Source organism: Archocentrus centrarchus, unplaced genomic scaffold (assembly GCF_007364275.1).
Source record: "Archocentrus centrarchus isolate MPI-CPG fArcCen1 unplaced genomic scaffold, fArcCen1 scaffold_84_ctg1, whole genome shotgun sequence".
In the NCBI taxonomy this organism is placed as follows: Eukaryota; Metazoa; Chordata; class Actinopteri; order Cichliformes; family Cichlidae; genus Archocentrus; species Archocentrus centrarchus.
Genome location: NW_022060294.1, coordinates 337,031 through 409,119, shown reverse-complemented (window position 1 = coordinate 409,119; position 72,089 = coordinate 337,031). Strand labels below are relative to the sequence as shown.

Genomic DNA, 72,089 nt, shown 5'->3' with positions numbered 1-72,089 from the left:
ATTTTGGTTATGAAGCAAATAACCTCAGAGCAAGTGGGGGTGTTAAGGTTTGTGCTCTGTAGTGTGTATGTATATGCCTTTACTCCCAAAAGTCAGTTATGGGAAGTGACGTGTTAAACACATAGCCCAATGGGAAGTGGTGTTGTTCTGTGATGCAATGCGGAAATAAAGTGAAGCGAGCGCTGGCGGGAAGCTCTCTCTCTGCCCGCTCCGAGTTGGACTTCAGAGTGTGTGATCTGCTTATTCCTCCATCAAAGAAATGACATGTTAAGAGAACCGCATCTGAATACCGCTGCGCAGTCTCATCTGCTAACAAAGAGGAAGATGAGATACACCAGACCCAACAATTCAGAAGAGCTGAAGGCCACTATCAGAGCAACCTGGGCTCTCATAACACCTGAGCAGTGCCACAGACTGATGGACTCCATGCCATTACTGCAGTAATCCAGGCAAAAGGAGCCCCAACTAAGTACTGAGTGCAGTACATGCTCATACTTTTCATGTTCATACTTTTCAGTTGGCCAACATTTCTACAGATCCTTTTTTTTGTATTGGTCTGAAGTAATATTAGCATCTGTCTACTGTTACAAAAGATTAAATTTGATGCATTAAAAGTAAAGTAAGTAAGTAAAGAAACAATATTTTGTTTAATAGTGAAATTTGGTCATCTTAAGAAGACAATTAAGGTCATAGGCGTAGAAACCGGGGGGGGGGGGGGGGGGGGGGGGGGGGGGCAATATTGGAGACAGGCGCATTTGTCCCACCCAAAAATTGCACCGCGGAGGAGAAAAATTTTGACTCGCGTGCTTTTATTTTGAAGGCGCAACATAGCGTCATACCACTGCGCTCCCCCCGCCCCCCTCTGAACAGCTCCGAATGTTTGGGAGACAGCGGCAGGAGTCAGAAACTCTCTGAATGAGGTAAACGGTCTGTGGGAATGTTACCATGAATATGGCTGTTTGTCAGGTTACTTTCATACACAGGATAAAGTTTACTTACTGGACAAGAAGTTAATTTGAATGAATTTCAAATGAGAGGCGGAGAAATCATTTTGGCTCTTCTGCTTAGACCAATGTTTTTAACCTTTTGTTTGGCTAAATGCAGGGCTGTAAAGAGGCACACAGCTTGTCTATTAAATGTGAGAGATATCACTTTTATTTATTTCTGTTGGTTATTATTTTATTGATATTTATTTTGATTTATTAGATCAGAGTTTCAAACTGAATAGGCATATTTTAATAGCTGTTTTTTTACTTAAAGTGAATAATTAGTTCATTACATTATCTGTGAGGATTCTTTAATGTCAGAACGTTGTTTAATTAAAGAACCAGTTCTGTTACAGTCAACCTACATAAATGCATTTTTGACCATTATTAAATGTTTTCGACCAATAAAACATATCAAACTTTGCACTTCTGTGCGTTACTAAATTACTTTTGTGCTACTGAAATATTTAGCTTGCTAGTACATGAAGGAGTGTGAGGGAAACATTGAGAAAAAAATAAATAATACTTTTGAGCATTTTGAGAATAAAGTCAAAATCGTCAAAGTCGTCATTTCAAGTCAAACAGCTGCTACACTCTCTACAAAATGCCTTGTGTAGAAACAACTTGATCAGCTGTGTTATTGTGTCTTGTGGGTCTACATGTCCCCTCTGTACTGTACGAAGGTGCAGCCATCCTTCCATCTAACCGTTGCCAGTTTGTGTGCTTTTTCCTTCGGAGCAGATGCAGCTTTCTGCACTCTCTCTTTAACGTCCTCATACTTATCACTACATTGTGTTTGTGTACTAAAAAGAAATCATTTCCTTGTTACTAAAACCGATTCTAAAGTATAGTTTCACTAACTCATAAAACAAGACATTCTGTAGGGTATACAGTTGGTGGCAGTTGTTTGACTTGAAACAGTTAGACTTTTTTCTCAAAATTTTGAATTTATTCTCAAAACGCACAATTTATTTACTTTTCTCAATGTGGCCCTAATACTCTGTACTAGTACCAGTGTACTAGTACAGCCTGGAATGACATGGTCATTATGCTTCATAAAAGACTCAAGCCATTTTGTTTGGTGGTTTGTCCACATCTTATGATTATAAAACATATATATATGTAAATTATACATGCAATAATATAGGTGTACACAACAGTATTTTTCCAAGAAACATTTGAAAGAGAAGTAAAAGATCAAATAGCATTTTTTTATGCTTTGCTCTGAGTATTTATGGATCTGTCAGGTTTCCGATATGTGTCCCCCCAATAGTAAACTCCTTCCTACACCCTTGATCAGAAGTGATTAAAAGTAAATCATCATTGTCAAGTTGGACCAAAAAAATGAATAAACCCACTGAATGTAACTGCTCTGTACATGGTTCAGGTACACAGTCTGAAAGATTAACACAATTTATCATGATGAGAAATCGTAAATTTTATTCATCTCTCACACACACACACCCCCCCCAGGAAACATGTTTGTTTGACTGTCAACTATTGACATTTTTCTTTAATGTCAGAAAAACAGTTGTGCAGCTTGGTGTAGTGGTTAGCACTGCTCCCTCACAGAAGAAAGTCCACCTTGGAGTTTGCACGTTCTCCCCGTGTCTGCGTGGGTTTCCTCCCACAGTCCAAAGACATGCACTTACTGGGGTTAGCTTAATTAGTCACTCTAAATTGCTCATAGGTGTGAATGGGGCTAATGGAGCCTATTCCAGCCTATATATTAACACCTACAGCCAGTTTAGAATGACCAATTAACCTAACATTTACAGACAATAACCATAATATGCACTGACTGTATTGTGACTTACATAGAATAACTTTATTATTAATAAAAAAAAAAATTACACTCATATAAAAAAATAAATAAACAATATGTGACCAGTTCTTGAAATGGTTAAACTGCAGTAACAGACTGAAGAGTCCCCTTCATAAAAAGAAAAATTCAATAAAAGTTCAGAGATCAGCAGGAGGAAACATCAAACTCTGCAGCTACATGAACCTTATTTGTCTCTTTGGTTTCATAATACTGTAATGGCACTTTGTAAAATGAGTCAGTTCTCATTCTGATAGAGCTGATCAGTGGATCCTGGATAATTATAAAGCAGATTGTCTATAATCCACAGAACTTCATCTACACTCAGACTGTCATTTACACATAGTTTTTCTGTTCTAGTTAAATCAATTTTATTTATATAGCACTAAATCACAACAAACAGTCGCCTCAAGGTGCTTTGTATTGTGGGTAAAGACCCTACAATAATACAGAGAAAACCCAACAGTCAAAACGACCCCCTATGAGCTGCACTTGGTGACAGTGGGAAGGAAAAACTCCCTTTAACAGGAAGAAGAACCTCCAGCAGAACCAGGCTCAGGGAGGGGGGGTCATCTGCTGAGGGGGGAGAGACAGAGATTAATAATTAATGATTAAATGCAGAGTGGAGTATAAACAGCCCTAACTATAAGCTTGATCATAAAGGAAAGTTTTAAGCCTAATCTTAAAAATAGAGAGGGTGTCTGTCTCCTGAATCCAAGCTGGGAGCTGGTTCCACAGAAGAGGCGCCTGAAAGCTGAAGGCTCTGCCTCCCATTCTACTCTTAAATATTCGAGGAACCACAAGTAAGCCAGCAGTCTGAGAGCGAAGTGCTCTGTTGGGGTGATATGGTACTATGAGGTCTTTGAGATAAGATGGTGCCTGATTATTCAAGACCTTGTAGGTGAGGAGAAGAATTTTAAATTCTATTCTAGATTTAACAGGGAGCCAATGAAGAGAAGCCAATATGGGAGAAATCTGCTCTCTCTTTCTAGTCCCTGTCAGTACTCTAGCTGCAGCATTTTGGATCAAAATGCTGCTGTTGCCAATTGGTTGTTGTCTGTAACAGCTGATCTCTACATGAGGCTCAGTTTCTGTGGTTCAAAGCTCACAGGTCTGATCTCTGAAACAGATGCTGTACTTGAAGATAAAACAAACACATACAGGACATTAAATACATGAACACTGAAAACAAACCAACCATAGACCATTATTTCTGTTGACATTAGTGGTGTGTAGGTTTGGAAACTGAATATTTTGTGTTTAGCATCAGTGAAAAGGATAGGACTCCTGGCAGTCCCACATACAAGTAAGGCAGGAATCTGAGTCATGTTTTTTGAAGAACATGAACTCTTACATTAAGATGAGAAGCAAACCTGAAGCAAACACAAATAGCCCTTGATTCTAATACTGTCATACTGAAGTCACAAGTTCATGTAAGGAAGTCTTTCTTCAAGTAAACGAATGCAACAAAAACACTGAATATAACCACTGCAGTTCACAGAGGCACTCACAGACAGCACAGGGAGACACACTAACACAGTTTGAACAGGTCTGATGATAATCAGAGAAATTTAAATCAAATCACAACATTTGAGATCATCTGTAAGATCACATGTTAAGGAGGAGACTTGCAGCTGAGCTGTTAAAAGACCTGAGACATTTCAAACAGGCTAAAGTTCAACAGGAGGCTGACTTGAACCCAGGACTGTTTTTTTATGTTTTCTGTAGATCAAAAAAACAACAAGAGAAACAACAAGAAGCACAGCAGGAACTGAGAGACCAACGATGAGTCCAACAGATTCTCCTCCTGGACCTGCAGGTAGAAACAGGTGTGAGGTGTCAGCTGTCAGGTAGGTGATGAGTGAAGAACAGAACAGAATCCATTTCCTCTTCAAACTGCTGTCAGACATTATCTACTGCACTCTGATCACATCACTCAGACCAGCTGCTTTCTACAAAGTCTCATCAACAACATCTTTAGAAACAAACATCAACAACCAGGAAGCAGCTTCACCTCTGATCACAGACACACTGAACTCTGCTCACTCACCTGGAGGAGGAGCAACAACTCTCAGGGTGATGATGCTGATGGATTCCCATGAGAGTGTTTCTCTAATGAAGACACGACACTCGTATGTTCCAGTGTCATTAACCGTCACGTTCTTCAGGATCACAGACACGTCTCCATCCTTCATCTGTCTGTCCTGCAGATCCACCCGGTTCTTAAAGGATGGATGCTGCTCATTTGAAACAAAGCGACCATCCCTGTACAAAAGCACATATTCATCTCCCAGGTCAGCTCTGCTCCACTCTACAGCTCTGATGGTTTTACCTTCTTGAACTCGACATGTCAGAGTGACGTTCTGTCCAGGATCAGCTGTGATGGTTTTCTGCTCTGAAAGAGGAAACAACACAGCAGAGAGGTTAAAGGTCAGAGTACAACTGGTCACTTCTACAGCAGTGCTGAGTGTGAATAAATGTGCCAATTCATGAGGTAATTATACTGAAATACACTTTCATTTTCTGTGATATTTAAGTTACACATTCAGTTATTTTGGATTTTAATGTGCAATTCCTGATTGCCAAAAAACCCAAGAGCCATAGGTGTAGGAACAGGGGGGAACATGCCCCCCCCCCCCCCCAATATTGGAGACAGGCACATTCGTCCCCCCCAAAAATTACACGGTGAGGGAGAAATATACTTGATTTTGAAATCTTTAACTGGCATGCTTTTATTCTGAAGGCGCAACATAGTGTCGTGTCACTGCGCTCCCCCACCCCCCTCTGAACATCTCTGAGTGTTTGGGGGGGTGGAGACAGTGGCAGGAGTCAGAAACTCTTTGAATGAGCTAAAATGTTCAGGAATGTTACCGTGAATATGGTTGTTTATATCGTCTTGTAGTCAGTTTACTTTCATATATAGAAACCAAATCTTTTTAGTCCTGGGATGGTCACTCGTACAATATTTAGCTTACTGATACCAGTGCAGCCACCTGATGATAAAGTAAGCTACAGCCTGAAATAACATGGTCATTATTCTTGATAAAGACTCAAGCCATTTTGTTTGGTGGTTTCCCCACTTGTTACCATTATAAAACATATCCATATGTAAATTATACATGCAATAATATAGCTGTACACAACACTAGTTTTCCAAGAAAGATTTGAAAAAGAAGAAAGTAAAAGATCAAATAGCATTTTTACACTTGGCCTGTTTGAGCTGACTCAGGTGTGTCTTTTCTTTTAAACAGAGTTTAAAGAAAGACTTTTGTTGACTGTTTACTGTGAGTTTGCTGTTACGTATGAAAAATGCATTTTTCTTTTGATCGGAGCTTTAAAGTATGTTATTCAAAGAATTTAAGCTATTCAATTGCTTGTTTCAAGATCTGGCAACACTGATCCCAACATCAGCTCTCTGTAACCATCTGCACAGACAGCATGCTAATACAAAGCTAGCAAAGAACCCTGATGTTAAAGCTGAGTGTATGCTGAGCCCTGCCCAGCAGCCAGAGCCTGAACTTTAACACATAACAAAGGTGGTGATAAGCAGCAAGGCTCGTAAGATTGTAGCCTCCATTTCTACTTATACATCTTTCTACAGTAGAATCACTGTGATCTTAAAGTCTCTTTCAGCTGGAATTCATCTTTGCTGTGTTGATGGTTTTATGTTCATACACAGACACTGAAAGAGAGAATATTATTGTCCTTATTTAGGATCCATTCTCTTCTGTGAGGCTGCAGCCTATCCCAGCTGTCATAGGGCGAGAGGCAGGGTACACCTGTACAGGTTGCGCCTGTTACAGGGCTAACACAGAGAGACAGACAACCATCTACACCTATGGGCAATGCAGAATCACCAGTTAACTTAACCCCAGTAACTGCATGTCTTTGGACTGTGGGAGGAAACCCACGCAGACACGGGGAGAACATGGAAACTCTACACGTGTCCACCTGGGCAAAGGTGCAGTCAAACCCAGACCTTCTAGCTGTGAGGCAACAGTCCTAACCACTATTCCACTGTGTGTACTACATATTGACCCCAGTGCTGAGTGGGGGTTAAAAAAAAAAAAATGTTTGGTGCTCCTGGAGTACTCAGAGACTCATTAATCACTTTAGAAAGATCCCTAACAAACAAAATGGATGAGTTCCAATCACTGCTTTCCTACACCCTCCTCATTTATCTCAGATGGGGTGAGTCAGCATGTAAGGCAAAGGTAGAAGAACTGTCCTATTGGTGCTCAGTGAACAACCTGACACTGAATGTTCTCTAAACCAAAGAACTTATAATGGACTTCAGGAAACATCCACAAGGCCAAACCCCCCTTGAAATAAAGGGTGAACATGTGAAATTATCACCACTTTCAGGTTCCTTGGTACCTGCATCTCAGCTGAGCTTTCCAGGACTCAAAACACCAAGGCCCTAGTGAACAAGACTCAGCAGTGCCTTCAGTTCCTCTGTTGCTACTTTTCCACCGCCGAGGTGCCGGTGCTCGTGTCAGTGGTGGTGTCGGGTTCAATGAAACAGTGAAACGCTTAACGGGCCGTGTTTCCACTGAGCTTTGTGAACGGTTCCTTTACGTATGAGTGTGGGTGGGTCCTTATCTGGACACAAACGTGGGAGAACACGCTCTACTTTCTTGTGCTGCTAACACATTTTACAGTTCAAACCAAACTACTGCAGCATCTGTGTGCAGCACAGAGGGAAACACAGACCTCTTTTCCACTGACGGGGTTCTGGAGCCTGTGCCAGCATTTGAACCATTCAGCGGTTGTTCCACCGCAAACGCACTCGGTCCTCTGCCGAAAAACAGGTTCAACACCGGCCCCGCAAACTAGCTGGTCTTGAACCAAGAACGCGTGATGAAAGCGGCAGAAGGGCGTGACTCTGCCGTCTCAACATCAAGGTTTCTACCATATTACATGTGTATTACATGAGAAAAGCTAAGTGATTTTCTCAGCTGTGAAATAGGTTGGGCTCTAAGGCTGAACTTGCTGCTTTGTATCAGTTCATATCACAGATAAAAGGACACAAAGTGCGTTCTTGTCGTCTTGCTCTAATCGCTGTCTGTGTTTCCCTCTGTGCTGCACACAGATGCTGCAGTAGTTTGGTTTGGACCCTAAAACGTATTTGCAGCACAACAAAGGGGAGCGTGTTCTCCCACGTTTGTGCGCTTCGACTTCGTGTCCAGACGAGGACCCGCCCACGCTCATATGTAAAGGAGCAGTTCACAGAAACGTGGTGGAAACACGGGCCCGTTCTTAAGCGTTTTGCCGGTTCATTGAAACCAACACCAGCACTGGCACGAGCACCAGCTCCTTCATGGTGGGAAAGTAGCATTTGTGGTGGAAAAACCGCTGAACGGTTCAAATGCTGGCACCGGCACCCTGTTGGTAGAAAAGTGGCCTTTGTCCTCAGAAAAAACCCAACTGGGCAAGAAGCTTTCTATCATGCCTCCGGGGAAAGTGCACGGACGTACTATCTGACTGTATGGTATGTAAGCTCCACAGATGAACAGGAAGGCAGTGCAGAGGATAATCAACACCACCCAAAAGATCATTGGCTGCCGTCTCCTGTTCCTCCCTGGAGGAAATATTCAGCAAAGAAATTTCAGCAAACACATTCTGTTTCTGTGCGATCTGGATCACAGTGTGTCTCTGAGCTAAAAGTACAGAGGATTTAACAGGAGGACATTTTGTTTGAAAAATTAAATGATGACTTTGTGTTATTCAAAGTTTATGCAGGACAATCTGATCAAAAACTCCACTGTGCTCCAGTGTTAATTTCGTTGACAAAATATTTTCATCATAGTTTTCGTCAACGACCCTTTTTTTCATGACGAAAACAAAATATGGTTGGCCAGGACGACATCCAATCAGAACTGATTTAATTTTGTGACAGGGCGGGACAAGTTAGGAAAACATCCAATCAAACGCACAGATGCACAAACTTGCTCTAAACCCGGGAAGACCAAACTAGCCTGTGATTGGTCGTTCCTTCCGATAGAACTAAGTTATGTAACCAATGTCAGCAGGGAGAAAGAGAAGAGCCGATGTATGGACACATTTGTCCTTTGATGCTGTGACAAACAAAACGATGTGTAAACCATGTGGGGCGACTATCTTGGGTAAAAACACGACAAATCACAAGTCCTTCTTCCACCTTCTCAGCACTCTCATCACTCGTTAGTACGTTTCCATCTTAATCCTTAGTCATTCTAACCTGCTGCTCATCCTTTCCAGCTCTCTGCCTAGCCAATCAAATTTGGGCCTACAGCCATAAAAAAGTGTAGAATTGTCCATTTTCGCAGACACAGCCTGTAAAATCTGAATCATTTATTTAGCTAGCTGTGGTTCACACGCTGAAGCCGCGGTGCTTTGTGGGACAGAGAAAGCTGGAACAGGGCGGGTTCCCCACCAGCGTCCCTCACATGTTATCTCTGCCACGATCACGAGTCCTGAAGGAGACTCCACCCAGTCTCACACAGACACACACAATCACTATGAAAATAATTATTTGGGATGTTTTATACGAACCATGTTGTTGATGGCCTACTCTTTATTCCTCTGTCAGAGGGATGAACACAGTTTGGTGTGTAACAGCTAGCTCTCACCTGCAGAGACGAAGACGATGCTGACAAACAGCAACCAGAGTGCCGCAGATGTTCCAGCAGACATTTCCGTGTTCTCAAGTTCTGATGATCTGAGATCGTTATGAATGTCTGAGGATGTTGATACGTTCGATGAACAACAGAACCCGAGTTTAAAGCCTGACTACATTCATTAACGAGCTAATTAAAGCACATTTTAACCAAAGCTCAAAGTCACCGTCAGAACTTCGTCTTCTCTCAGCACTTCCGCTCCTCTGAGGATGCTGCGTTCAGCTTGAATGGGAATTCAGAGACCTGGAGATCAGCTGCGACCTTCAGGTCAGTGTCACCCCGACTTCATGATCCAAGGTAGCAGCAGAGCTAATAAACAGTAGAAAATCTTTTAATCAGGACTACGACTGCAGTTTATTTGTTTGTTTGTGAGTGAATGACCGGAGCACTGAGTGGCTCCACCTGTGAACGCGCTTCAGAGCTGCTTTTATCCATCAATGAAACAGTATCTGTACTGTTAGTGATGGACGAATGACTCTGACCTGCTGGGGAACAAACAGATCCTGTTTTTCTAGCTCGTCCGACTCTGTACCACAGTTTCCACGGTAACGGGAACGCAGCATCAGGGCAGAAACCCATATATGGTAACTTCAATGGACACCCCAACATGGCCCTCCCCATGCTTCGCTGACTTCTCCCAGCCAATAAACGATGTTCGGGCTTACGTCAGCGATAGCGAACACATCTGACCAATCAGCAGCAGCTCCCAACATTTCAAACTTCAGTGTTTTTCCGGAATTCAGCTTTGCGCTCCACCTCCCACACCGAGGGTCATAACATGGAAGTAACAACGCTGAAACTGTGCGAGTATGAACCTGGCTGAGTGTCTTGCTCTCACTCCTCCACTCGTAATGAGATGAAGCGCTGTCACTAGTCAGGTGATTCATTCCGAGAACGAAGCAGCTGCTGCTTCGGACGGCGTGTCACGTGTTTGTTTGTTTTTTTCGTCCTGAAGCAAGCATGAAGCAGTGGTTCTCTGGAATTGTAAGCCCAGGGTTCGAACCTTCGGTTTTACACTCTCAGCACTACCACACATTATGTGGCTGAACAGTTGTGCTCAAGGGCATAGAAAGGAGTTTTCTATTGGGGCGGACACATATTGGAAACCTGACAGATCCGATTGGAGCAAAGCATAAAAAATGCTATTTGATCTTTTACTTTCTTCTCTTTCAAATGTTTCTTGGAAAAATAGTGTTGTCTACACCTATAATATTGCATGTATAATTTACATATATATATATATATATGTTTTATAATCATAAGACGTGGACAAACCACCAAACAAAATGGCTTGACTCTTTTATGAAGCATAATGATCATGTCATTCCAGGCTGTAGGGCTTACTTTATCAGCTGGCCGCACTGGTACTAGTACAAAGGAGTATTAGGGCCACATTGAGAAAAAAAACAATAAACTGTGCAGTTTGAGAATAAATTCAAAATTTTGAGAAAAAAGTCAAAATGTGCAGATTAAAGTCGTTTCAAGTCAAATAACTGCCACGACTTGTCTGTTATCCCCTCCAGAAGGTCTTGTATTATGAGTTAGTGAAACTATACTATACTATCAGTTTTAGTAACAAGGAAATTTCTCTTTTAGTACATAAACACGATGTAGTGATAAGTATGAGGACGTTAAAGAGAGAGTGCAGAAAGCTGCATCTGCTCAGAAGGAAAAACCACACAAACTGGAATGTTAGATTGAAGGATGCTGCACCTTCATACAGTACACAGGGGACATGTAGCACAATGGAAAAGCACAAAAACAGGATTTGTTTGGCTTGTTAGTGAAGAGCAGCCATTCATCCTTCATCCTTTGGTTTGTTGTTTTTTGCTTATAAACAGCCCTGCAATAAGTTCAGAGCCTGGTCACTGTTCTTTGGCTTATTTAGTGAGTCACAAATGAAAATGTTCAGGTACAAGGACGGGGCTGAAGATGAGGAAGTAAATATAAATATAAAGTAAGTATAAAGTAAATATAAAGCAGCCTTCATAAAGCCTGCAGAGCTGTGGCTCACTATAAAAAAAGTCTGGATGCCTCAAAACAAAATATGAAGAGATGAGTGTCATGATCCTGGGCCAGTGGCCCAGTGTTTTGAGTTCTATTTGGTGAAGTTCTGTTTTGTTCTTATTCTATTTCTAGTTTTTTTAATAGTTTTTGTATTAGGATTGTGGTTTGCCTTTGTTTAGTTTTCCATATCAGTCCTGGTCTTCCCTGTGCTCCTGTGTTGTTTGTTTTGGGCCCTTCTGTGTTTAGTTATCTTCCCATTGTTTTCTTGTACATGGTATTTAGGTTCCCTTCTTGTTAAGTTTTCTTACGCATCATGTTTAGGTCACTTCCTGTTTTATTTTGACAATGTTGTGTCCTGGTGCCTTGTGTTTAGGTTTACTTCCCCTGGTCTCGTTAGAAGAAGAAGAAGAAAGAGCTTTAGTTGTCACATACATATAGTGAAATTCATTCTCTGCATTTAACCCATCACACACATGGAGTATGTAGTACACACAGCACAGCATGGAGCAGCCAAAGGGCGCCCGGGGAGTAACCTGGGGGGGTGAGCTTGCTCAGGGACCCACAGTGATGCCAGCCCGAGGATTTGAACCAGGGTCCTCTCAGTGATGAACCCTCTTCTTCTCCCCTAGGCCACCACTTAGTGTATTTCGTTCACCTGTGTTGTCACCTGTTTCCTTTTCCCTCGTTATCCCTTTGTGTATTTAAGGTCTCTGTGTTGTTTAGTTCCTTGTCGTGTCGTCAGTCTTACGTCAGTTGTTTGTTGGTCTTTTCTGCTGTGTGCGCTAGTGATGGCAAACGAGGCTTTCTGAAGCTCTGAACATTTTGAACCATTGTGTCAAAAATTGGTTCGTTACTCGAAGGTTCATTCAGTACTCCTGGGTGACATCTGCTGACCACAATGGTTGTTGCACAGCCAAATGAAGCCCTGCAGATGTGACGCAGCTTTCATGTGTATAATAACACTTCTTAACGTGTGTTGGGATAATTCCTCAAATGACCTGTTTTATGTATTTGTTCTTTGTATCCCATATGTAAAAATCATCTGCCTGAGTAATTCCATCTATGAAATGATAATAAATAAATATATGTGGAAAATGGTTTGGTTTGTCGTTGATTCTAAATTTCATACTGGACAGGGAAGATGTTCAATAATAATGAGTCAGTAGGTGAGATTGTTCCGTTTCCCCCTTTTTTTTCTTTCTTTTTTTTTTGGTGTACAGTTATTTCCTTTGTTATTATGCTTGGTGTGCAGGAAATGTGTGCTTTTGCATCTCGGTTTTTTATTTTTATTCAGGAATAATTTTTCCACAGTAGATGGACTTCACTGGTTTCTCTTTTTAGGGACAGCTTCCCAGCCTTTGAGACCATCCTTTCACACGGAACAGAAGAAGCTGGTGTGACCAGGAAGTAAGAAAGGGAGAAAGAAAAGCACCTCTTGAATGATGTGGCGCTATGAGTATTATATTTGAATAAACACTGAATAGGTATGTTGTGATCGCTGCATCTTCGGCCAGTGACGTTGTTCGAGCTCACCTCTTTGCTTTTCGACACGTTGAACGTCGCTGGCTGCTAATCGCACATTTGGGCACCAATTTAAAGGTGGATGCATGATTTTATGTTTTAAATTAAATCTCACTTAGTGTCATCATGTTTTGTTGATCATAAAGTAGTTTATTAATACCCGGAATGCTCCGATGTCAACGCCGGATTGCCTGGCGACTGAGATCGGAGAGGTTAATTGGCTGTAACCTCATTATATTTTTGGGCTATTGATGTGGTTTAAGCATCAACATTTTTCTTTTTCCATGCTCGTCCTACCTGCACAAGTTTCCTATATAATTGGAAAGAAATGGATGGATGGACATGCTGAAATTATTTTACCTTATTCGGTGGCACCAAATCAAAATATTCCCATACTTAGGAAAAATGAGATGGCTCTCTTATTGAAAGTTTGAAATTCACACAAACCAGCCGTCACTGACGCACAGCGGGTTTGGTACAAGGCGTGAAACGGCGTTTCAGTCGTCTTAAATACTCTGAGTATCGCGCCAATGTTTCAAAGCTCCGCCTGTGAAATCAAACCAGTCAGCTGATTCAGTCTGAATGAAGCAGTGAAGTGGTTCGAACGTCATCAGTGACGTCAACTGAAGCAAGCTCCGGCCCACTGCTTCACCATAACTGCCCTGGCGAGTTTGAAGCGTGCTTCGAAGCCTCGGTGTTGGAGGTAACATCACTAGTGTGCGCCATGCCATGTCCTTGTTAATTCCACATTCACGTCTATGTCACGTTCAAGTCATTTGATTAAAGCCATGAGTCTAAACATCTTCGTCTGAGTCCTGCTCTGGGGTCCTCTGCCTTGCCTGCACCAGCGGAATCCTGACAATGAGGGGTGGCTCAAGACTTTTGCACAGACTTGTATGTTTGATTTTGTTCAGTTTTATAATCTTATTGTACTTAAATGGCACATTGGTATTTATCTGTACGGTGAGATTACTGCATGAAGCGTCCTTCCATATTTGTGTGTTATAGTTTTGACTGAATCACAGCAGCAGTCAAAGGGTTGGACACAGCTGAGGGTGCACAAGGTTCAGTTCAAGTTCAAAACCATCATGAAGGAAATGAACCTCTGACACTGCTGCACACAGTCAACCAGATTTAGAAAAGGTCCACATCTCAAATGAATTCTGAGCTGAGAAACTGATACCAGAGCATCAGTGATGTTTGGAGATGTTTTAATGAGATATCTGTGGGTGTGTTTACAGCTGAGTTTGTGGTGCTCCTCTGTGCTGCTGCTGGGTCATCAAACAGGGATTCAGCAGTAAAATAATCGTGGATCAAACAGAAGATCAGCTCAGCTTCCTGCAGCTCTCTGAGGACCTCAGCTCAGGTCTGTTTAATGTTATTATCAAATGTGGGAAATGATTGAAGATAAAGAAATGCTCCACCATCACCCGGACTTATGCTCTTTCCACATTGTTGGATTTTTACAGTTTATCAGTCATGTCACATATTTAGAAATCATGAGTTGATACATGTTGTTTACTGTGGGTTTAATATTGACTCAAAAACTTTGTCTCTGCTTTTGCAGCTCTACTCAGATGGAAAGAAAGAAACTGCTGCTCTGCTGTCCCTGTCATGGCACTCGACCTTTGACCCGGTGTTTATGGACTTTCAATTTTTGATTATTTAAATGTTTCCTGTTTGATTTTTAGTGTTTATATTTGTTTCTTCATGTTTTTCTGTGTATTTAGTCTCAGGTTGTTACTTCCTGGTTGTATCAATTCAGTTCTTCCTTCAGTGTTTCTTGTTCCATCCTGTTGTGTTAAATATTCAGTTCATTGTGTTTCCCTGTTTAATTATCACTTCCTGTTTTATTTTGGTAGTTCCCATTTTATTTTGGTAGTTCTTTATCTCCAGTGTCACCTGAGTCTTTGTCAGTGTGTCTGTTTCCATGTCCCAGTGTGGTTCCCAGTTCCCTGAAGTTGTTCTGTTTTGGATGTTGTGTTTTGCAGCCTCTGAATAAATCAGTTCTCTGGTAGCTCCTGTCTGTGTTCTGTGTCTTTGTGTTCTCAGCATCACAGTCTGCATGATCTGCAGATCATGAAGCTCACAGAGCAGCACGAGATGTTTCTATAAGTTTATGAGTTTCTGTTCTTGTGTGAGTGAGGTGGAGGCAGGTGTAGCAGTGAGGTTTGTTTATGATGAAAAGTCCTCAGAGAGGTTTTCATATCAGCAGGAGATCATTTTGAGCTTTGCTTCCTCGTTGTTACAGCTCAGATCATTAACTGAGTTCCTGCAGAACAACAACATGTCCTGATAATCAGTGAACAGAGTCTGAGAGAGAAAGCAGCCTCTGATTATCAGACACTCTGCATGCTGTCTTTATGGAGCTACAGATACACTCAACACAAAGATACTGACTGCTGACACTACAACACATCACACTGAAACACATCACGCTGACACACAGTTCTCTGTCACATCTGGATCACAGTGGCAGATGTTGCACAGACAAACTGAACCAACATGAAAATCTAGAAACGTTGTTAATGTGTAAACCAGCTGTTTGTGTGCTCAGCGCTCTCTCACTGACACTTTTGTGTCAGGAGGAAGTTGTGTAAGACGTTTGGTATGTGGGACTGTAGGACGATCAGAAATCATAAAGAGAGCCGACATCAACAGAAGATCTAAATGTTTAAAAGCTTTGGAGCTTGAATGATCTCCACAGATCACCAACCGAACGATCTCCTCATCAACCATCAGCTACATGATGAAGATCATCAGAGTTCACAGTGAGGAACAAAGAAGCAGCAGAAACACCCACAGAGGAAACATGTAGAGACAAGCAGCAGCAGAGAGAGAGCTGCAGAGCTCGGCTTGTTGAACTCAAACACTGAAAGAGGTTTCAGAGCACTCACTGTGGTTCTGGATCCATCTCCACAATCCTCAAAGACTCCTCAGATCATCAGGAGCAAAAATTATCCAGTCAAAAATAAAAGTGAGTCTGGGTGAAGTGACCTCTGAGCCAAACAGCAACAGACTAAATAAACCTGTTTGTGTCGGCCTGTTTATACAGGCCACGCCCCCTACCTGTGTGACATCAGTGCCCATGGCAACACCATAGCAACCACATTCCTGTCTTCTCTGTTCAAAGTCCACCTGTGGGAATAACACAACAACACACAGTAACACACAGTAACAGAGGTCTGAGAGGGTTTAATTACTTTCTGTGCTGACACAGATTTAATGATCTGTGTATCAATAAAGTTTGTTTAATGAGTCACAGCTGAAGGTCAGGACGTCCTGTTCAACACATTCACACATAAATAAAAGAACAGTTTTACTTTAAAGTCACACAAAACTAATTATATATATATATATATATGTGTGTCTGTGTGTGTCTATCTCTCTCTCTCTCTCTCTCTCTCTTTCTCTCTCTCTCTCTCTCTCTCTCTCTCTCTTGGTGTCCTCATCTCTGCTGATCTCTCTTGGTCAGATAACATCACAGCTGTTATCAAGAAGGCTCAGCAGCGACTTCACTTCCTGAGGGTCCTCAGGAAGAACAACGTGGACTCAAACCTGCTGCTGACCTTCTACCGCTCATCCATTGAGAGCCTGCTGATGTACTGTATCACAGTATGGTACGGCAGCTGCACTGAGGCAGACAGGGTCAGGCTTCAGAGGGTAGTCAAGACAGCACAAAGAATCGTTGGCTGCCCTCTCCCCTCCCTGATGGACATCTACACCTCCCGCTGCATCAGCAGAGCAGGAACATCATCAAGGACAGCTCACACCCTGGCTTTGACCTGTTTGACCTGCTGCCCTCTGGCAGGAGCTACAGGAGCATCAAAGCCAGAACAAACAGACTCCAGAACAGTTTCTTCACCAGAGCAATCACCACCCTGAACTCACACACTCACCCACTGTAACTGTGCAACACCCACATCTCTGTGCAATATTATATTATTCATACTGAACAATATCTAACATTCCCATATTGTGTAATATCCAGTATTCATTAACTAGTGCAATATTCATTCACCAAGTGCAATATTCATCATCTTCATTATTATATGTATACACTTATTTACTTTTCTTACAATGTACAGATGCACCAATGTATGTATATATTTTTATACATTCTTTTTTGTGTATATTTTACACATTGTTTATTTTCTGTATATTTCTTGATTTTACTAGATTATAATATTTTTATTTTTATTTTAGAGAGTTTGATTTTCTGTTGCATGGCACTGAAGAGGAGTGGCCCTCCAATCTCATTGTACATCCTGTATAATGACAATAAAGGCATTCTATTCTATTCTATTCTCTCTCTCTCTCTCTCTCTCTCTCTCTCTCTCTATATATATATATATATATATATATATATATATATCACAGACTGATATATTTCAAATGTTTGTTTCTTTTCATTTTGATGATTATAACTGACAACTAATGAAACCCCAAATTCAGTATGTCAGAAAATTAGAATATTACTTACTGACCAATACAAAAAAATGATTTTTAGAAATGTTGGCCAACTGAAAAGTATGAACATGAAAAGTATGAACATGAAAAGTATGAGCATGTACTGCACTCAGTACTTAGTTGGGGCTCCTTTTGCCTGGATTACTGCAGCAATGCAGCGTGGCATGGAGTCGATCAGTCTGTGGCACTGCTCAGGTGTTATGAGACCCCAGGTTGCTCTGATAGTGGCCTTCAGCTCTTCTGAATTGTTGGGTCTGGTGTATCACATCTTCCTCTTCACAATAGCCCATAGATTTTCTGTGGGGTTAAAGGTCAGGTGAGTTTGCTGGCCAATTAAGAACAGGGATACCATGGTCCTTAAAGCAGGTACTAGTAGCTTTGGCACTGTGTGCAGGTGCCAAGTCCTGTTGGAAAATGAAATCTGCATCTCCATAAAGTTGGTCAGCAGCAGGAAGCATGAAGTGCTCTAAAACTTTCTGGTAGACGGCCGGTTGACCTTTGACCTCATAAAACACAGTGGACCAACAGCAGCAGATGACATGGTACCCCAAACCATCACTGACTGTGGAAACTTCACACTGGACCTCAGCCAGCGTGGATTCTGTGCCTCTCCTCTCTTCCTCCAGACTCTGGGACCTTGATTTCCAAAGGAAATGCAACATTGACTTTGATCAGAGAACATAACTTTGGAGCACTCAGCAGCAATCCAGTCCTTTTTGTCTTCAGCCCAGGCGAGATGCTTCTGACGCCGTCTCTGTTCAAGAGTGGCTCGACACGATGACTGCGACAGCTGAAACCATGTCTGCATACGTCTGTGTGTGGTGGTTCTTGAAGCACTGACTCCAGCTGCAGTCCACTCTTTGTGAATCTCCCCACATTTTTGAGTGGCTTTTGTTCCACAATCCTCTCCAGGGTGCAGTTATCCCTGTTGTTGGACACTTTTTTCTACCACATCTTTTCCTTCCCTTCACCTCTCTATTAATGTGCTTGGACACAGAGCTCTGTGAACAGCAGCCTCTTTAGCAATGACCTTTGTGTCTCGCCCTCCTTGTGCGAGGTGTCAAAGGTCATCTTTGGACAATTGTCAGGACAGCAGTCTTCCCCATGATTATGTAGCCTACACAACTAGACTGAGAGACCATTTAAAGGCCTTTGCAGGTGTTTGGAGTTAATTAGCTGATCAGAGTGTGGCACCAGGTGTCTTCAATATTGAACATTTTCACAATATTCTAATTTTCTGAGATACTGAATTTGGGGTTTTCATTAGTTGTCAGTTATCATCATCAAACTTAAATAAACATTTGAAATACACTGCTCAAAAAAATAAAGGGACCACTCAAATAACATCCTAGATCTGAATGAATGAAATATTCTCATTGAATACTTTGTTCTGTACAAAGTTGAATGTGCTGACAACTCAGTTCTCTGGAGGAGACCCCTCGCGTAAGTGAATGAATGCCGGAGTTTGTCAGATATTTGCCTGGCTGAGCGTTGGACCGCCTGGGTTTGCATCGATATGTGAGTACGTTAATGAAAATGAACTGGATCTAAACTACTTTCCTCTTTTTCAAATGACTTTGATTTGGTAAAAGGGACATATAAGAGTGACGCCTTTCTGCCTCCCAGACCGATGTTTTTTTTCGCTAGAGATCTCTCTCACTGGAACTTCTCTGAGATTAAGAGTTGGACAGTGTTTATGATTGAGCCATTGTTGGGCGAAGTGTACTTTTGGTACACGTTTTTGGTTTTTTTTGGTGATTTATTTTGTGTTCAATTTGGTCCTATGTTTAATTTTGTTATTTTCAGTTATGTACAAATGAAGTTTAAGTTCCCAAGTAATATCCTGTGTTGTAGCCAATTATGTCAGGTATGAAACTCTGCACTTGGAATGTTAATGGGATACATACACCAATTACACGGAAAAAGGTCTTAAATTATCTTAAAAAAGAAGGGGTACAGGTAGCATTATTGCAAGAGACTCATTTAAATGATAGTGAACACTTAAAGCTTTTAAAGAATGGCTATGGGCAGGTATATTTTTCATTGTTTACTACAAGAAGCAGGGGAGTAGCCATCTTGATTAAAAAAATACCCCATTCAAACTTCAGGACTGTATAAATGATGAACATGGACGTTTTGTGATTGTGAAGGGCTTGCTTCTCGGAGAAGAAATAGCTATATTGAATGTCTATAATCCACCAGGGTCTTCAATAGATTTATTAACATCTCTGTTTCCTAAAGTTATAAATCTTAACATAAGACAGACAATCATAGGGGGAGATTTTAATTGTCATTTAAATCCTATTATAGATAAATGTCCGCATGGTAAACTAACACTTTCGGCTCATGCTAAGATTGTCAATGCATTCTGTGAAGAGATGGACTTTGTAGACACATGGAGGGCACAACATCTCTCTGTTAAAGAATACACCTTTTTCTCAAATGTATCTGAATCTCATAGTAGAAGTTACTATTTTTTGCTTCCTAAAAGTATCTTAAGCTCAGTAACTTCTAGTTCTATAGGCCCAATAACTGTTTCAGACCATGCTGCAGTTTTTCTGAGCTGTGAAACTGATACTGCATTGGAGGTTTGCACTATATATCTTGACAGACCATAAGTTCCTGACCTACTTTAAAGAAGAATTTATAATATTTATGTCAATTAATTTACCTTCTACAAATGATCCATCATTACTATGGGAAACCTCCAGAGCTTTTTCTAGGGGTCTCATTATATCCGACACATCTACTAAGAGACGTAGGGAGGCTGAACGAAGAAAGATTTTAGAGACCAAATTAAAGCGGGTTGAGAGGGAATATGTTACACACTCATCTGCACAAAAACTTAAAGAGATAGCTGCACTTCGAAGTGTTCTTGATACACTTCTGACTAAAGAAGCAGAAAATCAGATTAGATTTGCGAAACAAAAGTTGTACGAACACGGGGATAAGGTGGGGAAATACTTGGCATATTTAACAAGGAAAAAGGCGGACTCCCAGACTATCCCTTCGGTCATAGATGACCAGGGAAAGCAAACTTTTGAGAACATAAATATTAATAATGTATTTAAGAACTTTTATGAAAATCTATATAAATCAGAATTACAGCCCAATGCGGTCGAAAAAATGGACAGATTTTTCTCCAACATGAAGCTCCCTTGTTTAACTGAGGAACAGAAGATAAGTCTGGATGCTCCCATATCTAAAAAAGAAGTCCTGGATGCAATCAAGAGATTACAATCTGGCAAGTCTCCTGGCCCGGATGGGCTTAGCGTGGAGTTTTACAAAGAATTCCACGGCTTCTTAATTGACCCTCTTTTAAACATGTTTAATGATTCCTTCACTAAAGGGACGCTACCACAATCATTGAGAGAGGCAAATATCTCTTTGATTTTAAAAAAAGGTAAGGCCCCTGAAGACTGTGCCTCATATAGACCCATCTCGCTTTTGAATGTGGATTTAAAGATCCTCTCTAAAATTTTAGCTGTGCGTTTAGAAGGATTGTTACCTCTCCTTATTATTGAGGATCAAACTGGATTTATTAAAGGCCGTAATCTATATAATAATACACGCAGGCTGCTGAACATCATACAGTTTTTTCGTCAGAAGTCTTTAAGTGGTCTTGTGCTTTCTCTAGATGCAGAGAAGGCATTCGTCCGTGTGGAACTACCATATTTGTTTTATACGCTACGTAGGTTTGGAATGGGGGAAAAGTTCACACATTGGGTAAAACTCCTGTATGAAAATTGTCTCTCAGCTGTGCGCACAAATGGATTGTGGTCGTCATATTTCAGTGTCTCAAGAGGTACAAAACAGGGTTGTCCTTTGTCACCATTGCTCTTTGCTCTTGCAATAGAGCCTCTTGCAGAGGCTATTAGGTCTAATAAAGATATAAACGGCCTCAGGATTGCAAACAGAGAGCATAAGATCACTCTTTATGCTAATGATGTCTTAATCTTAATGACGAAACCTGAGGTCTCTATTCCCTGCCTAATTGAGACAGTTGATTGGTTTGGCCAGTTCTCTGGTTATAAAATAAACTTTAGTAAATCCGAAGCTATGCCTTTAGGCAAGTTAAAAAATATTCCTCTATCTCCATTTCCATTTAGATGGTCACCAGAGGGGTTTGATTATTTAGGAATAAAAATTACACCAATTTTGACCAAATGTATAAAGCTAACTTTTCCCCCTTATTTGAACACATTCGGCGAGATTTGGAGAGACTGAATGCTCTTTCTTTATCCTGGATAGGTCGAATTGCTTTTTTGAAAATGAACATGCTTCCTAGGTTACTCTATCCAATACAAATGGTCCCAGTAGTACTGCCAAGCAAGGCCTTAAAACAACTAAATGGATGGTTTAGTTCCTTTATATGGTCAAAAAGAAAGGCACGCCTTAAAATGGACACACTATGTCGCTCCTCAGCAGAGGGGGGCCTTGACCTCCCAGACATTCGAAAATATCAACTCAGTGCTCACCTGCGTGTTATCGCGGATTGGGTACGTAATAAATCTACTTCACTCTGGATTGATATAGAGAGCTCTATGTCTGACTATCCATTAACATTGTTACTTTTTCTAAAGAAAGCAAAATCCCTTAAATCTGTCTGTCACAACCCAATTTCCATAGCCAGAGTTACGGGGTGGCATATAATCAGGAAATTAGAAGGCAGGTCACAAACAACCTCGGTTTTTACTCCAATCTGTAATAACCCAGACTTTTTGCCGGGAACAATGGATAATAATTTCAAAATCTGGGGTGACAAAGGAATACTTAAATTACAGGATTTGATGGAAAAATCTACTCTAATGTCATTTACTCGATTAACTGAAAAATACAATGTTTCAAATAAAGATTTTTTCGGTACCTACAGATCAGAGACTTTATAACAAGAAATACCACATTGCTGACATGTCAGGATATATCAGAAACAGAAAGACAACTTTTTATTTCCAAATCAGCGACCTCTATTAGTAAATTTTATAATGCTCTTAATTATCATAAAGCAAACAAAAAATTTTACTTGAAGGATCTGTGGGAAAGAGAACTTGATTGTAATATAACAGAGGATGAGTGGATTGAAGTTTGGAATAATGTAAAAACTTTAAGTATCTGCAACAAAGTCAAAGCGATTCAGCTTATGATTCTTTATAGAGCCCATATTTCTCCTTATCAAAGGAAAAAATTTAAACCCACCTTATCTCCACAGTGTTTAAAATGTAAAACTGAGATAGGCACTCTTACACATTGCTTCTGGTCATGTAATAAAGTTAAGCAATTTTGGCAGATTATTGGTGGGGAACTGAATAAACTTTTTTCTACTAAATTGAACAACAATCCTTTGTTTTTATTACTAGGAATAACCGATCCAGTAGTTACTGATAAATATAATAAAAAGCTTTATAGAATGTTGACTTTCTCTGCAAGAAAATGTCTCCTCCTTAATTGGATAATGGAAAAAATTCCCTCAAAAACACAATGGCATAAGGTTATTTTGAATTACATATCCCTTGATTACCTGACATGCAGGCTACACAATAAAGATGATATCTTTGTTAAAATATGGGAACCCTTTTTGTTATATATGGGAATGAATATTTCTAAAATCTTTATAAAAGCCTTTGTATTGTAATTACTATCAGTGAATATGGTCTTGTATTAGTCACTAATAATGTGACGTGCTATGTATTTTTATTATTTATTTATTTTTTTTATATGTAGCAAATATAGGATTGGGACCAAAGAAACTGATGGTTATGGGCCAAATGTTTGTTTTAATCAGTTATTCCTTTTTTTTTTTTTTTTTGGTGGTTGTTGTTGTTGTTGTTTTGTTTGTTGGTTGAAAATTTAATAAATATATATTAAAAGAATGTGCTCACAACAAAATCACACAAAAATCATCAATGGAAATCAAATTTATTACCCAATGGAGGCCTGGATTTGGAGTCACACACAAAATTAAAGTGGAAAAACACACTACAGGCTGATCCAACTTTGATGTAATGTCCTTAAAACAAGTCAAAATGAGGCTCAGTATTGTATGTGGCCTCCACGTGCCTGTATGACCTCCCTACAATGCCTGGTCATGCTCCTGATGAGGTGGCGGATGGTCTCCTGAGGGATCTCCTCCCAGACCTGGATTAAAGCATCCGCCAACTCCTGGACAGTCTGTGGTGCAACGTGACGTTGGTGGATGGAGCGAAACATGATGTCCCAGATGTGCTCAATGGGATTCAGGTCTGGGGAACGGGCGGGCCAGTCCATAGCTTCAATGCCTTCATCTTGCAGGAACTGCTGACACACTCCAGCCACATGAGGTCTAGCATTGTCCTGCATTAGGAGGAACCCAGGGCCAACCGCACCAGCATATGGTCTCACAAGGGGTCTGAGGATCTCATCTCGGTACCTAATGGCAGTCATGCTACCTCTGGGAGCACATGGAGGGCTGTGCGGACCGCCAAAGAAATGCCACCCCACACCATTACTGACCCACTGCCAAACGGGTCATGCTGAAGGATGTTGCAGGCAGCAGATGGCTCTCCACAGCATCTTCAGACTCTGTCACGTCTGTCACATGTGCTCAGTGTGAACCTGCTTTCATCTGTGAAGAGCACAGGGCGCCAGTGGTGAATTTGCCAATCCTGGTGTTCTCTGGCAAATGCCAAGCGTCCTGCACGGTGTTGGGCTGTGAGCACGTGGACGTCGGGCCCTCATACCATCCTCATGGAGTCGGTTTCTAACCGTTTGTGGAGACACATGCACATTTGTGGCCTGCTGGAGGTCAGTTTGCAGGGCTCTGGCAGTGCTCCTCCTGTTCCTCCTTGCACAAAGGCAGAGGTAGCGGTCCTGCTGCTGGGTTGTTGCCCTCCTATGGCCTCCTACATGTCTCCTGGTAGCGCCTCCAGCCTCTGGACACTACGCTGACAGACACAGCAAACCTTCTTGCCACAGCTCGCATTGATGTGCCATCCTGGATGAGCTGCACTACTTGAGCCACTTGTGTGGGTTGTAGAGTCCGTCTCATGCTACCACGAGTGTGAAAGCACCACAAAACATTCAAAAGTGACCAAAACATCAGCCAGAAAGCATAGGTACACAGAGGTTTGATTTACTTCGAGTTATATTGTGTTGTTTAAGTGTTTCCCTTTATTTTTTTGAGCAGTGTATATCAGTCTGCATGTAATAAATGAATATAATATAAAAGTTTCACTTTTTGAATGTAATTACTGAAATAAATCAACTTTTCATGATATTCTGATTTTATGACCAGCGCCTGTAGTTGTGCTACTCAATTCATCCAGCTCGAAAGTCACAAAGTGGCAAGGTTTGTCGTTACACAACAACTGGGGAACTATGAGGTGGTGCGGTTGTGCGGGGGTGGGGGTGGGGGCGTCACACTTGTTTACCACCTCAATATTCTAAAAGTATGGAGGGGGTGGCATCTGTTTCTCTGGTGAGCCTGGTAAAAGATAAGTTGGGGCCTGAGGTACCAAACTCAATCACTCCTCATCCTCATTCCATTTTGAGGACTATCTCACACCAGCTCAGAGAACAGATGTTGAGTCTGCACAGCAAATTTGAAAGTGCAAATTTAACACTATCCGAGTTAAAATTAACACTCTTGCAGAGTTTATATGGTAACCACTAATGCAGTGTTAAATTAACACTTTTAAAAGAGTCAAAATTATAACACCCATTAGTGTTAAAAACTATGTTTTTGTGGTGTATAATATTAACACCAGAAGAGTCTTAAAACTACACTAAATTAGTGTTAAAATCACACAGATTGGGCACTGTGGTAGAATAAAAGGTCAACACTGGGAGTGTTACTTTTTACTTTCCTATAGTGTTAATTTTACAAAAGAACACTACTAATTGTAAATATAAAAGGACAACATACCCTAAAATTAGTCTGAATCCATTAGTGCAACTGTTTCACAATCTAGAGGAAAAGATCACACAGAACTCCCATTTCACTTTTTTTTTTTTTTAAATATTTCCACATAAGCTCAGCAAAGAATATAGCTGGGGCAAAAAACTTGCTTACCCTAAACAATACAGCCATCAGGCACAACATAGGAAAGAGAATCTCTTCCATAAGACATTTGAATGTCAAAGGGCTTAAAGTGTCTTAAATCACAAGGTCTAACAATTGAAACCTTGTGCATTTGGTCAACAACATGAAAAGCATGAAAATGTTCCACAAATGTTGCCTCCATCTCAGATACCATAAAATAAATACCATCTCTCAAAAATACAAACAGAATCTTACTGAAAACAGGCAGCTCATTGACAAAATCTGTGCAAACAACAAGACCACTGTGAAATTCAATCCCATTATGTTTGACCCAAGTTGTGAAATACATTTCACTTGACATCTCAATATGAAAATGCTCTGAAATTAAGTTACCATGTTCTACAGTAGTCAAAGTTTTGGATTTGACAGGACCAGACTCAATGCCTTTTATTGACAAAGATTCCCAGTGATAAGCAACAGCAATCTGGTGTTTCTTTGCAAGGGATTTAGTTATGTTCTTGAAATTTTTATGCTGTCCTTAAAGAATTTGTGTTTGGCTTCATACCTCATACTCCAAACATGTACCAAGGGTCCAATTTGGCGAATACACTCAGGATAGTGTATCATAAAGTGATGTTTAGGTATCAAATTATTTTGTGGGTACAAGTCCACAAACAGCTTGTGATGCTCTTCAATAAGATGTTTTAAAAATACAGTCATGCCATATGTAACACATTGGGAAAACACAATATTTACGATGTGTAACAAAAGCAAGAGCAAATGCCAGTGCCTGTCACCCTCTGGTACAACATCACCAAAAATCAGAGGAATGTTCTGAATGAGGCACAATGTCTGACTGGCGTTGAGCCCAATACCAGTACAAAACAAGTTTATGCGAGTTGGACGGTTCTTTTTATTCATGGAGCCATAGTTAAATGCATAAACACGTTGAAGTATGGTTTCAGTAGAAATAAAGTTCTCATTTAAATATTCAAACAACAACTTAACTTCATATTGTGCCACACCCTCCAAGATGTCGTGCATGATATCCAACACAAAATTATCTGATATGTTGAAATAACACAAGGAGTTAAGGATGCTGTTGCGTTTGATCCCAAAACATGAATTTTCCCTTGGATTGTCCACAAGATATTTGTAGTGCTCTTCATTGGTAATTTTGGTACGTAACTTAAGTCGTGGATCATCTTCACTGAAGACCGTTTGAGCAGAGACTTTGTCAGTAAGACACATTCTACAGTAGTAGTTTGCAGAGAAGGACTCAACATAACCAAGAATTGAGTTTAAACCTAAATTATCTCCAGTTATTTGTGCAATGGTGCCATAGAGAGGTTGTTCAGTAAATGACACTTCCATCCCACTTTGTTCTAGCACTTTAACATCGTCTATGAATGGAGCAAGAATTTTTGTCAATACCATATTTTTTGGCATCTTGAGAATGAAACAATGAAATTAGATGGATGTTCATCAATGAGGAATTTAGACTTGGTGGCAAGTTGCGCAATGTAAAATACAGACATCCAAGCTTATGAATGCCTTGTTTTGACCCCAGGGGATTTGATGTCTCAAAGTCGTCATAATAAACTTGAATTTCTAAAGCACCTTTGGATTTAGAAAATAATGGATGTTGTTTGTAATATTTGCCATCACAAAAATCCTTATAAAAGTCATCCAGAGTGGAGGCTTTATTCAGTTGACCACAAACTTCAGCATTTTTGAAATGAACTCCAATGTTTTAAAGAGAGGTACATAAATAAAAGTGTCATTTACAGGAACTTGCTCATATATTCCAGATATTTTGTTTCTTTTGAATCATACCTCACTCCCAAATTAATTTCAACTGGTTCAACAACACCCCATTTTTCTGTAAAATACTTGGTCCATTTAGAGTTTGTGTTTAATTCACTAAAGGGATTAAATACATTGCTAAACACCTCTTCCACTGCATTTCTACAAGGACTATCAGATGGCACGGCACTCATCACTTGCTCTTTAAGTTTTTTATGAAGCTCATTGACATAGTCCTCCATGCTTTCAACAACAGACAACACAACATTGTTGGAAACACCACTGCCCTGTAACTTTGCCACCACTGAAGCACACATGTCTTTTGCCTGCTCATTGGACATAAAAGATGTTGAAGGTGCCTCTTCAACCATGTCAGGCACACCTTCCTGGGATACATGTTCAATAGCATCTGACTGACGTGGCTTTGGAAAATCAGGATTTGTGCCTATGTTAGCAATACTATGAAAACTATTTAAATGTTTTCTAAAACCTGTGAAACTTTTGAACTGTAACGAACATGCATCTTGGGCACAAATAACAACAAATTTTTTGCCTGGGTATAGCCCATGAAAAAATTTAAGATGTTGAATTAATGCATTAGGTGCATTGTGCAAGGATCTACAAATGTGACACCTATACATTTCTCAAATGCTTGCATTTTACGTCGCAGTATTAGACTTCCCACTGTTGAGCTAAACTAAAAAGTGCTAAACAGAAAAAGGTTCACTTTTCAATATCCTGCTAGTTTCACCAGATATGAACTTTTCTCTTAGCTCCTGTTCATGAACTTTGCTCTTAACTCCTTCACTTTTGGACTTTCCTTTGTGCTATCCACATCAATACCATAGACAGTTGTCTGCAGGAAAGTGTAGATGTTTGTTAGAGCATCATCGTAACTTACACTGAAAACAAAGTGAAGTTTAAAGAGTTCATCAATGGCTGCCAGTGATGTGGTCCCTTGGCAGGGGATGAGCTTCTTATCCATCACAATGTAGTATGTGCTGACTGTCTGCTTGTTGATTCCAGATGCAAGGAGATATGGCTGGCACTGTCTTTCCTGACGCACAAGGTGCTCATCAATGCTCTTACATGACTGCAGCAAGAAACCACATAATGCAAATGTAAATTATGTTCAGTACAGTCTGCTACAAAATGACATTCAGTTGCACAGCATTTACCTTGTGAAACACAACAAGATGGTCGATAGCCTGAGCAGCACTGATCTTCAGCATTTTTTTCTTTGCAGGCTGAGGTGGCAGAATATGCAGCAGGAGCAGAAATGATGCCATGTCACTGTCCCACTCTGAAAGAATTAACAAAACAAAAAATTATGTATCACAGCCTGTCTCACACATCCTCTTCTTTTCCTAAAGGCATGACAGCTGGGTGATTGAAACACTGTTCACTCAATACCTGGTTGGTAGTCCAATGACTCCTCTACATCCTGGTTCCTGGCAGACCTGAGCAAACTGTTGAGTAATGGGGTGGCTGTCAGGCCCTCGGCTTCTCGTACCACCTTTCCTTTGAAGGATGTATGCCACTTCTCCAGCAGTTTAGTCGACTTCTCTGGTCCAAAGAGCAGTGTAAAATCTTGCAGTATCTGCAGCATGAATGAGACATTGCATAACTATTTATAATAATTTCCAGGATTTTGACAAACAAGCAGCACATGGCAAAAAATAAATATGGTTTCATAAGAGGATACCAATACATACCAGCCCTTTTGTGTCAAGAAACCTTGGAAACACTGAAAGTATGTTGTGCGATTCATTTGGATCTTGAACAAGATGGCGTCTGTACTCAAAGGTTTCCTTCATCTTCTGCAAGATGATTTCGTGGTCGTTAGTGTGGTTCATTAGGGATACGGCTGCTTTACAACACTTCTGATCCAAGTGAGAATTGGCCTGAGGCAGTTCTCTCTCTTGTCTTGGACCACCTCCTCCAGGTGTCTGTATTTTTGGTTCCTTATTCACAAGTTTTGTCTTTCTCTGGATTGTCTTTAGCCGCCATGCAAGAAATCCAGAGCCACTTTGGCTGTCATAGTAATGTTCCTGAGCACAGAACAGAATTTGTGCCATTAGAAAATTAAAAGACCCCTTCAAAAGCAGTTTTTTACATTTTGCGGCATTTACCAGCATGCTTGTAATGAAAATTCACATAGCAAACAAGACAACTATGAATCAAGATGAGTTATCAGAACTTACATATCCTTTTCTGGAAAGTGGATCCTTCAATGCAGGAAACAAGGTAATGATCCCCAGTGCATATTTCTCTTTGGTTTGATGCTGAGGGATTCTCCTGTAAATAATCAAAAAAAAGGTTATTAATCAACTGCATCCAATCACAAATAACATTAGCAAAACAAAGAGCAAATCAGCTACATATTAATACAAACCTAATCTTTTTTAATCTGTGAATGTATGACAAATGTAATTAAAAAATAGGGCTGTCAAAGTTAATGCCTTAATCACGTGTTAAATCAAATTCCATTTACAGGCTTCTGTACTTTTTGGGCGTTGGCTGCAATGCAATTCTAACATTATTTCCTTCTCTGTTTCAGCTGTTATACTGTGGGGAAAATCTCTCATTTCTGAAAAGTCATCTCTGAAAACAGCTACATTTTCTCTCTCTCCCTGTCCACCTCTCTTCCAACTCACCATTGCTCTGAACACTGACAGCACTATGCTCAGAGCCACTATAAGTGCCAGTCACAGCTGAGTGGGGAAACAAACATGAAGAACACACATAAAAAATGTAGCAAAGCACGGGCAGCACGGTGGTTAGCACTGCTGCCTCACAATTAGAACAACATCTAGAAGGCCTGGGTTCCATTCCACCTTGGCCCAGGCCTCTCTCTCTCTCTCTGTGTGGAGTTTGCATGTTCTCCCTGTGTCTGCGTGGATTTCCTCCCACAGTCCAAAGACATGCAGTTACTGGGGTTAGGTTAACTGGCAACTCTAAATTGCCCATAATTGTGAATGTGGGTGTGAATGGTTGTCTCTGTGTTGGCCCTGCGACAGGCTGGCCACCTGTACAGGGTGTACCCTGCCTCTCACCCTATGACAGCTGGGATAGGCTCCCCCACCCCCAGTTAACAATGGAAAGCATGCGAGTAATAACGATTAAATATTTTAATGGATTCACAGCCATATTAAAAACCCAAACAGCAGTTTAACAGTATCTGACTCAGTGACTTACCCTTCAGCCTCAACCATGTGTGCTGCAAGCATGTTAATCATCTGCCTTCTCCTACTATCACTCAGTGTCCCGGTTTCTTCATATTCTTCGAGGACAGCTGCCCCTCCAGGTTTTGTGACCAGAATCTGCTTTACCAACTAGCCAGCATTAAGAGAGTGAGAGTGGTATTTTTTTTAAACTTATAAATATACTTTAAGTTAAACAGCCTGATATTTTTTTTCTTATCAAGCATAATTATAAGAATGTCTAACTACTTAAAATCTTAGGGGTGGTTTAACTTTCCTGTCATAACCTCAACAAAAAAAATTCAGTTGAAGTTATTTATACAGCATCAGTTATGGCTTCTTAACCCTTAAAAACTTTGGTATACTATAAAGAAATATGTCTTAATTTTTGAGTATGAATTTCAATGGATTGACTTTAAAATGAATGACAAATGAAAACATCCAGTAACAATATTACCTCTTTAGCAGAAGAACTTTCAATAGCTTCTTCATCCATTCTGATTTGCTTTTGAGGTCTTGACATTTCACAATCACTGCTGCCGCTAGACACACAAAGCATACTCCTGCTGGAAGAAGACCATGATGTGGATGGTGGTGTCTGTGATGTGCTTGTGTCTAAGAAAACAAGTACAAACAGAATTAAAAGAGACACCCAAGGTATAAAAATCTAGATTGTATACATAAATCATGGCATTGGCTAAAACCTTGCAAAATTTTGTATTCATGTGTAAGGTACCAAAGAAATGGACCAGTCAAATGGCAAAGTTTTGTTCGTTTATAACAATTTCAATTAAAGTCTATTTTTGTTAGGCAACAGTTAATATAGTAGCTTTTAACTTGTCCCAAAACAAGAAAAAACAAACAATATCAAATGCATTAGCTTCTGATAACAATACCATCTTCAGAATATTCCTTGATGACAAAGCAAATCCCATCAACCATGGACAGTTCTGCAAACACAGAGTCATCCACTTCAGTGCCAGAGTCATCTTCCACTGTTATGCTGTCTGCATGGATGGAGAACTTCTCTCTCACTACATAGAAAAAAAAAATAAATACAATGGCTATATAATGTCACACAGCAAATATGGATAGATATTTTACCTTCAGAAAGGAATGCTTCAAAGTTGCCATCTTGCAATTTTATATACTTCTTCCGATTATTATGCTGTACTTTGATAATCATGGTATAACAATCATCACTGGGAATCTATGGGAAGAGAGACAAAATTAGGCAAAAGATATAGATAAAGCTCATTCATGCTTATTTGTAAGAATATAAAATTATGAATATGGACCTACAACTGGCACAAAACTAAAACAGCTCATAATAAATCTGAAATATACTTTCTTATCCTGGCAGAGAAAGCCCCCATTGAAACAGACACCAGCACTTGCACCTCTGCGGTGGAAACGTAGTAGGACCCAAAAGGCTACTACTAAAAGCTAATGTGCTGCAAGCAGCGCGGGTCGAAGGTGGAACCTGAGCAATTACGTCACGTTGTGTTCCTCGTTTTTACATGTAAAGCCAGAAAAACAAAACAAAAAAAACCCCAAAAAAACATCTTCGAGTCTTCACTGAAGATTCAAAACAACCACGTTTGTGCTCATTATAGACTAAGAAAAATCCCTGCTGTAGTTTAACATTCTGATGTGTTCTGTCTGGACTTGCCCGTCTGTTTGTGGCACAACCAAAAACTTACCCTGGGTTTAATAAAGAAATAACCAACTACAGTTTATTGTTAATTGAACAACTGTAATATTGACCACCTAATACTGTACTGTCATAACCATCACTAGAATTATTTATTTTACATATGCATGTTTAAATAATTTGTCTTGAGAGGGTCAAATGTAGTCTAGATAATTCGTGAAATAGCTTTTTTAAATTCCTCAGATGCCAACTTCAATAATATATTTCCAATACATTTAAGGAGAACAGACAGACTATATAACGATAACGTCTATGGTGATTTTAACCCAAATTTAATCCAATTACGTTTCAGTTTTCACACACAATACCGGCACATTATCAACAGTTTAACTTACTATGCGACATAGATTATAACATAGCATTCTCTTTGAAATGTTTGAACACTGCGCAGCCAGCCACATGGCGAAGTAATGGCGAAGCTAGTGTTTACTGACTTAGCTAACACCACAAGTTTCCAAACGGACAATTTTTAAACTTAAAATCCCTGCAATACACGGACATTCAAGTAAGATGATAAACATGACTCTGAACTCATTTCTGCTCGACTCGAATGAACATAAATGATTTTAATTAAGCAAAAAACGGCCATTGAACTAGCTGGAGCTAATGTCGCTTTCCGAATTTGGAAAAAATCTTGTAAAAAATGCATTAGGGTTCCGGTCCATCCACAAAAAGCTTAAACAAAACTCAAAATATCGGTACATTTTGACAACAATTATTACAAATGACCGAAAACATAATATTAAAAAGTTAGCTACTTACATGCCCTCCTTCTCCGTGATCCAAGCGAGTAAAAGAAAATGGCGTCGGCGAGATGTGTCCAGAAGCAAACGTTGTCAAGTACCCGGATGTTCAAGGTTACACTTTGGGTGTTGAAAATCGTCAACTCTGACATGTAACACCCATAATCTTATGGTATCACACTTGTATTGAGTTATTTATAGTGAATACAACACTAAAGTCTCAACACTGTACTCTAATATGTATTAACACTGATATTTTAACTCTGGCAAATTTGCTGTGTGTGTAGCAGCATTGTGTGGATATGCTTTCCTCCTTGCCCAGTCACAACACTGTTATACAGCATAACTTTGAGAATCACGTTGGTGATGGTATGTTCACGTCCTAACAGTTACCTGAACTCAAAAGCTAAACTGTCCAGACAGAATTAGCCACAGTGCAGCAGGGTGGGGGTAATAGAAGAGTCGCACACTGCTTGGTGTAGCCCCATAGTTCTGGTGGAGAAGAAAAATGGATCTATCCAGTTTTGTGACTATCGCAAGGTCAATGTGGTGTCAAAGTCTGACACATATACCATGCAATATTCGGAGCCCTGGCCAACTTCTGAGACCTCATGGACTGGGTGCTGTGTTTGCACACTGTGTGTGCTGCTCCCTATCTGGATATCATCATCCACAATGACACCTGGGTGGAGCATTTGCAGTGGGTGACTATGGTCCTTGTGTCTCCAAGGCAGGTGGGGCTCATCCAAAGTAGTGTGTGCTTAGAAGGAGGGAAGTACAGTACCTGGGGTACCACTTAGGAGGCAGGCAGGTATGTTCCCAGATGGAGAAGACTGCCAAAAAACAGGTGAGGTGATTTTTGGGGCTGGCTCGCTATGACCACAGGTTCATTCCAAACTTCGCACAGCTGACCAGCCCCTGAGATCTGGTCCAGTGGACAGAGCAGTGCCAGGTGGCGTTTTAGAAAGAAACAGGGTCTATGTGAGGAACCACTGCTCCACACGCCTAACTTTTTGCTCCCTTTTGGTCTGCAGACTGATCCCTTGAGCAGAGGGATGGGGGCTGTTTTGTCCCAAATGCTAAACACAAACGCTAAATTGGGAAAAACACTTTACCCTGCATGACATTAAAATGCTTACCTTTGCATGGAGATCTGGGTGACTGGTTTGCAGATGTTTAAGATTTGTTGTGTTTTTACCCTGATGTGTAAACCATGCCCCACATGGTTTACACATCATTTTATTTGTCACAACATCAAAGGACAAATGTGTCCATGCATCAGCTCTTCTATTTCTTCCTGCTGACATTGTTTACATAACTTTCTATTGGAAGGAAAGAAAACGCACAGGCTAGTTTGGTCTTCCCGGGTTTAGAGCAAATTTGTGCAACTGTGCATTTGATTGGATGTTTTCCTAACTTGTCCCGCCCTTTCACAAAATTAAATCAGTTCTGATTGGATTTCGTCCTGCCAAGCATTTTTGTCTGGTTTTCATTCGTTGACAAAAGTGTCAATTAATTTTATCGTTTTTATCATTTTAGGTAGTTTTTATTTAGTTATCGTCTTGTTATCGTCATGAAAAAAAAGGTTCTATGATGAAAAAAACTGTGATGAAAATATTTCGTCAATGAAATTAACACTGGTGTGCAGTGGTCCATGCCCCCTCAGTCACGCTCCCTGGTGCGTTATGTTAGCTCATGTGTACCCACTGTGCTGCATAGGCCACAGTGGCCCTTTTTCTTCCGACCAGGAGCTCGTGCCGGTGCCAGTATTTGAACCGTTCAGTGATTTTTCCATCGCGAATGCACTCGGTGCTTAACCAAGAAATGGGTTCAACTCCGGCCCAGCAAGCTAGCTGGTCTTGAACCAAGAATGTGTGACAAAAGTGGCAGAAGGGCATGAACTTGCTGCTTTGTATCAGTTCATATCACAGATAAAAGGACACAAAGTGCGTACTTGTCGTCTTGCTCTAATCGCTGTCTGTGTTTATATCTGTGCTGCAGTGGGACTATAGAGGTGGCCCACTTATCTCTTCACTGATGTTTGACCCTCAATTTTATTTACACCTTAGAAATTGAGGGTTTTGGAGGTGAGGAGTGTTGTTGTCAGCAACAGTGCCGCATCTGTCCCCTCAATTTTAATAGCACTCTAGTTTTCACACAGTCATACTTGTTTTTTTACATGTCATATAATCACATAAACCAACAGATACACCCAACTTTTCATCGTTATCTCAGATAGGTGGGGAGGTCTCCCACTTGAATTTAAATTATTCCCTTTAACCTGTTGTCTTGTATGAATCAGCTGCTCTATGCTAACACCCAGTGTTTCTGTGCTGAAGAGAGGTGTATATCCATTAGCAACAACTAAATTAGTCAAATTTTCCATCTGACCAGCAGTACCATACAAGAAAAATAGCTGAGAACAAAATTTTATTACTCCTGCAGAAGAACAAAATCCAGCAAACATAAATAAAATATTAAAACTCCAAGCGGTGATGATCGGGTCCTCATACCCGGCGTGCATCGACCCGTGGCACACTCAGAGGTTTTATTGATTGTGATGGTGTACCAAAGGTGTGTTACAAGTTTCATTCATTTATGGGAAACTATTTCTTTTGCTCTCCATATAAACCCAATGCAATATTTGGGGGGTGGTCATGGCTCCAGCGTGCAAAATAGAGCAGGGGTCTAATTTACTTTTTTGATCAGGATGATGTCAGGAATGTTGAAACAAATTTGCATGCATTTCAGAGAAACTAAATTCAGAGTAACTCATTCTGTGGACCGCCATAAAAATTTTCATTTGTTTCTGTAGGGGGCGCTATTACACCTATTGCTTTGAATCTGGTGTTATGGGTTTAGCCTGGGTCTGTGCATGAGTGATTATGGCTGATCGGTCAAAGCATGTGCAAACAAGTGCACAAACAATTTTGTGGCAAGGGAGAAAAATGAAGGCCAAATTCAACAGCCTGCTGTGACAAGGCCGTTGAATATTCTACAAAACCATGAATAATTTTTGATGGGCTACTCGTCCAGATGATCTGGAGCCATTTTGGTCTCACTGGGTGAAATACACTAGGAGGAGATGATTTAAATAGCAGACCTGCAAATGGCAAAAATTGACACCTTCAATTGAAGATGGCGGACTTCCTGTAGGGTTGGGAGTATGGGTCCAAGAGACTTTTTTGTATGTCTTAGGGTGTTACATGAGCCTGCACAATTTCAGATATGTAGATAAAATGTATTGCCATAGGGCCTTCGCACAGGTTGTGCTCGGGCCCCAATGAAAAACAGTGAAATTATTGGGGACATAAAACATTTATTATCCCATTGCTGAGTTTGCAGTAAATATAAAATGTGATTCACGGGTCATTTTCTCTAATTTAATAAGAAAAATATATAATGTGACTGTGCTCTGGTGTGAGGTGCTGGGGGAGCAGTCAGAGAGCAGCAGCTGGACGTCAGTGGTTGGACTGGTGGATACTTCAGTGAAGAGTAGATGATGTCTGGCTCTGGTTTAAAGTCTGAACACAAACACACACAGTTCAAACAACAGGAAACATGATTATGTCGGGTTTTTTTGCGGCTCTCTCCCCCTGTTGCTCTTACCAGGCGGAGGGGAGACCAATGGAAGCAAATGCACCTTGAGAAAAGCTCCACACTTCACAGAAACTCACTGGAGATGAGCAGGTTTCGTTTCCAGGATTTATTGAAGCACAAAGTTAAACAAAGTTCGAGATAGCAAAAAGTTAAACAAAATACAAGATAGCAAAAGTTAAACAAAATGCAAGAAAGCAAAAAGCCTCCCGAGAGTGAGTGCCTTGGTGCTGTTATAAGGTGGTAGAAAAGCAAAGAAATAAACGTCCAGAGTTTAACAGAATATAAAAACAGAAGCCCTCTCGGGAGTGAGAGCCTGCAGCCGCTGCAAACACGGGTGAGAGGAAGAGCAAAGAAGAGCGCTCCCTCCCAAGTTTGCCATGCCCTTATATAGCCCAATCTCACACCTCCTCCAGCTGTTATCAGGGGAGGGGACATATTAAGATGCTCCTTAAGCAACAGTTCTATGAATTGATCTCGGGGGGCTAGCAAAACACCCAACTTTCCCACGTTCCGAAGTCCAGGTGCGCCTCTGCCCCTCCCCTCGGGATTCACTCCGGCTACTCGCCCTCCCCTCGGGAGAAGCTGGGTCAAAAGTGCACTGTGTAAAAGGTGAAGCTCCTCACAAAGGTGGGGGCTAGCATTACTTAATGGAAAAATCCCAGGTCGCGGCAGGCCTTTTCCACCTATCTATGCAGTGCTCCAGTGTGTGAGTGACAATATAAGTGACAAATAATATATAATGTGACCATTAATTAGAGTGTGTGATTAATATATATATAACAATACATGATATAAAAATATTGATATAAAATACTGATGTCATCAAGATAAAAATACACGACATTTCCCCCTTTGATGCCTACTGGTATCAACACAAAGTATTTTTATCAAATCAAGAGTAAATATTTGTTTAAACAAGGTGAACATTGCAAAAACTCTGCGTGAGCTGTTTTTATTGATATAAACATTTGCAAGCTTCAAACTAAATCTTCTCACTCACATGGTGTGCTCGTCAACTCTGGATGCTAGAATAAATCTCAATCCAGAACAAACAAACTGATCTCACCAACACAACATCCTCAATTGCAGTGCACACCACACAGGTCAGAGGCACCTATACTTACGGGCACAAAAGATAAGGCACTCGAGATATAGTATATATGTGAAAACACAACAATAGCGGCAATAGCAAAGACAATTTCAGTGTTAGACAGACTTCATAACATTGTCAGCATCTTTTAGACGATCATTCAGTCCTCATGATGTTGTAGCATCTTCTTCAGGCTTCTGTGAGGACCACTTCCTCCATTCCACCTGTTCCCCCTTTGTTGCTCTAAGCAAATCGTTGATGATCTTCAATTTCAATTCTCAGCAGTGAGCTTCTGAATCTCACTGGTTTGCTCTCCATCGACGACCCTGGCCGTAGCCAACTTACTGGTGACAAAATCAGTGTCACTGTTGAGCTCTGGTGCTTCATCCTTTAGCTGACTTGTATCACAGACTTGGTTGCTTGAAGATGCGTTAAGCACTTCCTGAACTGGGGGACCTCTCAGATCCCCCTAGTTAGCGTTGTTCCCGGTGTGCCTCGTGCCACGGGTGTTAGGAGGCACTGGCTATCTGCTGTCATCAGAACTCCCACTGGCTGGGGAAGCAGCTCCCCGGAGTCACGTTGGTTATGTCATCATGTCGTGAAGGCCCCTCAAACGACTCGATTCCAGTCCAGGTGGCGTCCTCAGCCCACAACGCGTTCTTGTCGAGATGGTTCCTTCTGCTTCCAGAAGATCTAAGAAGATCTGGGTCCGTGCTGGATACCTGCTCTGCTGAGTCTCCTCTCTCCTTTAGCCGTTCCACGACAGGGCGAGCCTTCGCTGGTCACGGATCTCAGCAAGATTTTCTCCAATACGAGGCCAGGCTCGGCAGCCTCTTGGCTGGGGGAGGCTGAATGGGACTGTCAGAACCTTATCTTCCATTCAGGTTTTGTTGTTACTGCTTATAGCATAAAACATAAGATTAATAATATCCATAACATGCAATGTTAGATCTTCTTGAAGTAAAGCACTCCCTTTTCTCCCTTTCTTCTTATTAAGTTGTTTTTATATTTACACTTCTCTTCATTTTTATGCTTTTATAATGGGTAACAGAAAGGATGGCATCTACAGTTGTTATCTTACCTGGGGAGTCCTTGCCATCACACGGTAGTGTATTTCATAAGGCAGAAGTCTATTTTGCATTATCATGTACAATATTTCATGCAGTTACCCCTTGTAGTTAATCATTTTGGTTGTCATATAATCTTTTATCTTTCAAATTTAACATAGGTTAGAATAATACTTTGACCCAAAGCAAGCTTTGTTTGCTTTACAGATGGACTTCTAAAGCAGATAAGCATCCATTATATTTGTCGGATAGGAGTTTCTTCTGTTCATTTAGGACAGTATCTGTCATCTGTATCCTCAAACAATTATGGGGTTCCCCAGGGTTCTCTATTGGGGTCACACTCTCTTTTCTTTATATTTGCTTCCTCTGGGTTCCACTTTTGAAAGGCACATCATTGCCTCTCATTGTTTGGCAGATGAACTACAAATATACTTACCTTTATAATCTGACTGCTTCTGCTTCTATGCAGACACCAGTAAACTGTCTTAGGGACATGTAATCATGGCCGGAGACAAACCCTCTTAAACTGAATAAAAACAAAACAGAAATTATATTATTTGGACCACCCCACCTTGGTTGGGTATGAGAGCGCTATTGACTGTTTAGCCTCCTATTATCACTCTGTTATGTGGAACCTTGGTGATTTTTTTATGGTGTTCTAAAACTCAACAAACACATTAGTTTTGTTGTTAAGATGAGCTTTTCCAATTAGTTAAAAATGAAGACCTTTTTCCCACACCATGCCTTGTTGAGAGTAATTTATACTTTTGTTACTTCTTGTTTCAACCTAGTTATAATTCTTTATATGTTGGATGTGATCAGGTGTTACTTAGTTATTTAACTGAACTTTTGAAACCCTATATTCCTACCAAAGCCCTGCGGTCCACAAACCAGCTGCTCCTCAGTTTGCCTAAATCAAGGCTGAAAAGCAGATGCAACAGAGCCTTTACAGTGGTGACATCTGATCTCTGGAGTGATTTACCCTTTCCCATGAGAGCAGCCCAAATTCTCAATCATTTAAAAATTTAAAAATGTTATATTTGCTTACATACAGATTTATTTGAGTTTAGTACCCTTGGTTTTACTGTGCTAACACAGCTTTTTCTTTTTTTCTGATTGATTCTTAGTATACATTTATTTATTGTTGGTTTAGTGACTGATGAACAAAGCATGTTTTATATAAACTATACTGCACTTAGTTCACTTGAGATTGTTTTAATATGCTATAACATAAATTTTAAATTAACTTGATGCACCCAAGCATATTATCATATTTAGACAAGAAAGACCTCACTTTCTGCACTATGTTACCTATGTGGAGCGGTATTAATACTATTATTATTGCTAATGACATAGCAAATCATCAGCCTCACTTTCTAAATTCCTCCAACAATTATTCCCCCTTGAGGCTGATGAGTGCTTGACCATAACTTCCTACCTCGGCTCCACTGTCTGTTCTCCAGCCTCATGTTGACCCCCTCTGTATTCAGATTACTTATGTCCAGTGAAGTGTCACCCTTTAGTTCTCCTCCTCCTGGAAAGACAAAGTTAGCTCTGACCAGGCTATTCCCTCGATCACACCTTTGAGATCTCCTGGCCATTTGATTTTAAAATAATGGCCACTGCACTGGGAAGCTGTAAAGCATCAATTAACTGCAACACAGCCTCTCCATATACTAGAGGATTGCCTTCAGCTCTGTGAAATCCTCTCTATTTCTAGATGTTAGCATTAGCATGACAAACCTCATTAACCTAGTACATTAATCAATGTACAAATTAAGTCTTACCTGTAGCCAGTGTACAAGCTGCTGTTAAAGCTTTTTGATCTGAGATCAGCGATGAACTCAGCAGATCAACCTTCTGAGCTTCTAGAGCAGAAAAACTTACACCTGCAGAATTTAGTTAAACAACTGTGCAGCCCACATTACAGCCACACTCATCCCTAAAGCAAGAACCATCCAAAGGCAGTGTTAAATTATCGGTAATAAATTCATTATGCACATTAATTTTCTCAGCTCCTGAATTTGTCAGTCTGTGGCACAATCATGAGGAGTTCATTTTGGAAACAGGGTTAACATTATTACATCTTTAATAGTTCAGGGGCAGATAACCTTACCTCCTACCCCGTAGTTTTATTTGAGTGATGACAAACCTCGGGCAAAAAACAAAACACACAATTGATGTGGCGTACAAAGAGTTACAGGATGACCTGGAGTTAAAATCCTAGTTTCTGAAAAACAAAGTCTGCTGCCATCAAACCTTGATAGCAAGGTGAGAAGCCAGCTTTCATGTTATCCAATTTTATATTGTAATAAGGCAGGAACCGCTTACCTACTATGGGATCCTGCGTAAGGGCAGCTATTACCTAGCCCCCGCTATTAGCCACATATAAATGGAAAGGTTTCAAGTAATCTGATTACCCAATGCCAGGTCAGATTGCGTGTCCTGCTTCAGTGCATCAGATGTTGCTTCAGCTCCCACCGACCACTGCAGCTAGGGATCAGAGTTAGTTTGTCCTGCTGCTTTATTGAAGCAGCAGAGATGCAGTTTTAAACACATAGTCACAAATCCACCGTCTGCTGAATCCTGTCATTCCCAAACATGTCAACATTCACCAACCGTTTGCGGTTGTCGGTTTTAATCACAGTTTCTAATTGAGAGAGAACAATTAGCGTCCTCTGTCCACCAAACTGTCTTCCTAGATATTCAGTGGTTTGTTAGCAGAATTGCAAGAATTCTTCTCATTTTGTTATTTTAGAGGACGACAAATCAGCTGCATGCTGTGAGTCAGTACTGAGAATAATCAGATACTGCAAATCTTACACTAAAATTTGGTTTAAGATGTTAGGGCTGTTAATCACAATTATCACAGAATGTACTAAGTACTAAACATAAATACCACTTAATATCTGGTGCACTGTTAGAAAGCAGAGATATGGATTAGGAACCACAGGTGTATCAGAATCTGCAATTGCATCAGTATGTAACTGTCTGAATTTTGGTTTTAGTGTATGAGCTTTAAAAGCACTCCAGCCTTCAATAGCTCATCAATATTAAGCCTGATAGCTTCAATGGCATGTGACTTAAATGAACATTGCCTAATTTAATAAGGTAATTTGACCCCAGGTTTCAGCTCAACTGTATCAGACTGGACAAATTTGAGCCTTCCCTCATTTCAAGGATTCAAGGATTTTAATTTGCCATCTGTGCATGGACCGAGGTCCAGACACATTGGAATGTTTGTGCAGGGCTCTCTCGTAGTCAGCCAAGTATACTGCGTTGTTTCGCTCAGTTGAGATGGAACCTGTTTCAACAACTACTTATGTTCAATGATAATTGAATTTGATCTACACATGTTTATCTAATAAACTATCCATTCACACTTCAATCATACTTGGTGGTGGTAAGTGTTTTGTCCTTAGAAATGTTCATGCATTTATTGTGTAGTTAGATTCCCTCTAAAATAAGCTTTGTCTTGTTAAACATCAGTGCAGTACATGAGAGTATGTCCACGAGCAATCAGCAAAGAGATGTGGCCCAGCATCTGACACTTGTTACCAGTTTTTCAGTCCATCAGGTGCAGCAGCCACACCCTGTGGAGCAAAGTAGATGTAGTCACCAGTAAAAATGAAAAATGTTGTTTTATTGATCAGTTCATCAAAGCACAGTCCATAGTCTTTGGACTCCAGTTTCTCATCAAACAGTAAATGTAGAGCAATCCAGGCTCCTCAGCTCCTCAGTCTCCTCCTTTGCATTCGTACCCAGAGCTCCCACATTTCATCCATCGTTCATTTAACATGGAGTCTTCAGTCACTGGCTGCAACCAAACCACCTCAGGTTGAACCCAGACACAGTCTCTGTGTCTGTTGGCACATCATCACTCTGTGTGCTTCCTCAGTTGACAGTTTGCATACAGTTCATCACTGTTGCACACGATTTTGCTTCTAAAGAACACAGAATGTCTTTTCTCATAAGTCTTATTGAAATGTCAGCTTACTTGACAAATTAAAGGATACGTCAGGTTGCTCCTTTTCCTCTTCTGGCCTCTCTGGACCTCCTTATGGCCAACAGGCTGTTGGTCTAGCCCAAGAGGTCATGTGGCAGTCTCTCTGGAGGTGACCTGTGAAGTTACCTCTAGGCCGGTTGTTCCTCTGTTGAGTAGGCTGAGTGAGTCCAAGCAGCGGTCCTGGCTGTGACAGTTCTCTCCTTCCTCCACGCCAGGTCACTCTGCCTCTCATCTGCTTCTAGTTTCTCCCTCTCAGGTGTACAAGTCCAGATTGTCACCTTGATTAACATGCATGTGTACAACAGGCACAGCAGATTCAGTTAGAGTGTTAAGAACAGTTGGTGCAGGGAATCCACTCGTTACCTGTGTAGTGCTGACAGCAGGAGGAGCTGGCTGGGTGAACGAGAAGAAGCTGCAAGACTCTGAGCAGTGTTAGCAGTCAGCACTGCAGCCTGAGCCTCAGTGTGCAGTTATCAGAGGTGTTTAGCCTTCTTCTTCCTGTGATTGGTCAGCTCTCTCAGTCTCTCCTCCGTTGGAATGTACGCAGCCCTTTTGTTGGACTCTCCTCCTCCATCAGGATTTCTCCTATCTTAGAAGAGCTCTGCCATCAGGATACTGCTGCCTGAAAAACTCCACTATACAGTGTGTTGCATCTCCAGTTTCACATCATCAGGCAGGTTAGTCTGGAATACTCTGCTCAGCTCACTGGGATGTCTCCCAAAGAGCTTAAATGTCTCAAAGTGCAGAGCAGCTCCTGCAGCATTTTCTCCAAAGGAAATGATGACTTACTTGGTTTTTGTGATGTTGAAAACAGTCCATCAGCCAGTCTCACCATGTCCATAAGCATCCATGGCTCATGGGTAGACACACCTCACCCCCTTCACGGTGGAGCACATAGACACATTGCGCTCCTCCTCCTCCCATTCAGGAAGTAAGAGTTCTTGTGTGTCTGGACGTCACTTTGCTGGCTGTCCGTCTGGTGTATTATCTTCCAGCCTCTGCAGCCGTCTCCCTCTTGCTCCTGCCTCCTTTGCAGGAAGGCCATCCTCTTCCTTGTCCAGCTGTTGTTATTGTTGTTGTTTAGGAAGGTTGCTGTGGAGGCCTGCAGCGTCATCTGTAAATCATCTCTGGACACAATGTTAGTAGAAGAGAACAGATTGCATTCTGCTCATGTACTCTGCTCTTTATCTTCATGGTTTTTTGTTTAAAGGTCCACTTCTTGTGTGATGTCACTCACTGCAGTTTGCTCAGAGGACATGCTTCTCAAAAATGATCTTCAAGCACTTAAAAAATAAAGTGGAGGCATTTTCTGCCACAATGGGGCAGAGAAAGACACTTCAGGAATTTTCCTTTTTTTTTTTTTTTTTTCTTCGTTTCACCTCCACTTCATTACATCATTTTTGTTTACCATAAATTTTGCTTTAATCTATTTCCCCTCTATCATAACCCCAAAACCACTTTCTATCAGTAAACACATTCTCATCTATACGTCACTCAGCAACATGCCATGTTAAAAGATACCAGGTGAAAGTCAGAGATGGAAGTCCATCATTGTCATTGTGCATACACCACACTCCTGGTTGGAGGTGGATATTACCGTTTTATTACCGTGTGCATGAGGCTGTGGATCACCCCCCTGTTTTAGAGGATCTCCATGGGTTCCTGCTCCACACTCGCTCTCTGAGAATAACACAGTGTCCACTGTGAAACAATAACTGTCTCTCTGACTATAATTTTTACTCAAAGAGTAATCTCTCAGCACCATCAAATCTATTTAATTCATTTGTTATTTATTTTAACTGTGTTTATTTACTAATTTGGTAAACTTACAGATTTACTTCTATAACTATGTTTGGAACCAGGCAGATATACAGCAGAGAGGTCATTGCAACTCAATTTGCCCCCTTCTTCTAAACCCTCCGGTATTCAAAGAATGTGCTGAGGTGAAGACATCATCTGCACTGAGAACACACACACAAATATCCAAACAAAATTTCCCGAGGACCAACTTACAGATTTTTCTTTTTCTAGGAACTCCTTTTGACTTCATCTTGAATTATATTTTAAATTAGGGTTCTTGTGAGGTGTCAAAGCTTCAGGTTGATCAGCTGGGTGTCCTGCAGTCTCTCAGACCTGTTACACAGAAGTGTTTCTAATAATCAGATTATATTTTTTTTTCTAAAATTACTTTATCTCCTCAGAGGCTCAGCTGATATTTTATCCTCTCTAATCTATACTCACCACTCCTTTACCTCACTCACACCTACTACATTTATATTTTCACTTCAATCTATTTATTTTAGGCTCAGTTTGTGTCCAAGCTATATTATTATCATTACTATTTTGTTATTATTTATTATTCAGACTATTGTTATTATTATAGTTTTTTTTATTTAATTCTCTCTTCTTTCCTTTTCTCCCAAATATTTTAACATTTATTTCCCCTTATTCTTCCAAGTTTATGATTCATCCTTACCCATTCTCTTAGGCTTTTTAATTTTATTTGACTCTTTTTCTAGTTAATGTTACTTCTATTATTAGCTTTAATCAATCCAATTATTCTATCAGAGGTTTTTCACTTTTAAATGGGTTATTCTTTTCAAATGTATTTAAACTGTTCCTGTTTTCCCCTTTTGGTCTCTAATTTAACACTTCTAGCCCCTCCAGATTATCTACTTTTAAACTTTTTACACTCTTCAATATTAACTCTAAACCTCAATGATTAATTTTCCTAGTTTGCACTTATTTCCCACAATTTTATGCAAACTTTAATTCACCAATTGTATAGAAAAGCAGACAAGCTCTGCTTTTAATATACACACCAACAGATGTATGCTGCTGCAGGCTGAGGCCTTGCAGCCTGCAGCAGGTCCATCTTCACAGATCACTCCTCCACTACACTGACCACCAGTTCATGAACACATCTATTAATTTATTTGATCTACACTCCGATTATTTCCCAGTTATTTTATTGTTACCATTACATAATGTTATCTATTATTCTACTACAGCTGTTAGAGATTTTATTTATTTCTTCACTATCTTCTAGTTTTCCCCAAGTATTTCCTTCCTTATTTTTACCAATTTCTCCCAACTGTGTCACTTGTTCTCACTGACCTATTTTAAACTTCTAATTCTAATCTACTTCTTTTCAGCTTTTCTTTTGACCAACATCAAATTTAACATTGTTTGAATGACTTACTGGCTCTGTCAGGAGCTTTGTTTTGTTCACAGGGCTATTTTTATTTGAGCTCCTCCCGATTATCCAGTCTTTAACCTATTACTGGTTACAAGGTTACTATTAACCCCAATTTATAAATTCCTTGTTCACATATACACAACTTTTCTTTTTTTCTTTTAGAGCAGAGAGAGAACTGCCCAGCGACAGCTCTCTCTCTCTCTCCCAAACTCCCTGCCTGCTCGCACACACACATACAGGCGGGTAGACACACACACACACATCCGCAGCCAAGGCCTTTTCAGCTGCAGCAGCTTCTCTCCTCCTTCTCCCACAGCAGGTTATATTCTTGAAGCACAATTTACAGCAATTAACAAGGATAAATGAGTTATACTTTTCAAAAGCAGAATATACAGCAGGGAATAACTACAAGCCCAGGCAATATGTACAAAATATTACTTAAACACAACTTAACCAAGTGGCACCCCTCATCCAGTGCCTGACGTCATAATCACCAGCCGAGTCTCGATGCCTTATTATCAAAGGTTTCCCCCTTCAGAGAGCTACCCCTAAGAGCTTATCTCCGACTCGCCCCTGGTTGTCGACCACGACCGTGGAACCCCGCTCGTCAGAGCCCGAACCTTTAGCGGATTCTGAAGAGTCGTGCGGTAACCGCCGTGCGACTTTTTGCTAGCTTCCTTTTTTTTTCATACAGTGAATCCTCCAGGCCGAATCTTCAGTGCATTGTTACCGCAAAGGTCTCAAAATATTAATCATGGGACCCCCAATAGCTTACTTCCGATACACGACCTGGGCAATATCTCTCGCGGCAGATAGCAGCCTGAGCTCGTCCGGCCCAAGATAAAGGTTTGGACCGGATAATTCTCAGCGGTAAATCTCCGCGAGGACCTATCACTTTATTCTCTTCAGCGCTACTCAATAAATACCCCCAGAACAGATACGACAAGACGAACAGACAAGACAAACACCATTCACAGCTGCGATCTCACACACAACACGCATTCAGAGTTCAGCCATGCAATAAAAACCCCAGACACAACGCCTGCTCAATCCAGGAGTCTCCTTTTATCCAGATTAGACCATTTTAACTCAACATAGCCGACCACAAAACCCTTAAATTTTACAAATTCTTTATCCAGAGCAAGACAGCTGTTTTATTTTGAAAGTGTAACCAGGAACTTGGGCGGAAGTCTCACTGTCACACGGACGACACCAATGATGCAGAAAACTGCTTTACTTACTTTTGCGCGCTTTTGGTGTTCTCCGTAGCAACGTGAGGTTCCGTCCAAACCCTAGGTACCTCTCCAGCTGTTCTTATCTCGGAGTCCCATCTGGGGTGCCAAGATGTCGGGTTTTTTTGCGGCTCTCTCCCCCTGTTGCTCTTACCAGGCGGAGGGGAGACCAATGGAAGCAAATGCACCTTGAGAAAAGCTCCACACTTCACAGAAACTCACTGGAGATGAGCAGGTTTCGTTTCCAGGATTTATTGAAGCACAAAGTTAAACAAAGTTCGAGATAGCAAAAAGTTAAACAAAATACAAGATAGCAAAAGTTAAACAAAATGCAAGAAAGCAAAAAGCCTCCCGAGAGTGAGTGCCTTGGTGCTGTTATAAGGTGGTAGAAAAGCAAAGAAATAAACGTCCAGAGTTTAACAGAATATAAAAACAGAAGCCCTCTCGGGAGTGAGAGCCTGCAGCCGCTGCAAACACGGGTGAGAGGAAGAGCAAAGAAGAGCGCTCCCTCCCAAGTTTGCCATGCCCTTATATAGCCCAATCTCACACCTCCTCCAGCTGTTATCAGGGGAGGGGACATATTAAGATGCTCCTTAAGCAACAGTTCTATGAATTGATCTCGGGGGGCTAGCAAAACACCCAACTTTCCCACGTTCCGAAGTCCAGGTGCGCCTCTGCCCCTCCCCTCGGGATTCACTCCGGCTACTCGCCCTCCCCTCGGGAGAAGCTGGGTCAAAAGTGCACTGGGTAAAAGGTGAAGCTCCTCACAAAGGTGGGGGCTAGCATTACTTAATGGAAAAATCCCAGGTCGCGGCAGGCCTTTTCCACCTACCTATGTGTAACAGTTAATATTGTATTGGATTCCACTTGTCATTATTTTTCATTTTGGGTTTATGCATAGCGGGTGAAACGGCGCCATCTCTTGGTGGTTAGCCGCGATAAGGGTAGTGGACACAGGAACCTCGTTGCCAGTGTATGGGAGAAGAGCACGAGGTGGGTTCGCTGATATTAGCACTGTGGAAAATGTTGTGTATTATTGCTGTATGTTCATATATGATCACTGGCTAACTGTAATATGTACTTATAGCAACCAGGACACTAATGAGTTGCATATTGTACCTTTGATGAGATTAATAACATTATAACACACAGTTGGAAAAGTTCGCTAGCCTGATGTTAATGGAAAATGCCATTCCTTGTAAGGTGCTGTACCCGATGATGAGCCCATGATTCTGACCAGTACATGTTCCGTTTCATGCAGGTATTTATTTCATGATATTGTATTTTATTTCAATATAAATGTATTAGACCTCGTTGCCAGTGTATGGGAGAAGAGCACGAGGTGCTGTACCCGATGATGAGCCCATGATTCTGACCAGTACATGTTCCGTTTCATGCAGGCAGATAAAGTCAGCATTCATCTCATCCTGTCTCCTGATTGTCATTGAACACAACGCAGACACAAACTATACAACGAATGGAAACACAGAACTGGGTTATGATTATTTGGACCGAGCTGAATTAATACACGGCCAAGTTCAGCACGGTTACACTGGTGCCGTGACCCGTTCTTCAGCTGCGTCGGCGCGGGCTGAGTCTACTTCCCGGAGCGCTCGCATCGGAGTACCGGGGCTGCGTCTACTTCCTGGAGCCGCTCGCTTCGGAAGTACCTCAGATTCGGGACAGCTGTGTGGACTCTACCGCTTTGGCGGTGTGGCGGTAATTTGTTTAGTAAATGCAAAGCTATTTTTAACCCTTTGTACCGTTGTTTGGAGCTGTTTGTGGTTTTATGAGTGGCAGCACTGTCGCCATTGACCGCAAAAATTTTTTTTGCTCTCTCTACCTCAGTGAAGGAGGGGCGTTTTGAGACGCAACTATTTTGAGTGTATTTATTTTGTGGATGATTTCTGTTGCCCTGTTCTACTTTGTTGACCTGATGGGGATGCTTTTGTTCCCCTGTATTTGAGTTGTATGTGCTTTATTTTTTTTGTTATTTTTGACTGTTTTTTGCTGTTGTTGGTAAAGTGTTGAGTATGGCAGGCAATTTTTTTGGTAGGGGGAGAGGGTTTACCCCTATGCCTGCAGCTGCTAGAGGGAGAGGTGTGCTTTTGTACACTCCAGATTCATCCTCACCAATACCAAGTTATGCAGGTTTGGGTGGAAATGTTAATGACACTTTTGATGCACCACAAAGTGATGTTAATGATAAACGTTTGGGTGATATAGCTTCACAGATTGGAATTTCTATTGGTGAAAGTATTGCATCTTGCATTGAAACCCGCCTTAATAATACACTGTGTTCAGGAGTAGTTGGGGGTACAGCTAATGAGTCTGCAATGTTAAATGTCATTGTTCGCCCTGATGTTAAAGAACCTGTGAGTTTTACAGGGGATCATGACTCATGTTCAGTCCAAGAGTGGGAAGTCATGATGTTATCCTATTTGAAAAAGAAGGGCATCCCTGTGGCTGAACAAGCTGATGAAGTAGTATCTAAGCTTGTGGGGAGGGCACATGAAGTGGTTAAAGTGGGCATACGCAGTAAGCCAGTTTTGAATCTGCGTGAAGGACCTGAGCCCATTTTTGAGTTACTGAAGCAACACTTTAGTGATACTATGTCCTCCAGCTTGCCCTTAGCTGATTTTTATGCTACTGTGCCCCATCCTGACGAGCACCCCTTTGACTATTGGCTGAGACTTAATAAAGCTCTGGATGTGACAGAGGACTCTCTAAAGAGACAAAATATGGCTTTTGACTATCTGTCACGTGACTTAGCTGCCATGTTTATCCAGAACTGTCCTGATCCTGAACTGTCGCTCATATTCAAGTGTAGACAGCTGAAAGAATGGACAGTTGCAGAGATTCACGAGAAGCTCGTTGAACACTGCAGAGCTCGCAAGCGACTATCCAAACACAGTGTGACCAATGTTTTGCCTTCTCAGCAACAGGAGGTCACCACTTCTATGCAACGTGCGACACTCACAAGTGCGATTGTGCCTGCGGCTGCTGTTGTGTCGCCACCTGCTGGACAGGCAGCCGAGAGCTCCCCGGACCGCCTGGACCAGGTCATCACTCTGCTCGAACGTGTTCTGGAGCAGCAGCCACAACAGTACAAGTTTCAAAGTAAGTTCAATGTGCGCACACAGAGAGACCAACCAATGAAAGTAAAGCCCGTAGTACCTTGTGCGGTATGCAGCGATGATGGACACACTACTCAGTACCACTGCAGGTCAAACCGTCTGTGCTTTAACTGTTTTGCGCCTGACCATGTGCGAGTGGAGTGTCCGGGGGCCGTGGTGAGGAAAGCTAGAGGCGCTAAGCAGGGGGCGCAACCACAGGAAAACTGAGTGGCCTGCATGTGGTGGGGGCAAGTGTTGGGCCTAAAAGTGATCCCCCTGTCGCAAATGTTGATGATGACATGGAGTCTGTATGCCAAAGTGTGTGCGAAGTGAGAGAGATGGGATACACACCTATAGTTCAAAACATTCAGAGACTCAAACAACATGACAAACTGTTTTATGAAGATGTGACACTGGGAGGAGAGGTTACGGTCAGAGCTTTGTTAGATAGCGGATCAATGGCATGCACCCTGAGCTCTGATGTAATACCTCGGCTGTTACATCAGCATGTGTTGAGGGGCCCCACACTTGAGCCGACAGACACCGTGTTGATTGGGTGTGGGGGTTCCAGAACCTTACCTGCTGGAATGTGCGATCTGGAGATGGAACTTTACAGCTGCAAAGTGATTGTTCCAACATTGGTAGTTGAGAACCAGAATGAAGAACTGATTGTTGGCAGTAACCTGCTAAGATATATTGTTGACAGGTTTAAGGTGAAGAGTGATCTTCAGAACCAGGGCTCCACAGCACTAAGTGACAGTCGTGATGTGGGGCAGAGGTTGTTAAGCTTGTTTTCAAGGATGGAAAATGGTGATGAAGATATCCAAGATGCGGTCGGAACTGCTAAAATTAAACGAGCTGTTACACTTGAGCCCATGACAGAGCACCTGATTTGGGGCAAGCTGCCGCGGGTTGATACTATGTTGGTTGGAAGTACTGTTGTTGCGGAGCCAACAACAGCAAGATCTAAACCACGGACAGTCTTAGTGGGGAGGTCGGTGTCAATCTTAAGAGGTGATGGCTGGCTCCCGCTAAAGGTGATTAATCCGTCTAACAAGCCAGTTACTCTGAAACGTAACGCTAAGTTGGCGGATGTGTCTATTTGCAGTTCAGTGCAAGTGTTCGCTGATTCCCAAATCGGTATCCAACAACAAGTACAGGTGCCGCTTGATGATGGTATGAGACACAGCCTGGTTTCGGAGACCTCCACCTTACCAGATCATCCTCACCCTGTGACAACATGTGTAACCGACCCTCCCCAGTCAAAGCTAAGTGAACTGGGACTCTCTGATGTAGACATTGAGTCGTGTGACGTTGCCCCCGAATACAAGGCTAGACTGGCGGAACTCATAGTCGAATACCAGTCGATTTTCTCGAGGGACAAGCTAGATTGTGGTAAGGCCACTGGTTGCCTACACCGTATCAGAGTCATGGATGAGAAACCATTCCGGTTACCATGTAGACGCATACCGCCCACCCAGTATGAAAAACTGAGAGAGGTGTTGGATGAGATGGAGGAGCGTGAAATCATTCGAAAGTCTGGCAGTGAGTTTGCATCTCCACTGGTGATCATTTGGAAGAAGACGGGTGACCTGCGGATCTGCAATGATTTCCGCTGGCTCAACGCACGCACTATCAAGGATGCTCACCCGCTCCCTCATCCAGCTGATGCTCTAGCAGCCTTGGGGGGCAATGCATTTTTTTCGACCATGGATTTGACCTCTGGCTATTACAATGTGGAAGTCCATGAGGCTGATCGAAAGTACACTGCCTTTTCATCGCCATTTGGATTGTACGAGTACAATCGGATGCCTCAAGGACTTTGTAATAGTCCAGCTACATTCATGAGGATGATGTTAAATATCTTTGGGGACCAGAACTTCATGAGCTTACTGTGCTATCTGGATGATGTCTTGGTGTTTGCCCCGACAGAGGAGCTGGCACTCGAGCGTCTGAAAATGGTCTTTCAGAGGCTGCAGAACCATAACCTCAAACTCGCCCCAAAGAAATGTCACTTTCTGAAGAGGTCAGTGAAGTTTCTCGGTCATGTCATTTGTACAGATGGGATCCAGCCCGATCCTGACAAAGTGTCTGCTATCACCGCTCTAACTGAGTCAGACCTTATGGAGGATGGCACGAATATTCCTTCTCAGAGAAAGATCCGCTCCTTCCTTGGCATGGCAGTCTACTACCAGCCGTTTATTGAGGGTTGTTCTGCCATGGCCAGACCATTATTTCGACTAATCTCAGGTTCTAAAGGTCCACGTGGAGGTGGGAGGAAACGTCGCCAAGCCCGTAAACAGCTCCATGCTGAGGATTGGACTGGGGATTGTCAGCAAGCTTTCTGCCAACTTAAGCAGGCTTTGCTGGATCGGGTCATGCTGGCCCACCCGAACTTTAGTGAGCCCTTTCTGCTGTCTGTGGATGCTTCTTCTGACGGACTTGGTGCAGTCCTGTCACAGGTACCTGCTGGTGGTTCAACAGCCAGACCAATTGCCTTTGCCAGTAAATCGCTTAGTTACGCCCAGTCTAAGTATCCAGCGCATCGGCTAGAGTTTTTTGCCTTAAAGTGGGCGGTGTGTGACAAATTCCATCACTGGTTGAGAGGTCACCAATTCACCGTGTGGACAGACAATAATCCGCTGACCTATATTCTGTCCAAGGCTCGGTTAGATGCATGTGAACAGAGGTGGATCGCTAAGTTAGCGCCATTTCAGTTTGACATCAAGTTCATTCCTGGATCAAAGAATGTGGTGGCTGATGCTCTTAGCAGGCAGCCCTTCGTACAGTCTAGTACATCTCACCGTTTGACAAGAGTACCTTATGACAAGTTACTGGCAGAGGCTGCAGCGCTTGGTGCTAATGGAGTTCAGGAGGTGTTTCGCTGGTCAGCTAACCCACCTGAAGTAGCATCTGAGTGCGGCCAACAGATATCTCAGGGTGTGGCAGTTGTTAAGTCAGGGACAGTATCATTGCTGGAGGTGGCTGCTGTACTTCATGGATGCAGTGAAGGAGACGCTGTGGTGTGCCCACATGCCCTTCTCCTGCCACAGTTCTCGCAGACGGTTCTAACACCCCTGCAGGTCAACTCTGAGGTGTTCTCGCATGATGTATTGAAAGAAAAGCAGAGAACTGATGCTGTTCTGAGTAAAGTAATCTTCTTTGTGGAGAGAAAGCGGAGACCATCCAGGAGGGAACGTGCCAAGGAATCGTCTGAGGTCGTCAAGCTTTTGAGGAGCTGGGATAAGCTTGTACTGAGAGACGGAGTTCTGTACCGGGTAGCTAAAAATCCTGTCACAAAGAGAAAGACCTACCTTTTTGTTGTTCCTCACTCATTGCGCAGTAAGGTGTTACAAGGTGTTCACGATGAGGCTGGCCACCAGGGTCAGCAGCGGACATTGTATCTGACAAGACAAAGGTTTTATTGGATAGGCTTGCTGCGTGATGTTGTGGAGTGTGTACGACACTGCAGACGCTGTGTAGTCAGCAAGTCACCAGAGCCTGAAGCCAGAGCCCCATTGAAAAATATAATGACCTCTGAACCTCTTGAACTGGTCAGTGTTGATTTCTGGACTGCTGAGGATTCGTCAAATCGTTCGTTGGATGTGCTAGTGGCTACTGACCACTTCACGAAGATGGCACACGCCTTCTTGTGCCCCAATCAGTCAGCCAGAGCAGTTGCGCACCAGTTATGGAACAACTACTTTTGCATTTATGGGTTTCCCAAGCGGCTACATTCGGATCAGGGGGCCAGCTTTGAGAGTTCGCTAATTGCAGAGCTATTGAATGTGGCAGGTGTGCAAAAGTCACACACTACACCTTATCACCCTATGGGAAATGGCTCGTGTGAAAGGATGAATCGGACTCTAGGTAACATGATTCGAGCGCTGCCACCAAGAGCTAAACACCGTTGGCCCGAGGCCCTGAAATCCCTGACATTTGCCTACAACTGTACAGTGCATGAAACAACTGGATATGCACCGTTTCTCCTCATGTTTGGGAGGGTGCCACGTCTTCCGGTGGATGTCATATTTGGCTCTGTACTCAGTGATCCAGAGGTGGTGGACTATGACCGCTACATTGAGTCCTTGCGGAAGGACATGAGAGAAGCCATGGCCGTAGCTCAGTCAGCGGCAACTAAACAGCTCCAGCGTCACGCTGATTTATACAACCGTAAGGTACGGGGGGTACCGGTGGAAGTAAACGACAGAGTGTTGCTGGCCAACAGAAAGGAACGTGGCAAACGGAAGCTTGCTGACCGCTGGGAAAGCACGGTGTATGTGGTGGTCGGAAAGGACAACGAGAGCCACACATTTAGGATTCAGAATCCTGTTACAGAGCAAGTGAAAGTGGTCCATCGCAACCTAATAATGCCAGTAAACTTCCTCCCTCTGTCCGAACATGACTCTGATGACCAGGAGGAGGTTGTATTGTCACCATCTTCAAGTGAACTTGACCTTAGTGTCGAGAGGTCAGTTGTCGGTGACACTATTTCTGACTCAGCAGAGTTTAGAACAAGAGTGTGGGTGTCTGAACTGCCTTTGGGTGAAAGCAGTGGGTCAAGTGCAGAGGATGCTGAGCAGTTGGAGCTGGATGAAGCGTTGGAACCTGCTGATGTCTTGTCCAGGGGCAGTGCGTTACCTCAAGGCCAGCCAGTTTTTGATCAGTTGCAACCCACTGACGAAGCTACGTTGATGGACAGCAGTTCACCAGACTATGGCTGCCCGGCATCCCTGGCAGTTTGCCCAGAGACTCTTATGGCTCCTAATACTGCCACTCCTACCGATATACCTGCTACTGATGCTGTCACAGCAACAGTAATTGACGGTGCGACTCACCGTAGGTCTAGAGCTGGGCGGTTGTTGAGACCAGTGACTAGACTTATTGAAATGATGCACCAGACACCAACATTGGTCTCATGAGTTCTTTGTTATAGATTTACAGTTTTGTTTGTTCCCATTTTTACCTTGACGAGGTTTTGTGACATTTTTGATCAATTGTCTGTTTGTCTTGCTATTCAAGAGGTGTGTTTTGCAGCTACATGTTCATTTAATATGTATATGGGCATATTTTTTTCCCCTACGTGTGTAGATAGGGTCTGGCCAACCCTTTTCTCATACTGATCCTCATGGGATAGTCTTTGTGACTGGGTAATTGTAACTGTGATTTTGATGTGATAATACCTCACCAGCAATTTTGGAAACGGTGGTTCTGTCTTGGTTTCCTGTGCATTAGAATAGCGGTTGTGCACCTTTTTGTGTGATTGTACCTGTGGTTTTATTGTATTGGTCATTTTTTTGTTGTTTTGTTTGTTGCAATGGGACAAGTGGAATTCAGCAGAGGGGAGTGTAACAGTTAATATTGTATTGGATTCCACTTGTCATTATTTTTCATTTTGGGTTTATGCATAGCGGGTGAAACGGCGCCATCTCTTGGTGGTTAGCCGCGATAAGGGTAGTGGACACAGGAACCTCGTTGCCAGTGTATGGGAGAAGAGCACGAGGTGGGTTCGCTGATATTAGCACTGTGGAAAATGTTGTGTATTATTGCTGTATGTTCATATATGATCACTGGCTAACTGTAATATGTACTTATAGCAACCAGGACACTAATGAGTTGCATATTGTACCTTTGATGAGATTAATAACATTATAACACACAGTTGGAAAAGTTCGCTAGCCTGATGTTAATGGAAAATGCCATTCCTTGTAAGGTGCTGTACCCGATGATGAGCCCATGATTCTGACCAGTACATGTTCCGTTTCATGCAGGTATTTATTTCATGATATTGTATTTTATTTCAATATAAATGTATTAGACCTCGTTGCCAGTGTATGGGAGAAGAGCACGAGGTGCTGTACCCGATGATGAGCCCATGATTCTGACCAGTACATGTTCCGTTTCATGCAGGCAGATAAAGTCAGCATTCATCTCATCCTGTCTCCTGATTGTCATTGAACACAACGCAGACACAAACTATACGACGAATGGAAACACAGAACTGGGTTATGATTATTTGGACCGAGCTGAATTAATACACGGCCAAGTTCAGCACGGTTACATATGCAGTGCTCCAGTGTGTGAGTGACAATATAAGTGACAAATAATATATAATGTGACCATTAATTAGAGTGTGTGATTAATATATATATAACAATACATGATATAAAAATATTGATATAAAATACTGATGTCATCAAGATAAAAATACACGACAATTACAACATTTAAACATAAAGAGCAGCAGTACCTGGACCTCCTTGTTCCATTGTATAGCTGCTTTATCTGCAAAATAAAGTGCATTGAGATTACTGCAGGTATTTTTTTCCTATTATGAAGCACCATGAAGAGATTAAATCACTTTTTATATACTGCAGAAGCTTTTTGCAGTTCTCACCATCTTAACACCCTTGCTGTGAAACTCAGAGTGACCACAAAGAACTGAGGGGTGTTTCTGTGAAAAAGAAGGTGGACAACCACAACGCTGTCATCTTTTTCCAGTGCAGACTGACACTCTTCACCACAGAGCACAAAGCAAACACACTCTCACAACATCAACACTATTATTAGCCATACTGCTGTGAGAAATGTCATCAGTTTCAGACTACAGTTGACTAGAGTCATCATCAGGGTGAATGTACAAATGAATATGCTCAACATTTCAGAATGTCACACAACCTACTAAATTTATAAAAGTCAGCTTCAGAATTTAAGTACAGATACTGAGAGTGACTAGAGTCATATAAATATAAAAATTTAAATTTAAAGGAAACCAGTGAACAATACTGGAAGATTGGCTTTGATTGACTTTCTGGTCTGTGTGCAGAGTTTAGAGAGATGTTTTCAAATGATCTCTAAATGTTCCTTCCTCTTTTTAAAATGAACATCTCTGTGCTGAAATGCCTGAGCTGAAGTGTTTTCATCAGAAAAAGGAAGCTGGGCGACTGCAGAGCTGTTAGCTTCAGTTAACCACAGACCACAACCACACAGTCCAGCACAGAGTCAGCAACACTCAGGAAGATCAGTGTTAAACTTTATGTATACATGAGTACATCTGACTAAGTTAATCAAATTTTTAAAAAATATATTGTGATGGCATCGAATGGCATCGATTCAGAAAAAAGTTTGTTTTACTGTTACAGTAATAAACAGTTTTACACTTCTGATCATTCCTCACATGCTCATAATGCCATCCTGAGCGATCATATCATCAAAGTCAGAAAAAGTCTTCATAGAGCTGAATCTGATTCTACCTTCATACTAAACTCAGCCCAAGACTTTTTGACTGTGCTCATAATAAACATTGTCACTTTTCTAGGTTCTTATATTCCTTCAGTTCGACTCTCCTTAAATGTAACCACGTTGCAAAGCTCCACAGTATTTCTTCACACAAATCTAACCACACAGCAGCCATTGTGGTAATGCACCCCATCCCCAACCTGGCATGAAGAAAACACAACACTACCACTGCTCTGTCTGATTTGTTGTTTCTGTCATTGATGATTTGACTTTATTTAATGTGACTGTAAGCAACGAAAACAGAAAGGACAGTTAGTGAAAGCAAATAACCAGAAGCCACAGGGAATAATTACACAAGGAATGTGTCAGGGTTGAAACACTAAGAACAATTAGCAAAACACACAGCTAGGTCACACGACTCACCAAAGGATATTTATTTTATTATTTATATCTATTTTAAGGCTTTATAAACCCTTCCCACACTCCTATAAATCTATACCATTCTCTTATTAATAGTGTGTCTTGTACAATCTCACGTTGGTTAACTTGCACAAGTGGTAGTGGTGTACAGTACTGCATTTCCATTGTGTACAGTATTCTTCTGCTGATGAAATACCTGTACATACTGTATTGAATCGCCACCTTATCGTGGTGGAAGGGTTTGTGTGTCCCAGTGATCTCAGGAGCTATGTTGCCCGGGGGCTTGCCCCCCTGGTAGGGTCTCCCATGAAAAATTGGTCCTCGGGGAGGGGCCAGACAAAGCGCGATTCAAAAGACCCCTATCACAATGGCAACAAGGGAACTGTTTACCCTGCCCAGGATAGGGTTACCAGGGCCCCACCCTGGAGCCAGGCATGAGGAGGGAGCTTGAGGGACAGCATCTGGTGGTCGGGCATTAGCCCGTGGTGTTCAGCTCCTGTAGGCTCACCACCCACAGGAGGTGTTGTAGGGGTCGAGTGCAGTGTCTCTCAGGTGGTGGCCAAGGGTGGAGGCCCTGGCAGACCAATCCCTGGCTATTGAGCCTGGCTATTAGGACATGGAATGCCACCTCTCTGGTTGGGAGGGAGCTTGAGCTAATGTGTGAGGTTGAGAGATACTGGCTAGATATAGCTGGGCTCACCTTAACACAGTCTGGGAGCTGGAACCAGTCTCCTGGAGAGGGGGTGGACTCTGTTCCAGTCTGGAGTTGCCCCTGGTGAGAGGCGTCGAGCTGGGGTGGGTGTTCTTGCATCCCCTGGCTTGCTGCCTGTAAAGAAAGAAAATAACCTCTGACACGCCTCCTGTAGTGGAAGCAGAGTCTGGGGAGGAGGGGGATGACTCCGGGTGGTGAGGTCACTGAGGTGGTTAAACAACTCCTTGGTGGCAGGGCCCCTGGGGTGGACTAGATTTGTCCTGAGTTCCTGAAGGCTCTGGATGTTGTAGGGCTGTCTTTGGTTAACACACCTCTGCAACATTGCGTGGAGATCTGGGGCGGTGCCCCTGGATTGGGAGACTAGGGTGGTGGTCCCCATCTTTAAGAAGGGAGACTGGAGGGTGTGCTCCGACTTTTGGGAGATCACACTCTTCAGGCTCCTTGGTAAGGTCTGTGCCTGGGTGCTTCAAAGGAGGGCTTGTCTGTTAGTAGAACCTCGGATCCAAGAGGAACAATGCAGTTTTTGTCCTGGTAGTGGAATGCTGGACCAGGTCTTTATCCTATCAAGGATATTCGAGTGTGCGTGGGAGCTTGCCCAACCAGTCTACATGTGACTTGTGGACTTGGAGAAGGCATTTGACTGTGTCCTTTGGGGTATCCTGTGGGAGGTCCTGTGCGAATATGTCTGGCCCATTGTTGCCAGCCATTCAGTCCTTGTACAACCGCAGTGAGAGCTTGGTCTGTATAGTCAATGAGTTGGACTCGTTTCCTGTGGGTTTTGGACTCTGCCAGGGCTGCCCTTTGTCACTGATAATGTTCATAATTTTTTAAAAACAGAATTTCTAGGCATAGCCAGGTGGACCTGGGGTAGACCCAGAACATGCTGGAGAAAATATATCTCTTGGCTGGCCTGGGAACGCCTTGGGGTCACTCTGGATGAGCTGCTGGAAGTGACTGGGGAGAGGGAAGCCTGGGCTTCTCTGCTTAAGCTGCTTCCCCTGCGACCCAGCCCGAGATAAGCAGAAGAGAATGGATGGATACCGCAAAATCTTGCGATATAGCGAAAACTCTGTAATACAGAATTAGATATATTTTTTATTAAAAAAAGTGCAAACTGGACAACCCAACGCAAACCAGACATCACGACGCAAGTCGGGCCAACCCACCTCACCTGGTGGTGTGCCCGGGACAGCAGAGACCACGTACAGGAAGGGACCCCGCCAGGAGCTGCGCGACCCCTGGGCCTAGGGCCCCGGGCCCCAGACCCTCATCGCAAGCCCCACAGAGAAGACCAGCCACCAGGCCATGGGCCAGCACCCACCGCCCAAGTCCCTCCAGGCCAACAGCTCAAGACCGCAAGGCAGCAGCCACCCAAGCCCCACCCACCACCAACAAATTTAACCACTTAGCCATCTTGGTAATATCCCCAAATCTACCCAATAGTACCTCTGCTTCGTCAGACTGGCTGCTGTTGATGTGTTGATGCTTTGATGTAACTGTATATGACATGAGTGATGATGTCATCATCTCCAGCTTCTTCTTGATCTGCTGAAATGATCAAAATGAACAATAATAGAAATTAAATCTCAGAGTTTATGTTAAAACAAACTCATCCATGAAAGATCAGGAAGTTTGAGTCTCACCTTCAGGTTTCCCGTGATCACATCGTCTCAGCAGCAAAACCAGTAACACCAGTAGAACCACAACACAGACTGATCCAACAGAGGAAATCACAGACACAATAGTAGGAGAGGTGGATGTACGTGGAGATGTGGATGTAGGTGGAGGTGGAGGTGTGGATGTAGGTGGAGGTGTGGTGGTGTGTCTCTCTAAAATAAAGCAAACACAGTCATTAAGTTATGGTCACATTGTGAATGTTGAAACCTGCAGAAACACAGACAGGTGAGTGTGTCACCTGTGACAGTGATCCAGCTGGATGGAGACTCTCCATGACCGCTGATGTCACACTTGTAGAGGCCTTCATCACACCTGGAAACATGCTGGATGGTCATGTGACCTGTAGGCTGCTTCCTGATGAGGGAGCCATCTTTATAGAAAGCAGCTGGGAGGTTGGAGGGAGTGGTCTTTGTTTGACAGAGCAGAGTGACGTCATCTCCCTCCATCACAGGGAGGACAGGACTCTGCAGGATCACTGATCCACCTCAACACAGAGACAAACTACAGCATTTCATCCATTTACACACAGCTTCATCAACACTAACTCCACACACTCAGCTTACCAGAGACTGTGAGATTAACCATGTTACTGATGGCACCCTCTCTGGACTCACACCAGTAAACTCCACTGTCCAGTGGCAATACATTGTTGTTGCAGGAAGAACCAGACCATCTTCCCCACCCATCTCCACAATGAGTCCTCTGTCGTTTGCTTGTGTTCCTCCTCAGAGTCCATCCAGCAGAGCTGTCGTCCTCCTCACAGCTCAGAGACACAAAGTCTCCTTCAAAGAACTGAGAGCTGCTGGGACTCACAGTCAGACGAGCTGTGAGGGTTACAATGAAACATGAAGCCAAACAGGTCATATTAGTGAGCATTTATCAGGTTGAAGCTGTGACAGAAGAAGGTTACTGACCTTGGTTTGTTGTGCAGCTCAGCAGTGAGATCAGAACTAAAGAGAAATGACCCTCAGGTTGGTTTGAGGTGAACACAAAGAACAACTCCACACAAACAGCTGACAGACCCACAAACTCGTCTCTCTCTGATAGATCTGCTCATTTTAGAGTTGATGCAGCAACAAGTTTCAATAAAGTTTGGAGTGAGAAATTGTGTCTAATGCTGAAAAAGAGCTCATGGATGTTCTCCCAAACATTCACACAGTTTGGATTCTTCATGCTCTCCTACATCTGTTTTTATCAATACCAATATTGGTATTGATATTTGGATTTAGATGCCCACCACTAGTACTAATGGTGGAGTAACAACTTACTTACTTATCTGCCGTCATTGGTGGTCATATTAACTACAGGGTTCTAGCAAGAAATATTTTTCAGCCCAGCACTAAAGGTACCTGCTAAATGCCGCTTCCACTTGTTAATTGAGTGACGGAGCCTACAGTGTAACTGGAAAGCACCGCTGAAGCCTAGGCAGTAATCACAGTGTTTGTGGACGTGTAGTTACATTTCTCGAGGTGCATGTCAGGTTAGGTTCAGAGAGGATTTTCAGTTATGTACGAAGGGCCAACGCAGAACACTAAACCAGGACTGATTAGATGGATAGAGTGATAATTTTTGCATATAATCCAGAGGAGTTACATTTATATATCAAGCAGTGTCCCAGAGTGCCGTTTCAGCTACAAAGTTCTCTGTTCTTCATGTTGATGATCAGGTGGTTGATGAAGGACCTCCAGCTGTTTTCCAGTAAAGGTTTTAAGGTGGTTACAGGAACAAGAGCTCCTTTCACTCCACCTGAGCTCACCGTCTAAGTAACGGCTCCGCCTCTTTGTGCTTTCAGACAGACTGCACGTAAAGCAGCTGCTGCTGTGTTTTTGTTGAAAAACTGGGGGCTACATGAGCTTAATGTTGTAATGCTTTTTATTCACAACCATCCTCCAAATTACGTTTCTACTGCAGCTCTATTTTTAGTCGCTAATCAGGGATTAAAGCAAAAAACCATTTTGACAAAGCCCCTTGGTACTGACAGGGGGTGGAGAGTGGGGGGCGAATGATAGCTAGTGCTAATGGCAGCCCCCGCTAGCAAACTGTGGTTATAGTGATCTTTCTCATGGCTACAGCTGACGTAAAGAAAAAAATAACAGCTGACCTTCTCTGCACAATGAGCAAAATGCATGCACGCGGCCACACACGCAAGCTCACAGCACAGAACAATGGAGGTGTGGAAAAACTTGTCAGCGATGATCCAGTCTTGTTAAAGGGTCGTTTTTTCCAAATGACGGAAATCCCTCGCAGCGACAGAACTAATGAAGATGAAATGCTCTGCTTACACGGAGACACCTGAGCTGCACATTTAAAATGAGACATCGTGTTGTGTAAGTGCTTTGAGTGCTCTGACTGAGTAGAAAAGCGCTATATAAGAGCTAGTCCATTTTACCATCAAAGCAACAAATTTGTGTCAAGGATTTTTAATAATCGAATTACGAAGGAGTATTAGGGCCACAGTGAGAAAAAAATAAATTGTGCATTTTGAGAATAAAGTCGAAATTTTGAGAAAACAGGCAAACTGTGCAGATTTAAGTTGTTTCAAGTCAAACATCTGCCACACCACGTCTGCTATAACCTCGAGAATGTCTTGTATTATGAGTTATTGAAACTATACTTTAGAATCGGTTTCAGTAACAAGGAACTTATTTCTCTTTTAGAACACAAACAAGAGGTAGTGATAACTATGAGGATGTTAAAAAGATGGTGCAGAAAGCTCAGAAGCAGTCACTGCATGAAAAGTGTGTTTTTCGACAGTTTCTTGTATGTAATATTGCCGCGCGCCTTGAGCTTTAGGGCTCTCAGCAGGAGGCTTTGGTCAGAACAGTAAACTGTAGGAAACTGCCGTGGACTCTCTGTGTCAGTGCTCCCTTGAACATTCAGACAACATCCCATGAACGCTGCTATAAACGTTCAGTGAATGTTCACATGCATTAATGACATTAAAGACTACCAAGGCAGATGGAATAAGAAAACATATAAACATATAAAACATATAAACTTTTATTTTGCTATACATGAATGTACATGAGAGATATCAGCAAAACCTTCATGAGAAAAATGTAAAAAAAAAAAAAAAAACAGACAGTGGATGTGTGTCTTCCAGCTCATAGGGGGTCGTTATGACTGTTGGGTTTTCTCTGTATTATTGTAGGGTCTTTACCCACAATACAAAGCGCCTTGAGGCGACTGTTTGTTGTGATTTGCTATATAAATAAATTTGAATTGAGTTGAAATGAAATGAATTGAATGCCTTGTGGCAGCGTCCTCGCCTGTGATTGGACAATACAGATGACATGCGGGATCACGCTGAAGGTCGCAAGACCAAAGGAAATCAGTGCGGTCGTTCTCTTCTGTTCAAACTGAATGGCGTTCTTTGTCTACGCTGCTTTCCTGGTACAACAACCAGCCTCAACCAGCCCCGCTGCAGACGAGAAGACACTGCTGGCTGCAATGAGTGGGTTATCTCCTGTTTTTTCGCAACTTAAAGACAAGATGGCGTCTATTGTGTAGAGTCTCGATGCTCTGGACTCTAACAAATAAAAGACGGCAGCACAATCCGAAAACTGCGGTAAGACTTGGTCGTTTCTAAAACAAAAATACTAAGAGTGGAGGAATGGTCACAGTAAGCTGACAGACGTATTGTGATTTGGTTTCTTATTTTTATTTGGTTTAATCTTATAGGAAGCAGTTCCTGCACAACTCTGAATCCAATAAAAGCCGGTATGATCCTCTGCAGAGGTAAGAATCAGAAACAAAGCAGCAGTATTCAATGTGTGGAGGAGAGAAGAACTTCAAATGTTTTTACTCTTATTTATTTTCACCTTTATTTTCCACAGACTGTGTTCGCCTCACAACGCGAGTGTGAGTGTTCCTAATGCGTGGACCATGATATAATTGTATGTAAGTATATATTCGTGTTGTTTCTTTGTGTGTTTTTTGCCTGGATATGTTTATGTATACACTGTGTTTACACTCTTTATTTACAATGAACAAAAATGTTTTCCAGCTTCTTGTTAAACCTACAGACGGTTCGCCGCAGCTTCTGCTACAGTCAGCCTCACGTTCAGGAAAAGGTGGCAGCCATTAAAAACTCTGCCCGGTGACGTGCAAGAAGGAAGCCGGTAAGACGTGTTGGATTGTTTTGTTGGTCTGCTGTATTTGTGTAGTTAGCTTGGAAAAGCAGTTTTATTTTTGGGAAATATTACTTATTGTTTTTTTTAACTTTATATAAAATCTGGCTTCTTTTGAACAACCCAAAATGTCTATAAAAAGGTGATGCAGTGAAGGTGAAAATAATTAACACTGAATGTTTATAGTTTCAGCAGCTGTAACATATTTGGACCTAAAGATAAAAAGTGTATAATCAGTTTAAAGGTGCCTCAAGGGTTAATGACCAAAATCACTGAAGTACTTTTATCAATGTTACATTTTTTCAAAGTACTTGTTCATTTGTCTTTTATTCACAGGATGCAGGAGTTGGTACTTCGTCACATAACCATTGTTTCTGATGACAAAGATGGGCTGATTATTTTTTTTTGCATTCAGGGTCTTATCTGCTATGTGTACATTCAAAGTCAAGAGACTCAAACTTTCAGTGTAGTTTCCTGATTTTTCACAATATTTCATATAGTTTTATAATGACTTAATGTGTGCTCTGTGTCAACAGCTGCTGGAAGCAAAGGGCGAGTGTCCTGGCAGTGAAGGAGGTTGCCTTCTGGGACGGTGTCACCACTGACCTCATGTTGGATGAGGAGGAGGGCGTCTCAGAGGGCGTGTCGGGCTGGATTAAGACCCCCAAGCTTCCCCAGCCAGGAGCTCAGTGACCTCTGAGCCAAACTGCAAGACAGACTAGAAGCTCACCCTAAATACAACACTGTGCACCATAAGTGTTTGTATGCTGGACCATGCTCTGAGAGAAAGCCATCACCACATGGCCCAGAAGTAGCAAAGCATTATATGTCATAATGTTTTTGTTTTCTTATATATGATGTGTGTGTGTGTGTGTGTGTGTGTGTGTGTGTGTGTGTGTGTGTGTGTGTGTGTGTGTGTGTGTGTGTGTGTGTATGTGCATATTTTTTTTTTTTTTTTTTTTTTTTTTTATTCAATTTATTTCGAACAATCAATATAAAAAAAAAAAAAAAAAAAAAACAACAACGAAAAATAAATAAACGTTTAGGAAAATAAAACATACATATATCCATATATGCATACATACACATATTCACCTATATATCAAATGCAAATCAAACATCAATAAATAAATAAATAAAATGACCAGCAATGTATTTTATAACAATCTCCAGGTGTTCGAAAAGGGAGCATGAAGAAGCAATAGCTTATCTAGTCCTGTCCCCATTGCCTTTTACAAGTTCATAATTAAACTGAATTATAATATTAACCAAACATTTTAACCAAACATGCATACTCTAACACCAGCATGCATGGCTATACACACCTACCCATGCCAAAGTGCCCTGTGATACAATCTACCCAATCTTCTATAGATCATTTTAATGTACATGAAGCTACAATCCAACAATAACAAAACATCTCATTCGTATTTATACACATTATTTATATGCTCCTTATATTTTTTCTTGAATTGTGCAATAGTTGTACTTAACTTAATTTCATCATCTAAACCATTCCACAAACGCACTCCACAAACTGATACACACATACTTTTAAGATTTGAGCGAACACATGGTTGAACAAAGTTACATTTCCCTCTTAGATCAAACCTTCCTTCTCTATTTTTAAAGAAATTTTGAATATTCTTTGGAAGCATACTGTTTTTTGCTTTAAACATCATCTGAGCAGTTTTAAATTTTACTAAATCCATAAATTTCATAAGTTTTGATTTAAAGAATAGTGGATTTGTGTGTTCCCTATACCCAACATTATATATCATTCTCAGTGCTCTTTTTTGCATAATACATATTTTTTGTAGAGAACTCTTATATGTGTTACCCCAAACTTCAACACAATACTCCAAATATGGTAGTAACATTGTACAGTATAAAGTGTGCAAAGTTTTAATATTCAAGATATGCCTATTTTTCCCTAATATCCCTATAATTTTTGCCATCTTATTACACACGTGTTTGATATGGGGTTTCCAACATAACTTGTGGTCCAATATTACTCCTAGAAACTTATGTTGAAAAACTTGCTCAATCCTTACATTATTAATTTCTAACTTTACCACAGTATTAATTTCTTTATTTCCAAACAACATAAATTTTGTCTTAGTTAAATTTAAAGATAATTTATTTCTATCAAACCAATATTTAAGTTTATCAATTTCTTTACCAACATCATCCAAAACCTGTTTTAGATCATCCCCAGTATAAAAAATAATTGTATCATCAGCAAATATAACAAAATTCAAAACATTAGTCACTCTACATATATCATTAATATACATAATAAACAATTTGGGACCCAATACTGAGCCTTGAGGAACCCCACATGTAATATTCAAACATAAAGATTTGGACTGACCAATTTGTACATATTGCTGTCTGTTGTCAAGATAACTTTTCAGCCAGTTATTTGCTACCCCTCTCACTCCATATCTTTCCATTTTATATATTAATATTTTATGATCAATAGTATCAAAGGCCTTTTTTAAGTCAATAAATATCCCCACTGCATATTTTCTGTTTTGTATATATTCCGTTATATGTTCCACTAACTCTATCATTGCCAATGTTGTTGACCTGGCTGCCCTAAAACCATACTGACTTTCCATTAATACATTGCATTTTTCATTAAAATTGTCAAGCCTTGCCACAAACAATTTCTCCATTATCTTAGAGAACTGTGAAAGTAAAGAGACTGGCCTATAGTTAGTAAAGTCATGAACATCACCGGCTTTATGTAAAGGAATAACTTTAGCAATTTTCATTCTCTCAGGGAATGTACCTGTTCTGAATGATAAATTACACAGATATGTTAAAGGGGACACAATTCCATCAATTACCTTTTTTACTACCATCATATCAATATCATCACAGTCTGTGGAAAGTTTATTTTACATTTATTTACCATTTCAATAATCTCTCTTTCTTCTACCGGTTTCAAAAATAATGAATTTGAATTATTAAGTCCACAAAACTCACTTACACTTTTCTGCTCTGATGGTATATTTTGTATTTCCTTGGCCAGTCTTGGACCCACCTTAACAAAAAAATCATTAAATCTATTAACCACCACATTCCTATTTGTAATTGTCATATTATTTTCTATAAAATAATCAGGATAATTATTTTTGCTTGATTTATTTTGAATAATATTTAATATATTCCATGTTTCTTTAATATTGTCCTTATTTTAATTAAATATCTTATTATAATACTCAATTTTGGATTCCTAATGATACTGATTAACCTATTCTTGTATGTTTTATACCTTTGTTCATTATGTTTCGTTCTACAGTTTATAAATTGCCTATAAAGAGTATTTTTTTTTCTACAAGCATTCTGTAATCCTTTGGACATCCAAGGACATTTTGAGAACTTGTTTTTGTGACAATATTGTTGTATTGGACAGTGTTTATTGTACAAGGTTTTAAAAGTATGTATGAACAATTCATATGCTTTGTTTACATCACCTTCTTCATATACACTCTTCCAGTTATAGTTTAGTAAATTCATTTTGAAAGCGGATATGGCCTCCTCAGTTCTCACCCTTCTATATAGCACCTCCTGTTTCACAATTTCTCTCCTATAGCTACATTCTAATACTAAAAAAACAGGTAGGTGATCACTAATGTCATTCATCAACAATCCACTGATTACATTACTGTCTATATTATTTATAAAGATATTATCAATCAGAGTGGCACTGTAAGGTGTTATTCTACTTGGCTTTGTGATTGTTGGAAAAAGACTCATGCTGTACATGCACTCAATAAAATCAATATTGCTTTGTAAATAAAAAAAAAAGAAATTCAAACTTGTGCCTCACAATTTGTTTCTCTTAATTGAATTCCTTTTAGTTGAGGTTATTAGCATGGCATGAATACAACATAACATACAAGGTATATCACAGAAATAATAATTAAAAATAATTTTTATTACCGGGTTATTATTTATTAGGGAGGGGCTTACCCAGGCCTGTCTTTATAAAGGCCAATGGGGGGACAGATCTACCAGCCAATCACATGTGAATACTGAATTGTGATGGCATTTTTTTCATCCAATGACAGAGAAGCCACGTGGGTCTCTTGCCGCTGCTTCGGCTTGCAGCGCTGCTATTCATATGTAAAGTAGTTAACGCCTGCCGGCTCCCTCCGTACCTTTACCCCCCCGCTGCTTCTGGTGGTACTTAAATGACCATATCCGTCTCAGGCGAAGGAATATGCGCTGCCCCGTATGCTGACGAAAGCTGCCGTTTACTAGCGGCGCCCGCGTCAGTATACGGGGACGAATATGCTTCTTTTCGTGCAGTGAGAGTTAATTTCGTTGACGAACTATTTTCATCATAGTTTTCGCTGACGACCCTTTTTTCATGACGAAAAAGACACGATAACTAAATAAAAACTACCTAAAATAATAAAAACAATGACAAAATTAATTGACACTTTCGTCAACGAATGAAAACCAGACGAAAATGCTTGGCTGGGACGACATCCAATCAGAACTGATTTAATTTTGTGACAGGGCGGGACAAGTTAGGAAAACATCCAATCAAATACACAGTTACACAAATTTGCTCTAAGCCCGGGAAGACCAAACTAGCCTGTGATTGGTCGTTCCTTCCGATAGAACTAAGTTATGTAACCAATGTCAGCAGGGAGAAAGAGAAGAGCCGATGTATGGACACATTTGTCCTTTGACGTTGTGACAAACAAAACGATGTGTAAACCATGTGGGGCGACTATCTTGGGTAAAAACACGACAAATCTTAAACAGCATCTGCAAACCAGTCACCCAGATCTCCATGCAAAGGTCAGCATTTTAATGTCATTCAGGGTAAAGTGTTTTTCCCAGTTTGTGTTTAGAGAAAATCTCCACACCGCAGTGGATTAGCCTTTATAATCTTAGTCCTGAATCCTGAAATTTTCATTTGATCTTCATGGTTCTGTCGTGTATTTTTATCTTGATGACATCAGTATTTTCTATCAATATTTTTATATCATGTATTGTTCTATATATATTAATCACACACTCTAATTAATGGTCACATTATGTATTATTTGTCACCTATATTGTCACTCACACACTGAAGCTCTGCATGCTGTAGACAGGTAAAAATGCTGAGGCCTGCTCTGCGACCTGGGATTTTTCCATTAAGTAATGCTAGCCCCACCTTTGTGAGGAGCTTCACCTTTTACACAGTGCACTTTTGACCCAGCTTCTCCCGAGGGGAGGGCGAGTAGCCGGAGTGAGTCCTGGAAGGGAGGGGTAGAGGCACACCTGGACTTCGGGCCGTGGGAAAGTCGGGTGTCTTGCTAGCCCCCGAGAACAATTCATAGAACTGTTGCTTAAGGAGCATCTTACTATGTCCCCTCCGCCTGATAACAGCTGGAGGAGGTGTGAGATTGGGCTATATAAGGCCAGGCGAAATTTTGGTGATAAGCTCTTTTCTCTGGTCTTCCTTATCTCCGTGTAACGGCTTCAAGGCGCTTGACTCCCGGGAGAAGCTAATTGCTTTCTTGTACTTTGTTTAACTTTTTTGCTTTCCTGTATTTTGTTCAACTTTGGGCTTCAATAAAATCCTGAAAACGAAACCTGCTCATCTCCAGTGAGTTTTTGTAAGGAGTGAAGTTATTACCGAGGTGCTTTTGTTTCCATTGGTCTCCCCTCCACCTGATAAGAGAGGCAGCGGGAGAGAGCCGCTCCACGACCCAACAGTTCCTCTTACTTCTCCTCACGTTCATGCCGATTGTCATTTCGATTTCTGTAGCTGCAAAATCAAGTGCACACACAACTGTACCGAAATCAAACGTAAACACTGTGAATGCAAGTACCTGTGTTCTGTGGTAAATTGCAAATTGTGGTGAAATGATACATGTGCAAGCAGCGATAATAGCAGCAACCTAGCCTGGGGTCTGTTGAGTGCACTCCTGGGAAAGGGCAGAGGAGCACAATCTTTGTTGGATCTGAATCAGTACGCTTTACATCCAATAAAAGCAAAGATGTTAACAAATAAATTGGGCAACATTCTGGCAATTTAGTGATATTTCCACAGTTGTGGTCTTGACTGGTCCTGAAATAAAATCCCAAGCCCACGATGTCTGAGACCATGACAAGACTGAAACCATCAAAAAGCAGTCTCGAGTACTACAACACTAATTCACTGCCTGCTGTGTTTTCTGGACTCCTGAGCAAAGATAAAGAGTCAGTTCAGACCTGCAGTTGGTCCTCATGGTGTTTGAACTTGAATTCAGCCTGATTAGTTTTTCATGTCTTCTCCTCCATCATCAGTTATCAGGAGAGCAGACAGTCAAAGGTCAATAATTCAAACAAACACAGAGATTCTACTTACAGAGCAGACACAGCACAGATGTTTCCTTCATCGTCCTTCTCACTCATTTGAGCTTTTTTTCATTTCTCTCACTGACACCAAATAAAGCCCCGCCCTCTTCCTCTGAGCACCAGCTTTACTATTGGTGCAGAGGCAGTGGTGTGTGTGTGTGTGTGTGTGTGTGTGTGTGTGTGGGGGGGGGGGGGGGGGGGGGGTGCTCGCTTTTTCTTTTTGCTTAAAAACACAAGTGAAAAACCTGCTTAATACACTAACCATAAAACACTGCATGTCTTTTTTTTCCTTAAAATATTTCTTTCTGAAGGAGTGTTTTGAACTAATCTGATTGACTCCCATTTTAGATTAACACCATCCTCCATGCTTTATATATATATATGACCACTAGAAGGAGCTGTTGGACTGTAAATCCTCTGTAGGTACAAGCAGCTCATCAGTGAGGCCCATATAGTTTGATGCTGAAATGTTGAGTTTGTGCTGTTCTTAATGAAACAGCTGACTGACTGTGATAAAGATGATTTTGCTGAAGAAGAATGTAGTTATTCCAGAGTACACTCAGCATATGTAACGTGCACAGTTATGAGTAAAACACATTTTCTTCATGTGCTGCAATACTTTAACACTTCGCCCCTCTTGATGATGACATCATCATCAAACTGCCACTAGATGCTGAGAAGTTGTTGTTCAAAGGAATCTGGTGATCTGCATCCCGGCCTCTCGGTCTGGTTATCCCCTCGCTCACTATTGAAATTCACCTCAGCTTCAGTCTACCCGCCCTCCTGGAAAAGCCTCGGAGCCATCACAGCAACCAACCTCCCCCTCTGGATTTTCCCCACCATCCTCATCACGTAAGCTGCTCCTTCCACACCCTCCCCACTCCCCTGGTTGTGTACAAATGCTCACTCTCTCCAACAAACTACTTACCCCTCTTTTCCCTCTGCCTAGACCTGCCCCTCCATCCACGATCCGCACCTCTTTCTATGTCGATGAGGATTTGGAGTGTCTACTGAGAACCCCCAGGAAGCTGTTTTTTAGTTCCTCTCCTTGTCCAGTCTCATTGTGCATCCTGTATAATGACAATAAAGGCATTCTATTCTATTCTTTTACTGTGTCTAATAAACTGTTTAAACTGTCTAAGGGGAATAAAATCAGATGTGTGAAAGCAAAGAGGACACGACCAAAGAATCCCAACAGAGGGAAAGATGACACAGGTGGGATCAGAAGGAAGAGAAAGGTGAGGTAGAACAGGCGTACAATTACCAAACTAAAACAGGAAGTGGATGTAAGAAAGACAA

General features: G+C 41.6%; 2 protein-coding genes across 2 annotated transcripts; both read right to left on the bottom strand.

Annotated features, from left to right (window-relative positions):
- Positions 1-2,369: 2,369 nt before the first annotated feature.
- On the bottom strand, positions 2,370-9,678 carry LOC115777907 (selection and upkeep of intraepithelial T-cells protein 1-like). The gene is made up of 5 exons (XM_030725925.1): positions 9,634-9,678; positions 9,420-9,527; positions 4,872-5,203; positions 4,593-4,621; positions 2,370-2,382 (listed from the first exon to the last, which is right to left on the bottom strand). Exons 2-5 carry the CDS (start codon positions 9,481-9,483, stop codon positions 2,370-2,372), a joined length of 438 nt encoding a protein of 145 aa, XP_030581785.1. The 5' UTR covers positions 9,484-9,527; positions 9,634-9,678.
- Positions 9,679-27,331: 17,653 nt separating this feature from the next.
- Positions 27,332-33,000, bottom strand: LOC115777891 (uncharacterized). The gene is made up of 10 exons (XM_030725918.1): positions 32,968-33,000; positions 31,596-31,701; positions 31,388-31,525; positions 30,949-31,106; positions 30,487-30,623; positions 29,493-29,586; positions 29,004-29,339; positions 28,702-28,888; positions 28,467-28,591; positions 27,332-28,381 (listed from the first exon to the last, which is right to left on the bottom strand). The coding sequence occupies exons 2-10, from the start codon at positions 31,675-31,677 to the stop codon at positions 28,058-28,060; spliced, it is 1,581 nt and encodes a 526-aa protein (XP_030581778.1). The 5' UTR covers positions 31,678-31,701; positions 32,968-33,000; the 3' UTR covers positions 27,332-28,057.
- Between the last annotated feature and the right edge of the window lie 39,089 nt (positions 33,001-72,089).

Coding starts and splice junctions, on each gene's coding strand:
- LOC115777907 (XM_030725925.1), bottom strand. CDS start 9,483: ATGTCTGCTGGAACATCTGCGGCACTCTGGTTGCTGTTTGTCAGCATC. Junction 5,204..9,419: donor CATCGTCTTCGTCTCTGCAG/GTGAGAGCTAGC, acceptor TTCCTCTTTCAG/AGCAGAAAACCATCACAGCT. Junction 4,622..4,871: donor TCATCACCCTGAGAGTTGTT/GCTCCTCCTCCA, acceptor TTCTACCTGCAG/GTCCAGGAGGAGAATCTGTT.
- LOC115777891 (XM_030725918.1), bottom strand. CDS start 31,677: ATGATTATCAAAGTACAGCATAATAATCGGAAGAAGTATATAAAATTG. Junction 31,107..31,387: donor CAAGGAATATTCTGAAGATG/GTATTGTTATCA, acceptor TTGTTTTCTTAG/ACACAAGCACATCACAGACA. Junction 28,592..28,701: donor GTCATTGGACTACCAACCAG/GTATTGAGTGAA, acceptor TAATTCTTTCAG/AGTGGGACAGTGACATGGCA.